A 72,089-nucleotide genomic window follows, 5' to 3' on the forward strand; every position below is an offset into this window, starting at 1 on the left:
ATGCAACTCGGCACAGCCTGAGAAACTAACTAGCCTGAAGATAGAAAATAAGCCTACCTTGCCTCAGAGAAATACCCCAAAGGAAAAGGCAGCCCCCCACATATAATGACTGTGAGTAAGATGAAAAGACAAACGTAGGGATGAAATAGATTCAGCAAAGTGAGGCCCGACTTTCTTAACAGAGCGAGGATAGGAAAGATAACTTTGCGGTCTACACAAAACCCTAGAGAAAACCACGCAAAGGGGGCAAAAAGACCCTCCGTACCGAACTAACGGCACGGAGGTACACCCTTTGCGTCCCAGAGCTTCCAGCAAAACAATTAGACAATCTGGACAGAAAAAATAGCAAACAAATAGCAAAGAAGCACTTAGCTATGCAGAGCAGCAGGCCACAGGAATGATCCAGGGAAAAACAAGTCCAACACTGGAACATTGACAGGAAGCCAGGATCAAAGCATTAGGTGGAGTTAAGTAGAGAAGCACCTAACGACCTCACCAGATCACCTGAGGGAGGAAACTCAGAAGCCGCAGTACCACTTTCCTCCACAAACGGAAGCTCCCAGAGAGAATCAGCCGAAGTACCACTTGTGACCACAGGAGGGAGCTCCGCCACAGAATTCACAACAGTACCCCCCCTTGAGGAGGGGTCACCGAACCCTCACCAGAGCTCCCAGGCCGACCAGGATGAGCCACATGAAAGGCACAAACAAGATCGGGAGCATGGACATCAGAGGCAAAAACCCAGGAATTATCTTCCTGAGCATAACCCTTCCATTTAACCAGATACTGGAGTTTCCGTCTTGAAACACGAGAATCCAAAATCTTCTCCACAATATACTCCAACTCCCTCTCCACCAAAACCGGGGCAGGAGGGTCAACAGATGGAACCATAGGTGCCACGTATCTACGCAACAATGACCTATGGAATACGTTATGTATGGAAAAAGAATCTGGAAGGGTCAGACAAAAAGAGACAGGATTAAGAACCTCAGAAATCCTATATGGACCAATGAAACGAGGTTTAAACTTAGGAGAGGACACCTTCATAGGAATATGACGAGAAGATAACCAAACCAGATCCCCAACACGAAGTCGGGGACCCACACGGCGTCTGCGATTAGCGAAACGTTGAGCCTTCTCCTGGGACAAGGTCAAATTGTCCACTACATGAGTCCAAATCTGCTGCAACCTGTCCACCACAGTATCCACACCAGGACAGTCCGAAGTCTCAACCTGTCCTGAAGAGAAACGAGGATGGAACCCAGAATTGCAGAAAAATGGCGAAACCCAGGTAGCCGAGCTGGCCCGATTATTAAGGGCGAACTCAGCCAAAGGCAAAATGGACACCCAGTCATCCTGATCGGCAGAAACAAAGCATCTCAGATATGTTTCCAAGGTCTGATTGGTTCGTTCGGTCTGGCCATTAGTCTGAGGATGGAAAGCCGAGGAAAAAGACAAGTCAATGCCCATCCTACCACAAAAGGCTCGCCAAAACCTCGAAACAAACTGGGAACCTCTGTCAGAAACGATATTCTCTGGAATGCCATGTAAACAAACCACATGCTGGAAGATCAATGGCACCAAATCAGAGGAGGAAGGCAATTTAGACAAGGTTACCAGATGGACCATCTTAGAAAAGCGATCACAGACCACCCAAATGACTGACATCTTTTGAGAAACGGGAAGATCTGAAATAAAATCCATAGCGATATGTGTCCAAGGCCTCTTCGGGACCGGCAAGGGCAAAAGCAACCCACTGGCACGAGAACAGCAGGGCTTAGCCCGAGCACAAATCCCACAGGACTGCACAAAAGTACGCACATCCCGCGACAGAGATGGCCACCAAAAGGATCTAGCCACTAACTCTCTAGTACCAAAGATTCCAGGATGACCAGCCAACACCGAACAATGAACCTCAGAGATAACTTTATTCGTCCACCTATCAGGGACAAACAGTCTCTCCGCAGGACAACGATCAGGTTTATTAGCCTGAAATTTTTGCAGCACCCGCCGCAAATCAGGGGAGATGGCAGACACAATTACTCCTTCCTTAAGGATACCCGCCGGCTCAGACAAACCCGGAGAGTCGGGCACAAAACTCCTAGACAGAGCATCCGCCTTCACATTTTTAGAGCCCGGAAGGTACGAAATCACAAAGTCAAAACGGGCAAAAAACAGCGACCAACGAGCCTGTCTAGGATTCAACCGCTTAGCAGACTCGAGATAAGTCAAGTTCTTATGATCAGTCAATACCACCACGCGATGCTTAGCTCCTTCAAGCCAATGACGCCACTCCTCGAATGCCCACTTCATGGCCAGCAACTCTCGGTTGCCCACATCATAATTTCGCTCAGCAGGCGAAAACTTCCTGGAAAAAAAAGCGCATGGTTTCATCACTGAGCAATCAGAACCTCTCTGCGACAAAACAGCCCCTGCTCCAATCTCAGAAGCATCAACCTCGACCTGGAACGGAAGAGAAACATCTGGTTGACAACACAGGGGCAGAAGAAAAACGACGCTTCAACTCCTGAAAAGCCTCCACAGCAGCAGAAGACCAATTGACCACATCAGCACCCTTCTTGGTCAAATCGGTCAATGGTTTGGCAATACTAGAAAAATTGCAGATGAAGCGACGATAAAAATTAGCAAAGCCCAGGAACTTTTGCAGACTTTTCAGAGATGTCGGCTGAGTCCAATCATGGATGACTTGGACCTTAACAGGATCCATCTCGATAGTAGAAGGGGAAAAGATGAACCCCAAAAATGAAACCTTCTGCACACCAAAGAGACACTTTGATCCCTTCACAAACAAAGAATTAGCACGCAGGACCTGAAAAACCGTTCTGACCTGCTTCACATGAGACTCCCAATCATCCGAGAAGATCAAAATGTCATCCAAGTACACAATCAGGAATTTATCCAGGTACTCTCGGAAGATGTCATGCATAAAGGACTGAAACACTGATGGAGCATTGGCAAGTCCGAATGGCATCACTAGATACTCAAAATGACCCTCGGGCGTATTAAATGCAGTTTTCCATTCATCGCCTCGCCTGATTCGCCCCAGATTATACGCACCACGAAGATCTATCTTGGTGAACCAACTAGCCCCCTTAATCCAAGCAAACAAATCAGATAACAATGGCAAGGGGTACTGAAATTTAACCGTGATCTTATTAAGAAGGCGGTAATCTATACAAGGTCTCAGCGAACCATCCTTCTTGGCTACAAAAAAGAACCCTGCTCCTAATGGCGACGATGACGGGTGAATATGCCCCTTCTCCAGGGATTCCTTCACATAACTGCGCATAGCGGTGTGCTCAGGCACGGATAAATTAAACAGTCGACCTTTTGGGAATTTACTACCAGGAATCAAATTGATAGCACAATCACAATCCCTACGCGGAGGTAGGGTATCGGACTTGGGCTCATCAAATACATCCCGGTAATCAGACAAGAACTCTGGAACCTCAGAAGGGGTGGATGACGAAATTGACAGAAATGGAACATCACCATGTACCCCCTGACAACCCCAGCTGGACACCGACATGGATTTCCAATCCAATACTGGATTATGGGCTTGTAGCCATGGCAACCCCAACACGACCACATCATGCAGATTATGCAACACCAGAAAGCGAATAACCTCCTGATGTGCAGGAGCCATGCACATGGTCAGCTGGGTCCAGTATTGAGGCTTATTCTTGGCCAAAGGCGTAACATCAATTCCTCTCAATGGAATAGGACACTGCAAGGACTCCAAGAAAAACCCACAACGCTTAGCATATTCCAAGTCCATCAAATTCAGGGCAGCGCCTGAATCCACAAACGCCATGACAGAATACGATGACAAAGAGCAGATCAAGGTAACGGACAGAAGAAATTTTGACTGTACTGTACCAATGGTGGCAGACCTAGCGAACCGCTTAGTGCGCTTAGGACAATCAGAGATAGCATGAGTGGAATCACCACAGTAGAAACACAGCCCATTCAGACGTCTGTGTTCTTGCCGTTCAACTCTGGTCAAAGTCCTACCGCACTACATAGGCTCAGGTTTAAGCTCAGGTAATACCGCCAAATGGTGCACAGATTTACGCTCATGCAAGCGTCGACCGATCTGAATGTCCAAAGACATAGACTCATTCAAACCAGCAGGCATAGGAAATCCCACCATGACATCCTTAAGGGCTTCAGAGAGACCCTTTCTGAATATTGCTGCCAGCGCAGATTCATTCCATTGAGTGAGCACGGACCACTTTCTAAATTTCTGACAATATACCTCTATCTCATCCTGAGCCTGACAAAGAGCCAGCAAATTTTTCTCTGCCTGATCCACTGAATTAGGCTCATCGTACAGCAATCCAAGCGCCAGGAAAAACGCATCGATATTACTTAATGAAGGATCTCCTGACACAAGAGAAAATGCCCAGTCCTGAGGGTCGCCACACAAAAAAGAAATGACGATCCTAACCTGTTGAACTGGGTCACCAGAGGAGCGAGGTTTCAAAGCCAGAAATAGTTTACAATTATTTTTGAAACTCAGAAATTTAGTTCTATCTCCAAAAAACAAATCTGGAATAGGAATACTCGGTTCTAACAAAGAATTCTGAACCACAAAATCTTGAATATTTTGAACTCTTGCCGTGAGCTGATCCACACATGAAGACAGACCTTTAATGTCCATTGCTACACCTGTGTCCTGAACCACCCAAATGTCTAGGGGAAAAAAAAGGCAAAACACAGTGCAAAGAAAAAAAAATGGTCTCAGAACTTCTTTTTTCCCTCTATTGAGAATCATTAGCACTTTTGGCTTCCTGTACTGTTGTAATAGGCAATTCAGTATCACAATGGACATAGCGGTCAGAGCACATACAGTGATCTGACAATAACCCAAAATAATAGAATGAGCTCTGAGACGTGGGAACTCTGCTGACCGCAATCCCTAATCCTCTCCAAACAACACTAGAGGCAGCCGTGGATTGCGCCTAACTCTGCCTATGCAACTCGGCACAGCCTGAGAAACTAACTAGCCTGAAGATAGAAAATAAGCCTACCTTGCCTCAGAGAAATACCCCAAAGGAAAAGGCAGCCCCCCACATATAATGACTGTGAGTAAGATGAAAAGACAAACGTAGGGATGAAATAGATTCAGCAAAGTGAGGCCCGACTTTCTTAACAGAGCGAGGATAGGAAAGATAACTTTGCGGTCTACACAAAACCCTAGAGAAAACCACGCAAAGGGGGCAAAAAGACCCTCCGTACCGAACTAACGGCACGGAGGTACACCCTTTGCGTCCCAGAGCTTCCAGCAAAACAATTAGACAATCTGGACAGAAAAAATAGCAAACAAATAGCAAAGAAGCACTTAGCTATGCAGAGCAGCAGGCCACAGGAATGATCCAGGGAAAAACAAGTCCAACACTGGAACATTGACAGGAAGCCAGGATCAAAGCATTAGGTGGAGTTAAGTAGAGAAGCACCTAACGACCTCACCAGATCACCTGAGGGAGGAAACTCAGAAGCCGCAGTACCACTTTCCTCCACAAACGGAAGCTCCCAGAGAGAATCAGCCGAAGTACCACTTGTGACCACAGGAGGGAGCTCTGCCACAGAATTCACAACAGTGTACCACAGGATGACTGATAGTGATGTGGTAGATAAAATGTTTAGAGCTGACACCCTGTTAGAGAGTAACTGGAGGGTTCACTATGTTGTGCGGTGTGAGACAGATTCCGGGGGTGACTGTGACTCTGAGAGAGTGAGGGAGTACAGTAAGGTAGGACCCCACAAGAACGGCAAATCCTCCCATTGCCGGAGGAGCAAGGGCGACAAAGAAGTTGTCCAAGGGACGCTCGCTGATACTGGAAGGTCATCTGATTTTACTTCCCATGTGAGTACTCTTTTAGACATTATAAAAAGGTTGGGAAGGAAGGTGACGTGTCATTGCCAGTAGCAACCGCTAGGGCTGAGTGCAATATTGTGCTGTCAGAAGCATTGACACAGTGGAATGAAAATGCTACACAAGGTGAAGTCAGGATGACAGAGCCAGCCAAGAATATGGTGTGGCTGACCTTTTCGGTGTCGGAACAAGCAGCTGATGGTCAGTCAGTTGGTGGCGCTGTAGGAGAAGGAATCCTGGAGAGTGCTGGTGGAGCGAGAATCCATGAAGGTCACAGAGAACGGACCTGTAGTAGACCCATATCTGCGCTGACAGAAAAGGCTAATATGTCTGAATATGGTGAAGGATCCAGAGATCCTGAGGCTGAAGAGCTGAAGAGTGTGGAGTTCTCTAAAGTTCCAGAGAGTAAGGAGGTACCCAAGGGTGACCAGGCAGAGCATCAAGAGAGGTTAAAGGTGTCAAGTATGGAAGCTGCCAACTCCACGCAGCTGGTTCAGCAACATCACCTGGAGTCCGACCTATTGGAAGGTGATAGAGTTATAGGACCAAGTAGAGCACCTGAAAGAACAGAAATCTGAGAAAAATGCAGCTTTGTCTGAGAGTGAGAACAGTGATTCTTCAGAGGACCCAGCAGAGACTCTAGAGGCAGTCGAAGGTGATGGAGTGAAGATTCAAGAGAAAGCTGAACCTGTTGAGGAAGGAACAGGTTGAACTCTGAAGCGGCAGAGTGTGGGTGGGCAAACTGGCCCATCTGAAAATGTAATTAAAGAAGTTATGGTGCGACATGTGCTGGCCAAAAGAGAACAGGATCACGAAATAGAGAAGCTGGGTATGTGCAGGATCAATGTCTTCTGTTGTTTTTCAGCTCAGCACAGCAGGGATTCCACAGAGCTCCAAAGTCACACAGCTCTCATGGTTAACATCCTTACAAACACACTGGCAGCAAACACTACTTACAGAGTCAAAACTCCTCACTTCTTATCAGCTGCCTCACAGTGAGTCTCACATGGCAATCTCTCTGCTTCTCGCAGCATCATCTCTAAGCATCCTATACAGCAGACACTAGACCCCACCCTGCAGCGCAGACACTTTCCTGGGCTTTTGCTCTCAGCTCAGATGTGCAGCAGCAGCAGGGTCCTAATGCTCTCCTGATGTTATCCCAGTTCACCCTCTTAAAAGCTAGAGAAGGAAGTCTCTGAGCTGAGAGGTCACCTGTCAACATGTCGAACCGTGAACAAGGCCATATTGGAAGATATGTAGGTGCTCAGAGAACCATTAGGAAGACTTCTACCAGAGAAGGAGTTGGCGGTTGCAGACCTACAGCGGCAGTGCCAGAGTGGTAACGAGGCAGAGCTGCAAAGGCCCATCTTGACGAGGGGCCTTGAAGAGTGTAAAGCTCAGGGAGAGTTTCCGCTAAGAGCTTGACAAGACAATTACCCAGTTGTGGCAGATGTCTTGATGGGAATGTCCAAGGCAAAACAAGAGCCGTTAGTCCATGAAGAAAATGGGACTTCACTCTTCAAGAGCGTGTTAGAGGTACCCGAAGACCTGAGAGAGGCGTATGTCAGGCAGACGGTATATGAAGAATTCAAAAAGGCTGTGGGGGTGTGCAGGGTGTACTGGACCCCGGAAACTAAACAGTTAGTGGTACTGCCCACAAATGAGGTCACAGTGAGGAGAGTAGCTATCCTGAGTGACATACACTGGAGAAGTATGCGTACAACGTGGATGATTCGATTGAGGATTGAAGATGCTGCTAGGCGGTTGGAGCATATGAGGAAAGTGCAGAGTCTTTGGGAAGATGTGATACAGGTGCCTATTCCAATGGTGAAAAAAATCATTGGAAAAAATGGTTGAACCATGCAAGAGATGGTGGATAAGTCTGGAGTGGTGAGACTAAGAATTCCAGGTAACCATGAAGACCAGATACCCAGAGAAAAGGCTACGGTTCAATTTTTCCTCCTGGGTACGATGGAGAGTCTTAGAGATATACGGACTCTGTTGGAGTATCGCATGGTGTATTTAATGGACTTAGGGCAGTTAAGGCTTGAAAGATTGCACCTTACAGAACTGATTTGCCACATCAGTGCAAAATGGCGGCAGCCTTCAACCCAAGGTAAAGGGAACAGAAGGGACCCTCCAAATAATTGAATTGCTGACAGCCAAAGACATCCAGCAAGAATAGGCCTCGGTAGTTCAACAAGACAAGGATGCCGAGAATCTGAAAGTGGCAGTTCTACTCTCAGTACAAAGCTGAGGGACCTGGACAGTAGCTACTGTAACGTACTATTTGGGTCAGACTCAAACCAGACAGTAGGTTCGACTGTAAGTGAGTCTCACGACCACACCAACCATTGGAGGCGGGCATGGAGAGAAAGATCAGGTGAAGGGGCATATTGAGAAATGTGGAGACTAAAAACGGTCTGGTGACACACAGACTGTGATTCAAGTGCTGAAGCTCAAGGCCTACATACGGACTGCTGGGGTGGGGAAGGCCTATCAAATTGTTGACTCTTAAACGGGAGGCGACGACATCCGAATTTTCATTGTTCACAGACAGGAATGTAGTGACAGAGATAGACTATGTTTTGATGACTGATGCTCAAAACCGACTGAGAAGTCCCTCTCGACTGGTAGGGCAAGGTGACATGTATGCCTGGTCTTGGGGCCACAGGTTTATGACAAATGTTCAATCCCAAAAGTTTCAACAGAGAGAGGGTATATGAGACAGAGACCGGCATTGTTGTAAATGGAAGGTATGTGTCGCAGAGGAGGAGGTCCTCTGCTCTGTAACAATTCACAAAACCACAAAAACAATCTCTGTGGCACAAGGAATGTAAAATTCACCAATTTTATTCACAAAAAATACATATATCAATAATAACACCTAGGTACCTCAAAAAAAACAAACTAGAGGCTACCAAGAATTGGACACAATAAACATCAAATGCTGCACCGCACACATAATGGCCCAGGTTTATGCAGAGTAATCAGTGGTTTATGTGAACCTCGAATACAACATCAAAAAAAGCCACTGACATAATAGCCTTAGTGGCAAAAAAGCTGAAAGGAACACTGACCCTAGCTATATGCAAAACCTAAACCAAAACCTAAACCAACGTGCGTTTCGCCACTTCTTCTTCCGCCCCCGGAAGAACTGGCAAAACGCACGTCAGGGTGGGTTGTTTACCAGGACTTGGGCACGCCGCAGGTAATATACTTATACATGCACTTACAAACCATGGCTCCCACATGGTTTAGGTTTTGCATATGTCTAGGATCAGTGTTCCTTTCAGCTTTTTTGCCACTAAGACTATAATGTCAGTGGCTTTTTTTGATGTTGTATTCAAGGTTCACATAGACCATTGATTACTCTGCTTAAACCTGGGCCATTATGTGTGCGGTGCAGCATTTGATGTTTATTGTGTCCAATTCTTGGTGGCCTCTAGTTTGTTTTGAGGTACCTAGGTGTTATTATTGATATATGTATTTTTTGTGAATAAAATTGGTGAATTTTACATTCCTTGTGCCATGGAGATTTTTTTGTGGTTTTATGAATTGATATAGTTCTACAGAATGGGACCAAGCTGTTTCTAGCTTAGGTCAACAGGATTAATATGTATGCCTCTGCTCTGTAAGCCTGAAATCTTGCTCTGGGATCTGTAGTTCTACGAGCTTTGTTTAGTTCATAAGGGGCTGGGCTTACAGGGTTAGTCAGAGAGCTGGGCGGTACTGGTTAACCACACATACCTCCCACCTATGGGTGTGGTTTCAGCTACATAATGTGACCGTGGTTTGGTCACATGGGCTGTGTTGTAAGGTCCTGAAAGAGAACAGGTCTCTCTGTTGGAAGGTCCTGCGAGTGGACCAGATTTCTGAAGATCACAGGGTGAGACCATGTACAGTACCTGTAGAGTCTGTGATAGCACTGCACCGGGGAAGCTACTGACATTCTGAGGGCATGGAACTGTTGGGAGTACCCTTATCTCAAGGCATCTTATGGGACAGTGATCTCAGTAAGGCAGCTTCACTAGAAGCCAAGACTGACAAGGCGTCAGTGTGTGGAGCAGAGCTCCAGGAAGGTAACCTCAGATGAGGGGGTTATAGTAAGGGCAGACAAGTATCTGCTATTGGAACAGACAGGTGGTGCCTTTATATGTTCCATTGATGTTAAGTAATGGACTATTCATGGTGCAGTTTATGATGCCTACATAAACCGAATAGACTGTTTCTATGAGAAATCGTCCCTGTGTGCCTTAATCCCGTTACCAAATGAGTGTCCCCCAACACATACAGTGAGCACTGCACTACAGTGGTCAGTACATGAGCAGGTGATGCCACACATGCTGATGGGGAGGAGGCTCAATAGGGCATGAAAGCTCTGGTCATGGTGTTGGCAAGTCATACAGGCAGGCATCTCATGTATGGGAGTTCTTTTCCATATTGCTGATGATTCATTGGCAGTTTGCAGGCTCTGCAGGAGAAAAATAAGATGTGGACATCCTGGCACATCAGTATATGAAGCAACATCTCCTGCATATGTGGGTCAGCCAGCAACCAGAGCAATCCTCAAGTTGTCCTCCTCCCCCTTCTCCCCACACTAGTTTTTCTCTATGCCAGGCCACATCCTCAAGTAGTACCAAGTTGGTGTTATTCTCACCAGCATCACCATCTACCAAAACTGCTTGTCATATACCAAGTATACCTGCTCCGTCACACTGCAAGTTATCCATCCCTAATTTTGTGTCAAATAAGGAGGCATTCTCTCCTGTGCTAACTACATTCTCATCTGGTCAAGTTAATGGTAGTGCAGTTGGAGCTGTACCACCTAGAAGGATTGGCTGCCCTCGAGACACGATGGCATACATTGAGCTGTCATAGGAAAATACCCAGCCACGATAATTCTCATAAAAAGGGATACCTACTCTATGTTCTCACATGCAGGAAAATGTAGGTCTCCCTCTTGACTTGTCTTTGTGTTCCAAAGTGCATTGCACGGTGCACACCAGGAGCAGCAACTCTGGGCTGGGACAATATATAAGTTTCACTGCACACTAGATGAATGTTTGGAGTAGCAGAGATGCAGAACCACACCTTAAACAGGTGCTGATCAATGATGAGAGCAAGTGCTCATTACTCAAGTTTGCCTAGGGTGCTTGGATATGCACCGAGTATCGTGGGTACTCGAATGACATATTCTAATCTCTGTGCCCGCATGTTCTGAGGGTGTTAGACAGCCACAAAACATACAGAGATTGTGTCATGATCCAGTCCGAAGATTATTTTTTGCTGTCCTCTCTCTGGACTGGTCATGCGGGGATTAACCCCTCTGCCTTGTTTTGGAGCTGGCTGGGCTTTTTCAGTCCTCTGCAGTCTGCTGGCCAGCGTCAGTGTTAGTTCATGCTTCCAGGCTAGAGCAGCTGACCCCTATACCCTGGTGATCCTTCTGCCTCTGACTTCCCGTATTTGTGTGAGACCCGTTCCCTATCCCTGACTTATTGTTTGTCTGGTGGTTTTCCTTACAGTGCATGACTTGGCCTGATCTCTGAACCCCACCTCTTGTTTTCCATTTCTGATACTTTGTTCCCTGACTGGTTTTGACTTCTGGCTTGTACCCTGACATCCTCTTATGACTCACGTTTTGGATATCGCGCTCCTGTTAGGCTCTGACTTCTGGCTTGTCTCTGACTACGTGCATTGCTGTAACCTCTGGGACTTCTGCTCCTGACAGTTTCTGACTCTGCTTGTCTGACCACACTTTCGTTACCTATGACACCTGTGGGGCTGCTCAGTGTTGCTATGCTGTGAGTATGCAACCTCTCTTCCCTCACCAGCACCTCCTGGTGGAGGTTGCGCTAAACGGCACTGCAGCCACATCACAGATTAGGCTACTTTCACACTAGCGTTTTTGTGGAAACGTCAAAATGCGTCGTTTTGTGCAAAAAACGGATGCATCAAAAATAGTGAAAAACGGATGCAACGCATACACTATTTCGACGGATCCGTCGCCAATCCGACAAACGGTTCCGTCGAAATGCTGTATGCGTTGCATCAGTTTTACCATCCGTTGCATCCGTTTTTGACGGATCCGTTTTTTTAAAATGGGAGTCTCCCAAATGTGATTGGCTACTGGAAAATAAGGAAAACTATATAGTGACTGTATTTACAGCCCATCTTTGAGGGTTTTACTTTAGTGGCAAGAATGGATGGTGTACTTGGGAGGATTGCGAGTTTGGTAACTGATGTTATTTTCGAGACAAATCGCCTGGATATCATAGTGCGGGAGAAGGAGGAACAAGCGAGACAGAGGATTCTTCTTCAGCAACGCCGACGGAGAAGACTAAGACTATGGATACATCCGATTAATGAACTGCGGATGACCCGGGGCGTTCAGTCAACCCTCTATCTGGAGTTGCGGCAGAACCCAGACAAATTCTACAACTACGTTCGGATGAGGAAGGATCATTTCGACTATTTGCTGGAATTACTTGGGGATGCCATCATGAAGCAGGACACAAGGATGAGGCTTGCCATCACAGCGGCAGAGCGGCTCTTGGTGACACTGCGGTAAGACTCTAATGTAATGCTCTTGCTCATATGTAATGTAACATGCTGCAGAAAATACTGCGCAGACACATTGCGTACCATTTTCTGCAGCATGTTTTTTTTTTATTATTGTTTCTGGCCATACAACGGTTTTCTGTTCAATGCACTTAGTATTGTGTGTCCCGGTAGAACAACACTTTCCACAGTGCCATTTATTATTGAAACTTAACCTGAAAAAATAAAAATACAGTTGGTCTGTGCAATTCAATTTTAACATGTGTTTTTTTTTTTTTTTTCACAGCTTCCTTGCTACGGGTGAATCCTTGACGTCACTCCACTACCAATTCCGGCTTGGGATTTTTACCATTTCCGGAATTGTCAAAGAGACCTGTTGGGCGATCTGGGACACTTTGCAGCCAGAGTATATCCCCCAACCAACACAGAACATCTGGGTGACAAACGCAGACCTGTTCGAGAAAATTTGCCATTTCCCAAACTGTGTTGGTGCGGTTGATGGGAAACATATACGGATTGCAAAACCGGCAGGATCTGGATCACAGTACTACAATTATAAGAAGTACTTCTCTATCGTCTTAATGGCTATTACAGACGCCAACTGCAGATTCCTGGCTGTCGACATCGGAGCCTATGGCCGGTCCAACGACTCCCAAGCGTTCAAAAACTCCCCGATGGGACGTTGCTTGTATGGAGATGCATACGATTTCCCGCCAGACAGACCACTCCCAGGAACAACAGAACCACCCATGCCATACCTGTGTGTTGGTGATGAGGCTTTCCAATTATCGCCACACCTCCTTAACCATATGGTAGCAGAGACTTACCCTTTTTGTTCTGGTTATTTAATTACCGCCTCACTCGAGCTAGACGTGTGGTCGAGTGTGCCTTTGGATTATTGACTGCAAAGTGGAGAGTTCTGCTAACTGCCATCAAACTGCACACCAAAACCGTTGATGAGGTGGTGAAGGCCTGTGTGGTGCTCCACAACTTTATACTTTCAAAGGAACCAGTGCTGGTTGATGAGGATGAAGAATTGGAGACAACCTTGTGGGATTACCGCAGCAGCTCCGTTCGCTCCGCTGGTTCAGTGACAAGAATGAGGGACCAGTTTGCGGAGTATTTCTTGTCGCCTGTAGGTCAGGTACCATGGCAAGACCAAATTGTGTGACTTCTTTTGTTAATGTTTCATGGGTGTGTCTGAAATGTGTTGACAACCCCCCCCCCCAAAAAAAAAAAAAAACAGTTTCTCCAAAGTGTGGTTTTCTTGGTAATAAAACCACTAAGTTTAAACAGAGTGGTGTTTTTTTACCTTAGCTTATCGTAGCTTTACCTAAATGAATGCACAGACAGAGTTGAGAAATCAAAAAACAATTTATTTATTTATTTTTTTGCATGTCATTAAATTCACTTTAATTTTTTTTTTTTAGAAAGACACTTTTGTAAAAAATTTAACAAAAAAATTTGAGTAACCTAACAAAAAAAAAAAAATGTATAACCCACAAAATAAAAATTATAGGTCTTGATAGTGGGGGGTGGAGATAGTAGCAGAGGTAGAAGCAGGGGTGTCAGAAGTTTGGACCACGTCGATAGGTGAGGAAATCCTGCTTGTTTGGGGTGCAGTGGAAGGGGGGGGGGAAGTAGTAAACTGACTGGGGGATGGTGTTGTTGGTATACTGACTGGGGAATAAAAGCTGGGCAAGGAAGAAAACAGTGGGGAATGCATTTGGTTAGTGGAACGTGATTGGTATTGTGACTGGTGTGGATATGGAGAATGGGGAGACTGGGGTTGATATTGCGAATGGTGTGAATATTGGGATTGTGTTTGGTAATGGGGGGGACTGGGGTGGAAATCGGGCCTGTGATGGAGCATGGTGTGGAGATGGAGTCGGAGGTGGCAATGTACTAGTGGCTGTGTGGGGAGGTGCGTGGGCAGTTTGGGGTTCATTTAGGGCCTTAAGAAGAGCATTGTGGCAGCTATTCATTACCTGCATCTGCTGATCAAAAGTTAGCTTTTCCATGCTCCTGAGCATGGATTGAAAAAATAGATTGGATGGAGATTGACTTACATCTAAATGCAGCCTATCCAAGCGACTGCTGATTTCATGGTGGGTTTCACTGATGCGTGATTGCACCATGTTGAAACCAGCAGTCACTTGTTCTCCCAAAAGTTTAAAAGAACTTTGGAAGCCTGCATTTAGATGCAAGAACTCAGGAGCATAGCTCCTTTCCTGACCCCTCTGTCGCTGCCGCCGCAAACCTAATGGTGGTCTAGAGGTGGCAGGATCAGAGGGGTGGGGTAAAGGGAACGCCAACTGTTGATCATCAGATGCAAGTAACGAAGGCTGCAACGATGCTCCAGTGTTTGTGGTGGTGGAAGTGGATGGGGCGGTGGAAGTGGATGGGACAGAGGGGTCAGAGGTGTGGGGCCTACAGACGTGGCCCTCGGTGGCGGAGTCAGAGATCGCTCCAGAGGGTGCCGAGGTCAATGCAGGTGCCCGATGGCTGCTGAAGGTGCTGTGAAAGAAAAAACAATTAATATATTTATAGGAAAAAGCCCTGGCTGAAACCAAACAAAGTTAGACAGGTTAACATGGTTATTTAATGGGCTGTTGAATACTTACACTCGTTCCAGCATGGTTTGCCTGAGGAAGAACAGGGCAGGGCCATATTTGTAGCGAGACCTTTTCTTCCCTTTTGAGCCACTCGGGGCCTGCATATCCTCATTAAACTCCCTCTTGTAGCGATCTCTGAGTGACTGCCACCGCTTCCTAACCCTTTCACCTGTGAAGACAAGAATGAATAAAAAAAAAATATTTGTTAATTACAATACATTACATTCAGCTCAAAACATCACTGACAAGTGAATACTTACATTCTTTGCTCTGCTGCCTTGGAGGAAGGTCCTCCCACCTTGGAAACAGGTTCTGACACACTTCGTCCCAGAGCCGACGGGTGACATGGGTATCAGCATGCCTACGGTCAGCCATGTTCCACAGCGGCTCCCGCTCGCGGACCTCCTCAATGAGGCTGTCCACATTGATCCCCTCCTCCTCCTCCCCTGTTTCGGGAGCACGCCGTGAAGACTGAAAATTAAACAAAATTAGTAAACAAACAAAAAAACTTCCAATAGAAGAAAAAAAAAAAAAATCACCGATGGCTCACCGCGGCGGCGATTATGTCGACTCTGGGAGCGGCTGGGAGGACCTTCACGCTGTTCAGGTTCGGCAGCAGCCTAAAAAAAAAAACAAAAAAAAAGGAAAATAATCTTTAATGTAGGCACATGTTTATGTGTACAGTGATATCTGAAGATCATTTTTTGTGTTGGGTGCACTGTGTTGGGTGCACTGTGATGTGTGAAGCAACTTTCACCACTACTTACACTCTGTTCCTCCGCTATCTGCATCTCTCCACCCGTCTCGCCCCCTTCTGACAGCTCCTCTGCCGCTTCAGTTTCCTGTTTAAACATAATGCATGTAGTGCTGTAACAGAAATTTAAAGTGTAAAAAATCCTTTTTTTGCAATTTTGGTAACTTACAGATACATGCTGTTGCTCTGGTGGGGAGCTGTCAGTAGAGGACATTGTGGCTGTGGTCCCTGGTCCACTGGAACTCTTGGCTCTGTAAGTAAAAAGACAATTGTAATCTGCTATACACATTGATTTGGCAGATTTTTAAGGGTTTTTTTACTTACTTAATGAACAAGATGTGGGCGTGTGGGTGGTCCCTGTAGGATGATGGTACCTGGTGGATCTGTAGGTGTAATGAATTTGTAGTTAGATCCACCACACGAACTAGGTAATATGAACGATAACCACCCTGCTCAAATTTTGTGAGTTTTGTTCATACAGGCCATCACCCAAAACAAATACCACATGCACCGAAACATTAACACCCACCACTAATAAAATATAAAAATGTAATTGAAATGTCACCACACCATTTAGAAAGGTATTATCCACAGATGTGATTTTTCAGTTATACCTTTAAAAATTCCCCCTAAAAGCAAAAAAAAAAACCTTTTCTAAGATATTTTTTTTTTTTTAACAGCAACCAACTCTGTATTGTTTGTGTGGTCACTTGTACACACACCATTTTTAAATTTACCTTTACCTGAAATGATATAGCAGACATTTTTTTAAACACATTTTATTATTTTTTTATTTTTTTTTAAACCACAATTAGGAGCTCAAATGCTCTTTATTTTAAATACAAGTACATCAACAGTAAATGGTTTCAACAATAAAAAAACAACTTTAAACTTAAAAAAAACACCAACACACGCTCACATGCAGCACAGACCACTACTATGCAACAAAACCCAACAATTTAAAACTGAATAAAAAAATTCACACAATGAAAACACATGCTGCACAGACCACTAATATAAATCTGATTGACAATAAAATAACCATTTTTAACTTTAAAAAAAACCACACACACAACACACGCTCATACATGGAAACCACATGCAGCAGCACAGACCACTTTTAAATGCATCAGATTTAACATTTAAAAAACCAGCAATTGTAAATTTTACAAAAAAAAAATATATACACTCACACAATGAAACCACATGCTGCACGGACGCATGCACAAGCATTCAAACACGCGCGCACACACATGCATAACAGCACACAGGTTGCACATACACAAACGCACATTCATGCAAACACACAGGCACATAGGCAGACCCAAACTGAATACACACAGAGACACGCACACATACAAAAGGCACGGATCACACTGTTTGGGATGCTGGCAGGCCTACGGCTGGAGATGGATCTCTTCACTGGCAGGCCTCAGGGTGGATCTGGACGCTGGCAAGACGCTGGCTGTTGCAGGACGATGGCAGGCCTCTGGCTGTATTTTGGTTTTTAGCTCTTGCTGAAGTCAGTACATCATATGAACACGCACACATGGACATGCAGACACATGCACACAGACTCACACAAAAAGGGCAATACTCACACTGGCTCTATGGTGGCTGTAGTCTCACTGGCAGGCCAGGGTCTCGCTGTCAGGCTGGCTGGGTCTTGCAGGCAGGCTGGGTCTTGCTGGGCAGGCTGGAGTCTTCCTGGTGTCTTGTTCTCTGTAGGCTTCTTGCTGGCATCTGTGGGGTTGAAGGCCCAGGCCTGGTTTATATAGATTTTGGGATGTCTGGCCAATTAGATAAAAAATCCTGGTTCTGAGCATGCTCTGTGCAAAAAAACGTATTGCAGCGCTGCATTGCGTCGTACGACGTGTCTCGACGCATCCGTCGCTCATAGGCTTCCATTGTAGCCAAAGACGCATGCCGCAGGATGCGCCGCGACACGTTTTTTATGCGGAGCCAAAAAACGTTACAATCTACATTTTTCCAGACGACGTGTCGCCTAATTTCGACGCATCCGTCGTACGACGTATACCAACGTATGGCAATCCGTCGAAATGCGTCGCCAATACAAGTCTATGTGCAAAAAACGCATCCGTCGGGAGATTTTGCAGGATGCGTTTTTTGCACAAAACAACGGATTTCGACGTCTGGAGAAAAACGCTAGTGTGAAAGTAGCCTTACTTGTGTATGTGAGGCAATACCAGCATGTTTTGTGGCTGATGAACAGCCGCAAAACATGTGAGCGCAGGGAATGAACAGGTCACTCGAGCACCCACGATACTTGGTGCATCTTGAGCACCGTGGGCAAACTTAAGTAAAGAGAACATGAGCTCACCACTAATGCTGATTCCTCCACCACTTGGAGCTATGTCTGTTTCTACTGCTGGGAGGCCGTTATCTGTCTCCTCCTACACTTCCTCAATATCATGGAAAACAAATATAATTCAATTCCCAACAGCCACAGGGCACAGCAGCACACATTCCTTTTATTCATGCAAGATAAAGTGCTGCCAAGAAATTTTACAGCTTGAAAGCATGAGGAAAAACAGACAGTGGACAAATTTCTGTTGTGCATCAATTGGCAAATCTCATGTTAGATGGCTCCACTTCAAATGCAGCTGGGAAATGTGTTCAGTGACAATGGCCAGAACATTCTGGCTACCTTAATTTAGTGACAGTAACTCATGCTCCTAGCATGGCTTTGCAAAAACAAAATGATCTGCTAGAGTGCCACCTGGTTTGTGATGTTTCAACATGCTGGAATTCGTTGTTTGGTGCATCTGAACAACAAGTGCAAAGCAGTGGCAGGGTATATTATGCAGCAGCCAAACTGGAGCATGGTTCACTTTGAGATCTGCCATTGGCAGCTGATAAAAGGTGTTTTTTGACCATAATGCAATATGGGGTGGAAGAAGAACAGCAACTTGCATATGTTAATCGCAGCCCTTGGACTGTTGGAGACCCTCAGGGTCGATGTTAGATGGAGCATGATGTGGTAGGTGAGGAAGGGTAAGAAGATCAGCAGCAGGTGGATGTGGAGGGGGTCCTTGTGTTGACACAGGCAGTGTACAACACTGACAGTCAGAGTGAAGTATGTGATGACAACACAGCCATAAAAAAACATTATTTGCAAGTGGCTGATGAAAATGAACAAATGAGCCCCTGCTTGGTCCTGTTGGTGAGCTGTTTGCTAGAAAGCTTTTGGGATGACTGGCATATTATTTCTATCAATCAAATGGATCACTATTCAATAGCCATGCTTTTAGGTCATCACTATAAAAGCAAAATGGGGTAATTTTTGATAGCTTCCAAAAAGGAGTGCAAATTGGCATATTACTGGGATAAGCTCTATTAAATGCATGGCAAAGCTTTAACCGAGTGGACAGATGCTGACTAGTAGTGATGAGCGAATATACTCATTAGCCTAGATTTTCCGAGCATCCTCAGGTGTCCTCCGAGAATTTTTTAGTGCTTGGAGATTTAGTTTTCATCGCCGCAGCTGAATGTTTTACATCTGTTAGCCAGCATAAGTACATGTGGGGGTTGCCTGGTTGCTAGGGAATCCCCACATGTACTTATGCTGACTAACAGATGTAAAACATTCAGCTGCGGCAATAAAAACTACCGTATTTTTTGGACTATAAGACGCACCGGACTATAAGATGCACCCAGGTTTTAGAGGTGGAAAATGTGGTAAAATGTAATAACATACTATTATATGTGGTGTTATTATATATAATAATATGTTATATTGGAAGCTACGGGTAGAAGATGGTGCTGCGGGACCAGTGTGGTGTCTGTAAAGTACTATAGGAAGACACTGAAGGGTGAGTATAAGGATGGGGGCACAGGGCTTATATATAAAGCACCACTCCAGAAAATTAACACTGGTGTGCTGCTTTAAGATCCCATTGGGAGAACTATAACTCCCAGCATGTCCTGCAAATCCTATGGCATGCTGGGAGTTATAGTTCACCACAGGAGTGGCAGAGTGCTTTATTGTGTGCTGTAAAGACTAACCTTTTAATTGTGGCAGCCAGCCAGCTGTGGTGAGGTAAAAAGCTGGAGCCTCCCATGACTGCACAGCCCTCCCTCTTGTTGCCTTTCCACAGCACAGGTCATAAGAGGAAGCTTGCAGATTCCAGTGGGGACTCTGAAGGACCTGTGATGACATCAGAAGAGGGAGGGCTCTGTTCCATTATGCGATGCTCCAGCCCGCCCTCTTCAAGACATCACACAGGTCCTTATGCCTCAGCATCCAGCACAGCCCAGGCAGGTATGCAGTGATCTTGTCCCCTCTGGCTCCCTGCTGCTGCCTCCTCCTCCACTGGACACAGATCTCCCCAGCTGCTGCAGGAATCCAGGCCTGGGGAAACCATGTGTGTTTCAGTGAAGGCTTTCATTTGCTAAGCGGCTAATGAATATTCACTGCACTTTAATTATCGGGACCACCTGCTGGATTCCAGGCAGCTGGGACATTTTTCTGCCTCCTGCAAGAGGGATCACAGTGTGATCCCACTCGCTGCTGCCACCTCCCCACATGCTACATTCCAACCATAAGACGCACCCACACTTTCCTCCCAAATTTGGAGGAAAATAGTGCGTCTTATGGTCAGAAAAATACGGTAACTCTCCGAGCACTAAATAATACTTGGAGGACACCTGAGCATGCTCGGGAAATCTCGAGTAACGAGTATATTCACTCATCACTAGGGTTGAGCGAAACGGGTCGAACATTTTCAAAAGTCGCCGACTTTTGGCTAAGTCGGGGTTTCATGAAACCCGATCCGACCCCTGTGCGGGGTCGGCCATGCGGTACGCGACTTTCGCGCCAAAGTCGCGTTTCAATGACGCGAAAAGCGCCATTTCTCAGCCAATGAAGGTAAACGCAGAGTGTGGGCAGCGTGATGACATAGGTCCTGGTCCCCACCATCTTAGAGAAGGGCATTGCAGTGATTGGCTTGCTGTCTGCGACGTCACAGGGGCTATAAAGAGGCGTTCCCGCCGACCGCCATCTTACTGCTGCTGATCTGAGCTTAGGGAGAGGTTGCTGCCGCTTTGTCAGAAGCAGGGATAGCGTTAGGCAGGGTCCATTAACCACAAAACCGCTTGTGCTGCAGCGATTTGCACTGTCCAACACCACCCTCGGTGTGCAGGGACAGTGGAAGTTTTTTTTTTTTTTTTTTTCCCCTCAGCGCTGTAGCTCATTGGGCTGCCCTAGAAGGCTCCCTGATAGCTGCATTGCTGTGTGTACGCCGCTGTGCAAACCAACTGCTTTTTTCAAAGCACAAATCCTCTTGTTCCTTCCTTTCTGCACAGCTATCTTTTTTGTTTGTCCACACTTTTTATTTCATTTGTGCATCAGTCCACTCCTTATTGCTGCCTGCCATACCTGGCTGAGATTACTGCAGGCAGGGAGATAGTAGCTGCCTGCCATACCTGGCTGAGATTACTGCAGGCAGGGAGATAGTAATTGTAGGACATTCCCTGTTTTTTTTTTTTTTTTTTTTTTGGTGGGAGATTAAGATTGGCAATTTGGCATTTCTGCTAGAGTGCCATCCCTGTGTGTGCCATCTCTCTCACATAGTGGGCCATAGAAAGCCTTTTCATTTTTCTGTATTTTTTTTTGTGGGGTGTATAAATTCTCCCTGATAAAAATACAGTGGGAGATTAATATTGGCCTTTGGGCTTGTGTGCCAGTCCTGAGTGTGCCATCTCTCTCACAAATAGTGGGCCATAGAAAGCCTATTTTATTTTTTTTGGGGTTTTATAAATTTTCCCTGAAAAAAGGGAGATTAATATTGGCCTCTGGGCTTGTGTGCCAGTTGTGAGCGTGCCATCTGTGCCAGTCCTGAGCGTGCCATCTCTCTCACAAATAGTGGACCATAGAAAGCCTATTTAAATTTTTTTTTGGTTTTATAAATTCTCCCAGAAAAAAAGGGAGATTAATATTGGCCTCTGGGCTTCTGTGCCAGTCCTGAGCGTGCCATCTGTGCCAGTCCTGAGCGTCCCATCTCTCTCACAAATAGTGGGCCATAGAAAGCCTATTTTATTTTTTTTGGGGGTTTTATAAATTCTCCCTGAAAAAAAGGGAGATTAATATTGGCCTCTGGGCTTGTGTGCCAGTCCTGAGCGTGCCATCTGTGCCAGCCCTGAGCGTGCCATCTCTCTCACAAATAGTGGGCCATAGAAAGCCTATTTATTTTTTTTTTTTGTTTTATAAATTTTCCCTGAAAAAAGGGAGATTAATATTGGCCTCTGGGCTTGTGTGCCAGTTGTGAGCGTGCCATCTGTGCCAGTCCTGAGCGTGCCATCTCTCTCACAAATAGTGGGCCATAGAAAGCCTATTTAAATATTTTTTTGGTTTTATAAATTCTCCCAGAAAAAAAGGGAGATTAATATTGGCCTCTGGGCTTCTGTGCCAGTCCTGAGCGTGCCATCTGTGCCAGTCCTGAGCGTCCCATCTCTCTCACAAATAGTGGGCCATAGAAAGCCTATTTTTTTTTTTTTTTTGGGTTTTAGAAATTCTCCCTGGAAAAAAAAAGGGAGATTAATATTGCCCTTTGGGCTTGTGTGCCAGTACTAAGCGTTCCATCTCTCTCTCTCTCTCTCTCAGTCAGTGGGCCATAGAACGCCTATTTTTGGTTTTATTTGTTTTATAAATTCTCCCTGAAAAAATCATATTATTTTATTTGGTTTCTAAATTCTTCCTGATAAAATCACATTTTTTTTATTATTTTTTTTTCTAAAGTCTCCCTGAAAAAAAAAAAAAAAAACAGTGGGAGATTAATATTGGCCTTTCTGCTTGTGTGCCAGTCTTGACTCCTGGGTGTGCCATCTCTCTCTCTCTCTCTCTCTCTCTCTCTCTCTCTCTCTCTCTCTCCAATTGTGGTCCATAGAAAGCCTATATTTTTTTTCCTTGATTTGGGTTCTAAAATCTACCAGAGAAAATAACTACATCAATCATTGGTAGAAAAATATTGGCCTCTGGGTTTGTGTGCCACTCCTGACTCCTGTGTGCGTCATCTCTCAGTCAGTGGGCCATAGAACGCCTATTTTTGTTTTTATTTGTTTTCTAAATTCTCCCTGAAAAAATCATTTTATTTTATTTGGTTTCTAAATTCTTCCTGATAACATCACATTTTTTTTATTATTTTTTTTTCTAAAGTCTCCCTGAAAAAAAAAAAAAAAAACAGTGGGAGATTAATATTGGCCTTTCTGCTTGTGTGCCAGTCTTGACTCCTGGGTGCGTCATCTCTCAGTCAGTGGGCCATAGAACGCCTATTTTTGGTTTTATTTGTTTTCTAAATTCTCCCTGAAAAAATCATTTTATTTTATTTGGTTTCTAAATTCTTCCTGATAAAATCACATTTTTTTTATTATTTTTTTTTCTAAAGTCTCCCTGAAAAAAAAAAAAAAAAAACAGTGGGAGATTAATATTGGCCTTTCTGCTTGTGTGCCAGTCTTGACTCCTGGGTGCGTCATCTCTCAGTCAGTGGGCCATAGAACGCCTATTTTTGGTTTTATTTGTTTTATAAATTCTCCCTGAAAAAATCATTTTATTTTATTTGGTTTCTAAATTCTTCCTGATAAAATCATATTTTTTTTATTATTTTTTTTTCTAAAGTCTCCCTGAAAAAAAAAAAAAAAAAAAACAACCAAAAAAAACAGTGGGAGATTAATATTGGCCTTTCTGCTTGTGTGCCAGTCTTGACTCCTGGGTGTGCCATCTCTCTCTCTCTCTCTCTCTCTCTCTCTCTCTCTCTCTCTCTCTCCAATTGTGGTCCATAGAAAGCCTATATTTTTTTTCCTTGATTTGGGTTCTAAAATCTACCAGAGAAAATAACTACATCAATCATTGGTAGAAAAATATTGGCCTCTGGGTTTGTGTGCCACTCCTGACTCCTGTGTGCGTCATCTCTCAGTCAGTGGGCCATAGAACGCCTATTTTTGTTTTTATTTGTTTTATAAATTCTCCCTGAAAAAATCATTTTATTTTATTTGGTTTCTAAATTCTTCCTGATAAAATCATATTTTTTTTATTATTTTTTTTTCTAAAGTCTCCCTGAAAAAAAAAAAAAAAAACAGTGGGAGATTAATATTGGCCTTTCTGCTTGTGTGCCAGTCTTGACTCCTGGGTGTGCCATCTCTCTCTCTCTCTCTCTCTCTCTCTCTCTCTCCAATTGTGGTCCATAGAAAGCCTACATTTTTTTTCCTTGATTTGGGTTCCAAAATCTACCAGAGAAAATAACTCCATCAATCATTGGTAGAAAAATATTGGCCTCTGGGCTTGTGTGCCACTCCTGATTCCTGTGTGCGTCATCTCTCACTCAGTGGCCCATAGAAAGCATATAGTTTGTTACATTTGTTTTCTAAATTCTCCCTGCAAAAATCTTTTTTTTTTTTTGGGGGGGGTTTCTAAAGTGTTCCTGAAAAAAATAAAAATAAAAAAAAAATAATAGTGTGACATTAATATTAACATTTGTGCTTCAGTGACAGTCCTGCGTGTGGGGCATCTCTCTAATTTGCAGCCACCAAAAAAAGAGTGTGTAACATTGGGCCTGATTTTCGCTGTGGTCTCACCAACCTGTAAAGGGGTAGCTAAATCATACTGAAGTTATAGCTCACCGTGTAAGTTGTGTGACTGCAACAAATAACGTTAGTTTGGTTACGTTTTTAAAACAATGAGGAAGTCTAGTGGAAGAGGTCGTGGCCGGGGGCGTTCATTGTCAGCTGGTAATGAGGGTAGTGGTAGTGGTGGAGCATCAGGTGGTCGTGGGGGAAAAAATATTGCACCTAAGTCTGGAGCTGTGGAGCCAGGTTCGTCGTCCGGCTACACAAGGCCTCGAACGCTCCCTTTTCTGGGATTAGGAAAACCGCTTTTAAAGCCGGAGCAGCAAGAGCAAGTTTTGGCTTATCTTGCTGACTCAGCCTCTAGCTCTTTTGCCTCATCTCGTGAAACTGGTAAAAGTAAAAGCAGCGCGTCGTTAGTGGATGTTCACGGTCAGGGACAAGTCACTTCCTTGTCCTCTTCAGCAAAAACAACAACAGAGAAGAATGCAGCAGGCGACACAACGGGTTACTCCATGGAGCTCTTTACACATACCGTCCCTGGCTTAGAAAGTGAAGCAGTTAACAGTCCATGCCCATTACAAATTGAATCTGACATGGAGTGCACTGACGCACAGCCACAGCCAGACTACTATGCTGGTCCTTTGACTCAGACCACAACATTGCCCTCGCAGGGTGCTGATCAAGAATCAGACCCTGATGAGACTATGTTGCCCCATCACGAACGCTATACCACCGAACGACACGGTGACACAGACGAAGTTGCGCAGGAGGTACAAGAAGAGTTATTAGATGACCCAGTTCTTGACCCCGATTGGCAGCCATTGGGGGAACAGGGTGCAGGCGGCAGCAGTTCTGAAGCAGAGGAGGAGGAGGGGCCGCAGCAGGCATCAACATCGCCACAGGTTCCATCTGCCGGGCCCGTATCTTGCCCAAAACGCGTGGCAAAGCCAAAACCTGGTGGAGGACAGCGTGGCCATCCGGTTAAAGCTCAGTCTGCAATGCCTGAAAAGGTATCCGATGCTAGAAAGAGTGCAGTCTGGCATTTTTTTAAACAACATCCAATTGATCAGCGCAAAGTCATCTGTCAAAAATGTTCTACTTCCTTAAGCAGAGGTCAGAATCTGAAAAGTCTCAATACTAGTTGCATGCATAGACATTTAACCACCATGCATTTGAAAGCTTGGACTAACTACCAAACGTCCCTTAAGGTTGTTGCACCCTCGGCCAATGAAGCTAGTCATCAACGCAACATCCCTTCCGGCAGTGTAGGACCACCATTTAGCGCACCACCTGCTGTATCTGTGCAGGTATCTTTGCCAGGCCAAAGCAGTCAGGGTCAGGGAATCACCAGTTTCGTAGTAGGAAACACTGCATCTAGGGCACCGGCGGCAACAATACCATCTCCCACCGTCTCTCAGTCTGCCATGTCCACCGGCACCCCCGCTAGTTCCACGATCTCCAGCTCTCCAGTCCAGCTCACCCTACATGAGACTATGGTTAGAAAAAGGAAATACTTAGCCTCGCATCCGCGTACACAGGGTTTGAACGCCCACATAGCTAGACTAATCTCGTTAGAGATGATGCCCTACCGGTTAGTTGAAAGCGAAGCTTTCAAAGACCTGATGGACTACGCTGTACCACGCTACGAGCTACCCAGTCGACACTTTTTTTCCAGAAAAGCCATCCCAGCCCTCCACCAGCATGTTAAAGAGCGCATCGTCCATGCACTCAGGCAATCTGTGAGCACAAAGGTGCACCTGACAACAGATGCATGGACCAGTAGGCATGGCCAGGGACGTTACGTGTCCATCACGGCACACTGGGTAAATGTGGTGGATTCAGGGTCCACAGGGGACAGCAAGTTTGGGACAGTTCTGCCTAGCCCACGGTCTAGTAAACAGTTGTCTGTAGCCGTTCGCACCCCCTCCTCCTCCTCCTCCTCCTCCTCGTCCTCCTGCAGAAGCAAGAGCTCGTCCACAGACCGCAGTCGCACAAACACTCCATCCGCACCTGCCACTGTTGCACACCAGGTCTCCCATTATGGGGCAGCTACTGGCATACGTCAGCAGGCTGTATTGGCTATGAAGTGTTTGGGCGACAATAGACACACCGCGGAAGTTCTGTCCGAGTTCTTGCAGCAAGAAACGCAGTCGTGGCTGGGCACTGTAGATCTTGAGGCAGGCAAGGTAGTGAGTGATAACGGAAGGAATTTCATGGCTGCCATCTCCCTTTCCCAACTGAAACACATTCCTTGCCTGGCTCACACCTTAAACCTGGTGGTGCAGTGCTTCCTGAAAAGTTATCCGGGGTTATCCGACCTGCTCCTCAAAGTGCGTGGACTTTGCGCACATATCCGCCGTTCGCCTGTACACTCCAGCCGTATGCAGACCTATCAGCGTTCTTTGAACCTTCCCCAGCATCGCCTAATCATAGACGTTGCAACAAGGTGGAACTCAACACTGCACATGCTTCAGAGACTGTGCGAACAGAGGCGGGCTGTTATGTTTTTGTGGGAGGATACACATACACGGGCAGGCAGTAGGATGGCAGACATGGAGTTGTCAGGTGTGCAGTGGTCGAAGATTCAAGACATGTGTCAAGTCCTTCAGTGTTTTGAGGAATGCACACGGCTGGTTAGTGCAGACAACGCCATAATAAGCATGAGCATCCCCCTAATGCGTCTGCTGATGCAAAGTTTGACGCACATAAAGGATCAGGCGTCTGCACCAGAGGAAGAGGAAAGCCTTGATGACAGTCAGCGATTGTCTGGTCAGGGCAGTGTACATGACGAGGTACCGGGCGAAGAGGAGGTGGAGGATGAGGAGGATGATGGGGATGAGTATATTTTTAATGAGGAAGCTTTCCCGGGGGCACGGGAAATTGGTGGCGTGGCAAGGCCGGGTTCTGGTTTTTTGAGGGACACAAGTGACGTAGATTTGCCTGCAACTGCCCCTCAACCAAGCACAACCGCAGATTTGACAACGGGAACTTTGGCCCACATGGCGGATTATGCCTTGCGTATCCTCAAAAGGGACACACGCATTACAAAAATGATGAACGATGACGATTACTGGTTGGCCTGCCTCCTTGATCCTCGCTATAAAGGCAAATTGCAAAATATTATGCCACATGAGAACTTGGAACTAATATTAGCAACAAAACAATCAACTCTTGTTGACCGTTTGCTTCTGGCATTCCCTGCACACAGCGCCCGTGATCGTTCTCACACGAGCTCCAGGGGCCAGCAGACCAGAGGTGTTAGAGGGGCAGAAATCAGAAGTGGCGTTGGCCAGAGGGGTTTTCTGACCAGGTTGTGGAGTGATTTTTCTATGACCGCAGACAGGACAGGTACTGCAGCATCAATTCAAAGTGACAGGAGACAACATTTGTCCAGTATGGTTACAAACTATTTTTCATCCCTTATCGACGTTCTCCCTCAACCTTCATTCCCATTTGATTACTGGGCATCCAAATTAGACACCTGGCCAGAATTGGCAGAATATGCATTGCAGGAGCTTGCTTGCCCGGCAGCTAGTGTCCTATCAGAAAGAGTATTCAGTGCTGCAGGTTCAATACTAACAGAAAAAAGGACTCGTCTGGCTACCCAAAATGTAGATGATCTAACCTTCATTAAAATGAACCACAACTGGATTTCAAAATCTTTTGCCCCACCCTGCCCGGCTGACACCTAGCTTTCCTATGAAAAGGTCTTGCCTGTGGACTATTCTGAATGACTTTTCCAATCTCGTAATTTTCTTCACCTGATTGTCCAGCATACGACATGTTTCCACCTCACGAAATGGCCAAACTCCCCACACGGGGCCGTGCTATCGCCACTTTGCGCTTGGACCCTTGAGAGTGCTGTTTGTCTGAAGAGGTGGGTGTGGCCGCTTTTGGTCGACGGCACTGCCACTGGGTCCCTCATAGTACAATAAAGTGTCTCTGGCGGTGGTGGTGCGCACCCAACGTCAGACACACCGTTGTAATATGAGGGGCCCTGTGCCTGTAACGCCGGCCACAAGACAGTTCCCCCCCCCAGCTCAAACAGTGCTCTACCACTAGCAAAATTATCTCTCACAGCTTCACCAATGTGTAGTCTAGGCGCTGACATCCTTCAATGCCTGGCACTGACAATACCATTGTTTTGACATTTTTGTTATGTTAGGCCTTCGAAGCCTGTCTGCGGTCCCTTCTTTCTACAACTACTACACTGACCAGGCCACTGCTGGCCGTGTTACCCTGGAACCAATTTAAAAGTGCCTACAGCCAGCCCAATTTTGTTATGTTAGGCCTTCGAAGCCTGTCTGCGGTCACTCCTTCCACTAGACTTCCACTGACCAGACCACTGCTGCCCGTGTACCCCTGGAACCAATTTAAAAGTGCCTACAGCCAGCCCAAGTTTGTTATGTTAGGCCTTGGAAGCCTGTCTGCGGTCACTCCTTCCACTAGACTTCCACTGACCAGACCACTGCTGCCCGTGTACCCCTGGAACCAATTTAAAAGTGCCTACAGCCAGCCCAAGTTTGTTATGTTAGGCCTTGGAAGCCTGTCTGCGGTCACTCCTTCCACTAGACTTCCACTGACCAGACCACTGCTGCCCGTGTACCCCTGGAACCAATTTAAAAGTGCCTACAGCCAGCCCAAGTTTGTTATGTTAGGCCTTCGAAGCCTGTCTGCGGTCCATTCTTTCAACTACTACTACACTGACCAGGTCACTGCTGCCCGTGTACCCCTGGAACCAATTTAAAAGTGCCTACAGCCAGCCCAAGTTTGTTATGTTAGGCCTTGGAAGCCTGTCTGCGGTCACTCCTTCCACTAGACTTCCACTGACCAGACCACTGCTGCCCGTGTACCCCTGGAACCAATTTAAAAGTGCCTACAGCCAGCCCAAGTTTGTTATGTTAGGCCTTGGAAGCCTGTCTGCGGTCACTCCTTCCACTAGGCCTCCACTGACCACACCACTGCTGTCCGTGTACCCCTGGAACCAATTTAAAATTGCCTACAGCCAGCCCAATTTTTTTATTTTAGGCCTTCGATGCCTGTCTGCGGTCCATTCTTTCAACTACTACTACACTGACCAGGTCACTGCTGCCCGTGTACCCCTGGAACCAATTTAAAATTGCCTACAGCCATGTGTTATTATTTTAGGCCTTCGATGCCTGTCTGCGGTCACTCCTTCCACTAGGCCTCCACTGACCACACCACTGCTGCCCGTGTACCCCTGGAACCAATTTAAAATTGCCTACAGCCAGCCCAATTTTTTTATTTTAGGCCTTCGATGCCTGTCTGCGGTCCATTCTTTCAACTACTACTACACTGACCAGGTCACTGCTGCCCGTGTACCCCTGGAACCAATTTAAAATTGCCTACAGCCAGCCCAATTTTTTTATTTTAGGCCTTCGATGCCTGTCTGCGGTCCATTCTTTCAACTACTACTACACTGACCAGGTCACTGCTGCCCGTGTACCCCTGGAACCAATTTAAAATTGCCTACAGCCAGCCCAATTTTTTTATTTTAGGCCTTCGATGCCTGTCTGCGGTCCATTCTTTCAACTACTACTACACTGACCAGGTCACTGCTGCCCGTGTACCCCTGGAACCAATTTAAAATTGCCTACAGCCATGTGTTATTATTTTAGGCCTTCGATGCCTGTCTGCGGTCACTCCTTCCACTAGGCCTCCACTGACCACACCACTGCTGCCCGTGTACCCCTGGAACCAATTTAAAATTGCCTACAGCCAGCCCAATTTTTTTATTTTAGGCCTTTGATGCCTGTCTGCGGTCCATTCTTTCAACTACTACTACACTGACCAGGTCACTGCTGCCCGTGTACCCCTGGAACCAATTTAAAATTGCCTACAGCCAGCCCAATTTTTTTATTTTAGGCCTTCGATGCCTGTCTGCGGTCCATTCTTTCAACTAATACTACACTGACCAGGTCACTGCTGCCCGTGTACCCCTGGAACCAATTTAAAATTGCCTACAGCCAGCCCAATTTTTTTATTTTAGGCCTTCGATGCCTGTCTGCGGTCCATTCTTTCAACTACTACTACACTGACCAGGTCACTGCTGCCCGTGTACCCCTGGAACCAATTTAAAATTGCCTACAGCCAGCCCAATTTTTTTATTTTAGGCCTTCGATGCCTGTCTGCGGTCCATTCTTTCAACTACTACTACACTGACCAGGTCACTGCTGCCCGTGTACCCCTGGAACCAATTTAAAATTGCCTACAGCCATGTGTTATTATTTTAGGCCTTCGATGCCTGTCTGCGGTCACTCCTTCCACTAGGCCTCCACTGACCACACCACTGCTGCCCGTGTACCCCTGGAACCAATTTAAAATTGCCTACAGCCAGCCCAATTTTTTTATTTTAGGCCTTCGATGCCTGTCTGCGGTCCATTCTTTCAACTACAACTACACTGACCAGGTCACTGCTGCCCGTGTACCCCTGGAACCAATTTAAAAGTGCCTACAGCCAGCCCAAGTTTGTTATGTTAGGCCTTGGAAGCCTGTCTGCGGTCACTCCTTCCACTAGACTTCCACTGACCAGACCACTGCTGCCCGTGTACCCCTGGAACCAATTTAAAATTGCCTACAGCCAGCCCAATTTTTTTATTTTAGGCCTTCGATGCCTGTCTGCGGTCCATTCTTTCAACTACTACTACACTGACCAGGTCACTGCTGCCCGTGTACCCCTGGAACCAATTTAAAATTGCCTACAGCCAGCCCAATTTTTTTATTTTAGGCCTTCGATGCCTGTCTGCGGTCCATTCTTTCAACTACTACTACACTGACCAGGTCACTGCTGCCCGTCTACCCCTGGAACCAATTTAAAATTGCCTACAGCCATGTGTTATTATTTTAGGCCTTCGATGCCTGTCTGCGGTCACTCCTTCCACTAGGCCTCCACTGACCACACCACTGCTGTCCGTGTACCCCTGGAACCAATTTAAAATTGCCTACAGCCATGTGTTATTATTTTAGGCCTTCGATGCCTGTCTGCGGTCACTCCTTCCACTAGGCCTCCACTGACCACACCACTGCTGTCCGTGTACCCCTGGAACCAATTTAAAATTGCCTACAGCCAGCCCAATTTTTTTATTTTAGGCCTTCGATGCCTGTCTGCGGTCCATTCTTTCAACTACTACTACACTGACCAGGTCACTGCTGCCCGTGTACCCCTGGAACCAATTTAAAATTGCCTACAGCCATGTGTTATTATTTTAGGCCTTCGATGCCTGTCTGCGGTCACTCCTTCCACTAGGCCTCCACTGACCACACCACTGCTGTCCGTGTACCCCTGGAACCAATTTAAAATTGCCTACAGCCATGTGTTTTTATTTTAGGCCTTCGATGCCTGTCTGCGGTCCATTCTTTCAACTACTACTACACTGACCAGGGCACTGCTGGCCGTGTACCCCTGGAACCAACATCAGAAAATATAAAAATAAGTATTTTGCTTATAAAAAAGAAAATACTGGTGAGATATCAAATGCAGACATTTTAACATTAAAAACAAACACACAACTAAAATCTGGTACAGTACTAAAAATGGCCACCAGCTACAATTACTTTCTCCTGCAAGTAGTTAACTGAAAGTTTTTTTAAATTGAAAACACACATATGGCATCCACCGAGTGTTGTCCTGTCGCGTCTTCTTTATATTATTGCCGAGAAGATGCAAAATAATGAAAATAATAAAATCATTAATTACCAAAATAATAGAGAAAGTCAACACCACATTGCAAATAAACATTCATTCCAAATAAAGAAGCAGGGCGCGTCCGAGGGTGAGTATATACCTAATAAGAATCTAATCACCCTCGGACGCGCAATGCTTATTTCCAACAGCCTTCCTTCCTAAGAATCATCCCTTCCGTGGTGTAGAGAGACGTTGTGTTACACTCCAAGGTGTTCCCCAGGTTGCCTTTCCTGAGCTTCGATCTACCGGCTCTCGTTTAGTAGTTGTTGGAAACTACGCTGCATTAGGCCTTCAAATTGGGTATGGGGTGTAGAGAGATGGTGTGTTCCACTCCAAGGTGTTCCCCAGGTTGCCTTTCCTGAGCTTCGATCTTCCGGCTCTCGTTTAGTAGTTCTTGGAAACTACACTGCATTAGGCCTTCAAATTGGGTATGGGGTGTAGAGAGAGGGTGTGTTACACTCCAAGGTGTTCCCCAGGTTGCCTTTCCTGAGCTTCGATATTCCGGCTCTCGTTTAGTAGTTGTCGGAAACTACGCTGCATTAGGCCTACAAATTGGGTATGGGGTGTAGAGAGAGGGTGTGTTACACTCCAAGGTGTTCCCCAGGTTGCCTTTCCTGAGCTTCGATCTTCATGCTCTCGTTTAGTAGTTGTCGGAAACTACGCTGCATTAGGCCTACAAATTGGGTATGGGGTGTAGAGAGAGGGTTTGTTACACTCCAAGGTGTTCCCCAGGTTGCCTTTCCTGAGCTTCGATCTTCCGGCTCTCGTTTAGTAGTTGTTGGAAACTACGCTGCATTAGGCCTTCAAATTGGGTATGGGGTGTAGCGAGAGGGTGTGTTACACTCCAAGGTGTTCCCCAGGTTGCCTTTCCTGAGCTTCGATCTTCCGGCTCTCGTTTAGTAGTTCTTGGAAACTACACTGCATTAGACCTTCAAATTGGGTATGGGGTGTAGAGAGAGGGTGTGTTACACTCTAAGGTGTTCCCCAGGTTTCCTTGCCATTGCTTCGGTCTTCCGACTCTCGTTTAGTAGTTGTAGAAAAGTACACTGCATTAGGCCATACAAAATGGGTATGGGGTGGAGAGAGATGGTGTGTTACACTCCAAGGTGTTCCCCAGGTTGCCTTTCCTGAGCTTCTATCTTCAGGCTCTCATTAAATTGTGGTTAAATGGAACAACTGCATTTGGCGTACTAGTTGGTTTGGGGCCTACTATCGGTGTCTGCCACTCCTTGCTGTTCTCCTCCACTGAACAAAGCTGTGCCGCCTGTTTACTACGGTTGCCAATTTTGAACTGCATTTCGACTACTTACTGATTTGGCCCTACTCTCTGTGTCAGCCTCTCATTCCAGTTGTCCTCCACTGCAATGCCCCCTGGTTATTCCTGTGTTACCAATTTTGAACTGCATTTAGCCCACTTTCTTCTTTGGGCCTATATCTGTGTTTCCACTTCATCGTGCCCATTGCCCAGCCAGTGATAGATGAGTCTGCTGGTACATTGACCCATAACGCAACATTCCCCGTGCACGCTACACAACAACATTGTGACCCTGCTGAAAGTCAGGTTGCTCTTCCCGCATACCATACCACCTTACACGGGGACAAAGAGGAAGGTGCAGATGAAAGTGCAGGTTCCTTCATCAGGTGGGGGGAGGAATACTAGTTGGCGACGTCACTGGCACAGGGCCTCTCATAGTACGCAAAAGTGTTGCTGCCGGTGGGAGGCGCCCCCGCCGTGCAAACACACCGCTGTACTTTGAGGGGCCCTGTGCCAGTGCCAATGCCAACGAGTGGGCCCCCCCTGCTTGCTCAGGTTCACAGCACTTGCAAAGTTGAAATACTTACCTCTCCCTGCTCCACTGTCGTGACGTGGTCCAGATTTCCTGGGCCCACTAATTACTTGAACCAGCCCTACCCCCCACAACTTTAGCCAAATGACCCCCAATTTCAAATGCCTTCCAATTATTATAAGGTAAATTACGCTTGACAAGCTTCATTAAGAAGAATGGATGGTTTTGACATTAAAATGGGCACTCTAGGTGTTTTCCTGGCCCCCACTCACTGCCGACTATGCTGCCCCATTGACTTGCATTGGGTTTCGTGTTTCGGTCGATCCCGACTTTACGTCATAATCGGCCGATTTCACTCGACCCGACTTTGGACATAGTCGGGTTTCGCAAAACCCGGCTCGACTCTAAAAAGGTCAAGGTCGCTCAACTCTACTCATCACTAATGCTGACCACAGAGATGACAAGGAGATCCTTCTCTGCAGAGCAAACACTCATAGCCTGTGCCAGAAGTAGCGCGCTAACAACTGCATGTCAGAAGCTACTCCATTGTGTTTGATATGACGGACCAGACATTTTATCTGCCATTGCACCAAACAGAGATGCATCAGCTGATCATCCAAGTTAAGTTGTGCCTGGATTTTGTCATTTCTCCTGCAGATACCCTGAGCCCTGATCCCATATACTTCAGAATATTGAACCAATGGCAAGAACTGTTTTAGTTTGCTTCATGTGTATTGTCAATTCCATCCTCTAGAGTACAGTCAAAAAGGATATTCAATGCAGTTGATGGCTTTGTCACACCCAAGAAGACTACTTTATCCTCCACAAGTGTGGAAAACCTTACACTTGTCAAAATGAATTGGGCATAGATAAGTGCCAACTTTCATTCAACTACGGCTGATGATTTTTTTTACTGGTTGTTGACAAGTTATTGCTTCTTCACTTAAAAAATAGCTAACTTCTTCATGTTCTCTAAATAAGGAAGGTTTAATGAAAAACCTCTGTAAGGGTATGTGCACACGGAAGAATTTTTTGCAGACCAATCAGAAGCCGCGACGTCATTCTCATTCACAAAACTCCTAATTCTAGGAATTAAAGACCTGCGAATGACGTCGCGGCTTCTGATTGGTCGCGTGCCGGTCACATGGGCGGCACGCGACCAATCAGAAGCCGCGACGTCATTCGCAGGTCCTAAAGGCGCTCATTTTAAACAAAGAAGCCGGCCGGTTACCAGCGTGATGTCCAGGGGCCGCCGGAGAGGTGAATATATCAATATTTTTTATTTTAATTCTTTATTTTACACCTCACTATGGATCCCAGGGCCTGAAGGAGAGTTTCCTCTCCTTCAGACCCTGGGAACCATCAGGATACATTCCGATACTTGATGTCCCATTGACTTGTATTGGTATCGGATATCGGTATCGGCGATATCCGATATTTTTCGGGTATCGGCCGATACTATCCGATACCGATAGTTTCAAGTATCGGACGGTATCGCTCAACACTAACCACAACTCCAGAGTCTGATAAATCTTTCTGAATGTCTTTTGCAGTCAAGCAGGAGTTTTATTTGCCTCTCTAGCCATCCTCTCACTAAAATTTTGCTTGGTCTTCCAGACCTTATCTTCCTAGGCAGCAACTTAGATGAACCCATGGCTGCTGTTTTTGGCACAATGTTAGAAGAGGCTGGGTTTTTATAAAGCTGGAAAATTTGCATCGCTTGGCCTTTCCTAACAATGATAGTGAACTAGCCATAACTCTATGGGACTGTGCCCACGATCCGGAATAACAGCGTTTTAGATGCAGCTCACCTGCGCTGTGTCCAAAATGCTGCATTCTCGGTTACAAGCACAGTGGCTGGGGCGAAGGGTATGTGTCCACGTTCAGGATTACATCAAGATTTGGTCAGGATTTTATGCAGGTAAAATCCTGACTAAATCTGCACCTGAGGTCACTGGCAGGTCACTTGCGTTGTCCTTGCGTTGTTTCAGCATTGTAAGGACTTAAAAGACGCGCCGCATGTCCGTTTTCGCGGGTATGCCGCATGCGTCTTTTATTGCATAGTGGAGACGGGATTTCATGAAATCCCCTCCACTATGCTGTAACATCGGGACGTTGCGTTTTTGATGCTGCGGCTCAACGCAGCGTCAAAACACAGCGTTTCCTGAACGTAGAAACATACCCTTATAGAAATCTACTGCCCACTGTGCTTCTATTTAAAGTGAACCTGTCAACAGGATTGTGCACAGTAACCTATACACACTGTCAGGTCGGCGCCATTATACTGAATAAAATGATACCATGGTTGATGAAATCTGTCTTGTGGCTGTTTCTTAATATTTATTTACAGTTTTGTGTTAAGAAGGTTCTCATGCCCTAAGGCAGGGTTGATGTATGTGGTGCTCTGATTATATATTCATAATGCAGACTGCTGACAGGTCACTGATCCCTCACTGACCTGCCCCCTAGTTTGCATAATAAATACCATCACATACTGAATAAAAAAAAATGATTGTGCAGGCAGGTGCCAGGCGTGGCACCTGCACTGCAGTATAATTGCATTTTTAGTGTGCATTTTTATCCCTTTTGCAGATTTACTTGAGCAAGGAAAAAAAAAATATTTTTGAAAATGGCGCCCGCCGTCCCTGCGCAGTAGCAGCTATCGGTTTGTATAGAGATCCAGTTGCTGTGGTTGTGCAGGCGCTGGTGTTGCCATCTTGCTGGAGAAGAAAAAAAATGTCCTCCACCAAGATGGCACTGCCCGCGACTGTGCAGTAGTAGCTCTCGGAGATAACCAACAGTTGCTACAGCTCAGGTCTGAAACCTTGGTCAAAGTTATCTGAGCACACAAACCTCCAAGGGTGCCTAAACTTAGGCATTGGCCCAATTTCCTTTCTGTAATTTCTAAAATGAAAAAAGACAACTTTTTTTTGCCTACAATACAAAGGAAATGTGTAATCTTTAATTTTATGCGTTGTAGAGATCATTTCATCTTCATCTAGCCTAATTATTCACAATAACAGTAATTTTGACCAGGGGTATCCAAACCTTTACATGCAACTGTAATATATATATATATATATATATATATATATATATATCTATCTATCTAATATATAAAGCTGAATGTGTGTATGTATGTCCGGGATTGGCATCTGCACCGTCGCAGCTACAGCCACAAAATTTTGCACAGTCACACGTCTGGACCCTGAGAGCGTCATAGGCTATATTGTGAGGCGAAATTTTAACCCCGCGCGTTCCAATTCACCAAACAATTTTGCCCCTATCTACATAATGGGGAAAAAGTGAAATGAAAAGTGTTGGAGGCGTCGCAGCTACAGCCACAAAATTTTGCACAGTCACACGTCTGGACCCTGAGAGCATCATAGGCTATGTTGTGAGGTGAAATTTTAACTCCGCGCTTTCCAATTCACCAAACAATTTTGCCCCTATCTACCACGTGCTTGAACACATATACCACCCTCAGCACACATTTCACCTCACATACACCAACCTCGCCACATAAAAGTCGAAACACAAAAGTCGCCGCTCAAAACTCACCACGCGCAAAACTCGCCACATGCAAAAACTAGGCTCACGCAAAACTCGCCACAAGTGCAAAACTCACCTCATGGAAAACTCGCCACACGCAGAACTTGCACACGCGGAAAAATTGCCACATGCACAAAATTTGCAATACATGCAAAAGTTGCCTCACACAAAACTTGCACATGCTCAAAAGGCACCAGACATAAAACTCACCACGCGCAAAATTCGCCATGCGCAAAACTTGCTGCACACAACTTGCTACACTAACCTGTCACATGCAACTCGACACACAAAAAGTTGCTACACGCATGTTGCCACACAACTCATCTCACAAAAGTCGCTACATGCATGTCGCCACACACAACTCAACACACACAACTTGACAAACGAAACTCACCCTCAAACACACACAAGTCTGGTATTAGCCTTCAAAAATAAAAATCTGATTAATAAGCAGACAAACTACAAGAGCAACAAATGTACCATATAGGAAATACAGCAGCTGTCAGTCACATGACCTGTCTATTATGTGTATGTGTGAGCTAATATATACTGCCAGGGGGAGGGCTTCCTGTTGGCTGGGGATTTATCAGGCTGCCAATTTATCTTACAAATACTGAGGTAAAAATACTGAGCAAATAACGTGTTAACGAGGTCTAATACAGGAGATCACACAGGTATATACTATATACAGGGGAGATGACACACAGATATATACTATATACAGGAGAGATGACACACAGGTATATACTATATAGAGGAGGAGATGACATACAGGTACATACTATATACAGGAGGAGATGACATACAGGTATATACAGGAGGAGATGACACACAGGTATATACTATATACAGGAGCAGATTACCTACAGGTATATACTATATACAGGAGGAGATGACATACAGGTATATGCTATATATAGAAGATGACATACAGGTATATACTATATACAGGAGGAGATGACACACAGATATATACTATATACAGGGGAGATGACACAGGTATATACTATATACAGGAGGAGATGACATACAGGTATATACTATATATAGAAGGAGATGACATACAGGTATATACTATATATAGGAGGAGATGACATACAGGTATATACTATATATAGGAGGAGATGACATACAGGTATATACTATATATAGGAGGAGATGACATACAGGCATATACTATATATAGGAGGAGATGACATACAGGTATATACTATATACAGGGGAGATGAGACACAGCAGGTATATTCTATATACAGGGGAGATGACATACAGGTATATACTATATACAGGAGATGACATACAGGTGTGTACTATATATAAGGGAGATGACAAACATGTATATACTGAGGTGAAAATGAGGTGTGAGGTGAAAATGAAAAGGTGTGAGTGCAAAATGAGAGGAGTGAGGGAAAATAGTGTAGTGATCGGAAAATGACAGATGTGAGGTCGAAATGACAAGTGTTAGGCGGGAATGAGAGGAGTGAGGGAGAAAATGAGTGGAGTGAGGGAGAAAATGAGAGATGTGAGGGGGGAAAATGAGAGATGTGATGGGGAAAATGAGAGATATGAGGGGGAAAATGAAAGATGTGATTGGGAAAATGAGAAGCGTGATGGGAAAATAAGAGACATGAGGTGCTATAACTAACCACAGATATTTACTATGCCCAGGCAACGCCGGGCTCTTCAGCTAGTAATATATAAAGCTGAATGTGTGTATGTGTGTATGTATGTCCGGGATTGACATCTGAACCGTCGGAGCTACAGCCACAAAATTTTGCACAGTCACACGTCTGGACCCCGAGAGCGTCATAGGCTATGTTGTGATGTGAAATTTTAACCCCGCGCTTTCCAATTCACCAAACAATTTTGCCCCTATCTACATAATGGGAAAAAATGAAAGGAAAAGCGTAGGAGGCAAATTGACAGCTGCCAGATGTGAACAAGGGGGACTTAAAGAATGAGAGCGATGGCGCCAAAGAGTATATACCGTACAGTTGCTGAGGTGGGGCCCCGACATGGGATACTCACCACACATGGGGATATGAACACACACACAAAATGCGCCACACACTACCATGTGCTTGAACACATATTACCCTCAGCACACATTTCACCACAAATACACCAACCTCGCCACATAAAAGTTGAAACACAAAAGTCGCCACTCAAAACTCGCCACGCGCAGAACTCGCCACATGCAAAAACTAGGCTCTTGCAAAACTCGCCACAAGTGCAAAACTCATCTCATGGAAAACTCGCCACACGCAAAACTTGCACACGCGGAAAAATTGCCACATGCACAAAAGTTGCAACACATACAAAAGTTGCCTCACACAAACCTTGCACATACTCAAAAGGCACCACAAATAAAACTCGCCACGCGCAAAACTCGCCATGTGCAAAACTTGCTGCACACAACTTGCTACACTAACCTGTCACATGCAACTCGACACACAAAAAGTTGCTACACGCATGTTGCCTGTTGTGAATTCTGTGGCAGAGTTCACTCCTGTGGTCACAAGTTGTACTTCGGCTGATTCTCTCTGGGATCTTCCGTTTGTGGAGGAAAGTGGTACTGCAGCTTCTGAGTTTCCTCCCTCAGGTGATCTGGTGAGCTCGTTAGCTTCTTCTCTACTTAACTCCACCTGATGCTTTGATCTATGCTTCCTGTCAATGTTTCAGTGTGGGACTTGTTTTTTCCCTGGATCATTCCTGTGGCCTGCTGCTCTGCAAAGCTAAATTTTGCTTGTGTTATTTTGTTGCTATTTTTCTGTCCAGCTTGCTTTATTGGTTTTTCTCGCCTGCTGGAAGCTCTGAGACGCAGAGGGACCACCTCCGTACCGTTAGTCGGTGCGGAGGATCTTTTTGTCCCCTCTGCGTGGTTTTTTTTATAGGTTTTTGTGCTGACCGCAAAATTATCTTCCCTATCCTCGTTCTGTTCAGCTAGTCGGGCCTCACTTTGCTAAATCTGTTTCATCTCTATGTTTGTGTTTTCATCTTACTCACAGTCATTATATGTGGGGGGCTGCCTTTTCCTTTGGGGAATTTCTCTGAGGCAAGGTAGGCTTATTTTTCTATCTTCAGGATTAGCTAGTTTCTCAGGCTGTGACGAGGCGCCTAGGTTCTGGTCAGGAGCGCTCCACGGCTACCTTTAGTGTGGTTTGATAGGCTTAGGGATTGCGGTCTGCAGAGTTCCCACGTCTCAGAGCTCGTTCTATTATTTTGGGTTATTGTCAGTTCACTGTATGTGCTCTGACCTCCATGTCCATTGTGATTCTGAATTGCCTTTCACAACAGTTGCCACACAAAACTCATCTCACAAAAGTCGCAACATGCATGTCGCCACACACAACTCAACACACACAACTTGACAAACGAAACTCGCCCTAAAACACACAAGTCTGGTATTATCCTTCAAAAATAAAAATCTGATTAATAAGCAGACAAACTACAACAAATGTACCGTATAGGAAATACGGCAGCTGTCAGTCACATGACCTGTCTATTATGTGTATGTGTGAGCTAATATATACTGCCAGGGGAGGGCTTTCTGTTGGCTGGGGATTTATCAGGCTGCCAATTTAGCTTACAAATACTGAGGTAAAAATACTGAGCAAATAACGTGTGAACGAGGTCTAATACAGGAGGAGATGACACACAGGTATATACTATATACAGGGGAGATGACACACAGGTATATACTATATACAGGAGAGATGACACACAGGTATATACTATATACAGGAGGAGATGACATACAGGTATATGCTATATATAGAAGATGACATGCAGGTATATACTATATGCAGGAGGAGATGACACACAGTTATATACTATATGCAGGGGAGATGACACACAGGTATATACTATATACAGGAGGAGATGACATACAGGTATATACTATATATAGGAGATGACATTCAGGTATATACAATATATAGGGGAGATGACACACAGCAGGTATATACTATATACAGGGGAGATGACATACAGGTATATACTATATACAGGAGATGACATACAGATGTATATTATATATAAGGGAGATGACAAACATGTATATACTGAGGTAATGAGGTGAAAATGAGAGGTGTGAGGTGAAAATGAAAAGGTGTGAGTGCAAAATGACAGGAGTGAGGGAAAATAGTGGAGTGATCGGAAAATGACAGATGTGAGGTCGAAATGACAAGTGTTAGGCTTGGTTCCCATTGCGTTAATGGGAAAGCGCTAACGGACAGCGTTGCACGGCGAAATTAATGCCGTGCAACGCGTCCGTTAGCGCGCCCATTCATTCAATGGGAACGCGCAGCACTAGCGCGTGCCATGTTCGGCACGCGCTAGCGACGCGCCGGTGTTTCCTGGCGCGCCGCGGACGCTGCTCGCAGCGTCCGAGGCGCGCCCGCGGTCCGTTCCCCGCTCTCGCAGATCGGGGATCTGCGAGAGCGGGGACGTTACCGCGACCCCGGGACGCGGCCCCATTAAAAACATTGCGTTAGCGCAACCCGCTAGCGCTAAACGGGTTGCACTAACGCAATGTGACCCTAGCCTTAGGGCATATACTGTATGCTGTATATATACACATATATCATTTATTAGATAGATAACTAGATAGATAGTAGATAGATAGATAGATAGATAGATAGATAGATAGATAGGATAGATTTTTAGATCCTTGCTCTGCTGCACAGTGTCAATAAAGTGCTTAGAATAATAATTTCTCTGGTCTGCCAGGCCTGTGGCATCTCACTTGGACATTGGCATTTATCCATGTCAGTGCTAATGTAGACAGAGGAAGAAGTAATTACTATTTGCAAAATAATAATGAAGGACTCGGGTAAGAGGAAATCACTCTAGAAGTCATTAATTGGATTATGAACTATTAAGATGTTGGAAAGAAAAGTAGTGCAGTGATTTATTAGATATATTGCTCTTTGTGGAGTGAGCAAAGAATGAAATATCTCTTTTTATCAAAGATTCGTTGGAGAATTCATCCATTACTGGTTACGGAAGGATACATTTAAACTGCAGACATGAAGGTATGGATAGGTAATGCAGACTGGTGTTAAATTAAAGTGCACAGCCAATTGTACATCTTATAGATGATGTAGATGATTCTGTAGACTTTTAATACAGACATGACCAATAAAATGAAGAATATAAAATGTACCCCCACTCTACAATCAGGAGAGAACATCACATAATATTTAAATCAAATTCTAGTAAAACACTTGACAGGTTGCAATTACCTTTCAGCCTCTGGGCGTCCACATATTGGTACACTACCCTTCAAAAGTTTAGGGTCATTTAGAAATGTCCTTATTTTTGAAGGAAAAGCACAGATTTTTCCAATGAAGCTAACATTAAATGATTCAGAAATACACTCTATGTATTGTTAATGTGGTAAATGACTATTCTAGCTGAAAACGTCTGGTTTGTAATTCAATATCTTCATAGGTGTATAGAGGCCCATTTCCGACAACCATCACTCCAGTGTTCTCATGGTACTGTGTGTTTGCTAACTGTGTAAGAAGGCTAATGGATGGTTAGAATACATTTGAAAACCCTTGTGCAAGTATGTTAGCACAGCTGAAAACAGTTTGGCTGATTAGAGAAGCTATAAACCTGACCTTTCTTTGAGCTAGTTGAGAATCTGGAGCATTACATTTGTTGGTTCCGTTAACCCCTTCCCGACCTGTGACACAGCGTATGCGTCATGAAAGTCGGTGCCAATCCGACCTGTGACGCATATGCTGTGTCACAGAATGATCGCGTCCCTGCAGATCCGGTGAAAGGGTTAACTCCCAATTCACCCGATCTGCAGGGACAGGGGGAGTGGTAGTTTAGCCCAGGGGGGGTGGTTTCTGTGCAGTTTTTCTGCAGCATGTGTACAGCTATTTTTGTTTCCCATAGGTTTACATTGAACTGTAAACTCATGGGAAACTGCTGCAGATCCGCAGCGTTTTCCGCAGCGTGTGCACATACCTTTAGAATTAGGCCATGTGCACACGGTGCGGATTTGGCTGCGGATCCGCAGCGGATTGGCCGCTGCAGATTCGCAGCAGTGTTCCATCAGGTTTACAGTACCATGTAAACCTATGGAAAACCAAATCCGCTGTGCCCATGGTACGGAAAATACTGCGTTGCATTTTCCGCAGCATGTCAATTCTTTGTGCGGATTCCGCTGCGTTTTACACCTGTTCCTCAATAGGAATCCGCAGGTGAAATCCGCACTAAAAACACTGGAAATCCACGGTAAATCCACAGGTAAAACGCAGTGCCTTTTACCCGCGGATTTTTCAAAAATGATGCTGAAAAATCTCACACGAATCCGCACATAGCCTTAGGGTTAGGGTTGGAATTAGGGTTGTGGTTAGGGTTAGGGGTGTGTTTGGGTTAGGGTTGTGGTTAGGGGTGTGTTGCGGTTAGGGTTGTGATTAGGGTTATGGCTACAGTTGGGATTAGGGTTAGGGGTGTGTTGGGGTTAGTGTTGGAGGTAGAATTGAGGGGTTTCCACTGTTTAGGCACATCAGGGGTCTCCAAACGCAACATGGCGCCACCATTGATTTCAGCCAATCTTGTATTCAAAAAGTCAAATGGTGCTCCCTCACTTCCGAGCCCCGACGTGTGCCCAAACAGTGCTTTACCCCCACATATGGGGTACCAGCATACTCAAGACAAACTGCGCAACAATTACTGGGGTCCAATTTCTCCTGTTACCCTTGTGAAAATAAAAAAATGCTTGCTAAAACATCATTTTTGAGGAAAGAAAAATTATTTTTTATTTTCACGGCTCTGCGTTGTAAACGTCTGTGAAGCACTTGGGGGTTCAAAGTGCTCACCACTAGAGTTGAGCGACCTTGACCTTTTTAGAGTCGAGCCGGGTTTTGCGAAACCCGACTATGTCCAAAGTCGGGTCGAGTGAAATCGGCCGATTATGACGTAAAGTCGGGATCGACCGAAACACGAAACCCAATGCAAGTCAATGGGGCAGCATAGTCGGCAGTGAGTGGGGGCCAGGAAAACACCTAGAGTGGCCATTTTAATGTCAAAACCATCCATTCTTCTTAATGAAGCTTGTCAAGCGTAATTTACCTTATAATAATTGGAAGGCATTTGAAATTGGGGGTCATTTGGCTAAAGTTGTGGGGGGTAGGGCTGGTTCAAGTAATTAGTGGGCCCAGGAAATCTGGACCACGTCACGGCAGTGGAGCAGGGAGAGGTAAGTATTTCAACTTTGCAAGTGCTGTGAACCTGAGCAAGCAGGGGGGGCCCACTCGTTGGCATTGGCACTGGCACAGGGCCCCTCAAAGTACAGCGGTGTGTTTGCACGGCGGGGGCGCCTCCCACCGGCAGCAACACTTTTGCGTACTATGAGAGGCCCTGTGCCAGTGACGTCGCCAACTAGTATTCCTCCCCCCACCTGATGAAGGAACCTGCACTTTCATCTGCACCTTCCTCTTTGTCCCCGTGTAAGGTGGTATGGTATGCGGGAAGAGCAACCTGACTTTCAGCAGGGTCACAATGTTGTTGTGTAGCGTGCACGGGGAATGTTGCGTTATGGGTCAATGTACCAGCAGACTCATCTATCACTGGCTGGGCAATGGGCACGATGAAGTGGAAACACAGATATAGGCCCAAAGAAGAAAGTGGGCTAAATGCAGTTCAAAATTGGTAACACAGGAATAACCAGGGGGCATTGCAGTGGAGGACAACTGGAATGAGAGGCTGACACAGAGAGTAGGGCCAAATCAGTAAGTAGTCGAAATGCAGTTCAAAATTGGCAACCGTAGTAAACAGGCGGCACAGCTTTGTTCAGTGGAGGAGAACAGCAAGGAGTGGCAGACACCGATAGTAGGCCCCAAACCAACTAGTACGCCAAATGCAGTTGTTCCATTTAACCACAATTTAATGAGAGCCTGAAGATAGAAGCTCAGAAAAGGCAACCTGGGGAACACCTTGGAGTGTAACACACCATCTCTCTCCACCCCATACCCATTTTGTATGGCCTAATGCAGTGTACTTTTCTACAACTACTAAACGAGAGTCGGAAGACCGAAGCAATGGCAAGGAAACCTGGGGAACACCTTAGAGTGTAACACACCCTCTCTCTACACCCCATACCCAATTTGAAGGTCTAATGCAGTGTAGTTTCCAAGAACTACTAAACGAGAGCCGGAAGATCGAAGCTCAGGAAAGGCAACCTGGGGAACACCTTGGAGTGTAACACACCCTCTCGCTACACCCCATACCCAATTTGAAGGCCTAATGCAGCGTAGTTTCCAACAACTACTAAACGAGAGCCGGAAGATCGAAGCTCAGGAAAGGCAACCTGGGGAACACCTTGGAGTGTAACAAACCCTCTCTCTACACCCCATACCCAATTTGTAGGCCTAATGCAGCGTAGTTTCCGACAACTACTAAACGAGAGCCGGAATATCGAAGCTCAGGAATGGCAACCTGGGGAACACCTTGGAGTGTAACACACCCTCTCTCTACACCCCATACCCAATTTGTAGGCCTAATGCAGCGTAGTTTCCGACAACTACTAAACGAGAGCCGGAAGATCGAAGCTCAGGAAAGGCAACCTGGGGAACACCTTGGAGTGGAACACACCATCTCTCTACACCCCATACCCAATTTGAAGGCCTAATGCAGCGTAGTTTCCAACAACTACTAAACGAGAGCCGGTAGATCGAAGCTCAGGAAAGGCAACCTGGGGAACACCTTGGAGTGTAACACAACGTCTCTCTACACCACGGAAGGGATGATTCTTAGGAAGGAAGGCTGTTGGAAATAAGCATTGCGCGTCCGAGGGTGATTAGATTCTTATTAGGTATATACTCACCCTCGGACGCGCCCTGCTTCTTTATTTGGAATGAATGTTTATTTGCAATGTGGTGTTGACTTTCTCTATTATTTTGGTAATTAATGATTTTATTATTTTCATTATTTTGCATCTTATCGGCAATAATATAAAGAAGACGCGACAGGACAACACTCGGTGGATGCCATATGTGTGTTTTCAATTTAAAAAACCTTTCAGTTAACTACTTGCAGGAGAAAGTAATTGTAGCTGGTGGCCATTTTTAGTACTGTACCAGATTTTAGCTGTTTGTTTGTTTTTAATGTCAAAATGTCTGCATTTGATATCTCACCAGTATTTTCTTTTTTATAAGCAAAATCCTTTTTTTTTTATTTTATGATGTTGGTTCAAGGGGTACACGGGCAGCAGTAGACAGGTCAGTGGAGGCCTAGTGGAAGGAGGGACCGCAGACAGGCTTCGAAGCCCTAACATAATAAATTGGGCTGCCTGTAGGCAATTTAAAATTGGTTCCAGGGGAACACGGGCAGCAGTAGACAGGTCAGTGGAGGCCTAGAGGAAGGAGGGACCGCAGATGCGCCAATGTTTCCCCCATACCAAATTTGTAGGCCTAATGCAGTGTAGTTTCCAACAACTACTAAACGAGAGCCGGAATTTCGAAGCTCAGGAAAGGCAACCTGGGGAACACCTTGGAGTGTAACACACCCTCTCTCTACACCCCATACCCAATTTGAAGGCCTAATGCAGTGTAGTTTCCAACAACTACTAAACGAGAGCCGGAATATCGAAGCTCAGGAAAGGCAACCTGGGAACACCTTGGAGTGTAACACACCCTCTCTCTACACCCCATACCCAATTTGAAGGCCTAATGCAGTGTAGTTTCCAAGAACTACTAAACGAGAGCCGGAAGATCGAAGCTCAGGAAAGGCAACCTGGGGAACACCTTGGAGTGTAACACAACGTCTCTCTACACGACGGAAGGGCTGATTCTTAGGAAGGAAGGCTGTTGGAAATAAGCATTGCGCGTCCGAGGGTGATTAGATTCTTATTAGGTATATACTCACCCTCGGACGCGCCCTGCTTCTTTATTTGGAATGAATGTTTATTTGCAATGTGGTGTTGACTTTCTCTATTATTTTGGTAATTAATGATTTTATTATTTTCATTATTTTGCATCTTCTCGGCAATAATATAAAGAAGACGCGACAGGACAACACTCGGTGGATGCCATATGTGTGTTTTCAATTTAAAAAAACTTTCAGTTAACTACTTGCAGGAGAAAGTAATTGTAGCTGGTGGCCATTTTTAGTACTGTACCAGATTTTAGTTGTGTGTTTGTTTTTAATGTTAAAATGTCTGCATTTGATATCTCACCAGTATTTTCTTTTTTATAAGCAAAATACTTATTTTTATATTTTCTGATGTTGGTTCCAGGGGTACACGGCCAGCAGTGCCCTGGTCAGTGTAGTAGTAGTTGAAAGAATGGACCGCAGACAGGCATCGAAGGCCTAAAATAAAAACACATGGCTGTAGGCAATTTTAAATTGGTTCCAGGGGTACACGGACAGCAGTGGTGTGGTCAGTGGAGGCCTAGTGGAAGGAGTGACCGCAGACAGGCATCGAAGGCCTAAAATAATAACACATGGCTGTAGGCAATTTTAAATTGGTTCCAGGGGTACACGGGCAGCAGTGACCTGGTCAGTGTAGTAGTAGTTGAAAGAATGGACCGCAGACAGGCATCGAAGGCCTAAAATAAAAAAATTGGGCTGGCTGTAGGCAATTTTAAATTGGTTCCAGGGGTACACGGGCAGCAGTGGTGTGGTCAGTGGAGGCCTAGTGGAAGGAGTGACCGCAGACAGGCATCGAAGGCCTAAAATAATAACACATGGCTGTAGGCAATTTTAAATTGGTTCCAGGGGTACACGGACAGCAGTGGTGTGGTCAGTGGAGGCCTAGTGGAAGGAGTGACCGCAGACAGGCATCGAAGGCCTAAAATAATAACACATGGCTGTAGGCAATTTTAAATTGGTTCCAGGGGTAGACGGGCAGCAGTGACCTGGTCAGTGTAGTAGTAGTTGAAAGAATGGACCGCAGACAGGCATCGAAGGCCTAAAATAAAAAAATTGGGCTGGCTGTAGGCAATTTTAAATTGGTTCCAGGGGTACACGGGCAGCAGTGACCTGGTCAGTGTAGTAGTAGTTGAAAGAATGGACCGCAGACAGGCATCGAAGGCCTAAAATAAAAAAATTGGGCTGGCTGTAGGCAATTTTAAATTGGTTCCAGGGGTACACGGGCAGCAGTGGTGTGGTCAGTGGAGGCCTAGTGGAAGGAGTGACCGCAGACAGGCATCGAAGGCCTAAAATAATAACACATGGCTGTAGGCAATTTTAAATTGGTTCCAGGGGTACACGGGCAGCAGTGACCTGGTCAGTGTAGTAGTAGTTGAAAGAATGGACCGCAGACAGGCATCGAAGGCCTAAAATAAAAAAATTGGGCTGGCTGTAGGCAATTTTAAATTGGTTCCAGGGGTACACGGGCAGCAGTGGTGTGGTCAGTGGAGGCCTAGTGGAAGGAGTGACCGCAGACAGGCATCGAAGGCCTAAAATAATAACACATGGCTGTAGGCAATTTTAAATTGGTTCCAGGGGTACACGGGCAGCAGTGACCTGGTCAGTGTAGTAGTAGTTGAAAGAATGGACCGCAGACAGGCATCGAAGGCCTAAAATAAAAAAATGGGGCTGGCTGTAGGCAATTTTAAATTGGTTCCAGGGGTACACGGACAGCAGTGGTGTGGTCAGTGGAGGCCTAGTGGAAGGAGTGACCGCAGACAGGCATCGAAGGCCTAAAATAATAACACATGGCTGTAGGCAATTTTAAATTGGTTCCAGGGGTACACGGGCAGCAGTGACCTGGTCAGTGTAGTAGTAGTTGAAAGAATGGACCGCAGACAGGCATCGAAGGCCTAAAATAAAAAAATTGGGCTGGCTGTAGGCAATTTTAAATTGGTTCCAGGGGTACACGGACAGCAGTGGTGTGGTCAGTGGAGGCCTAGTGGAAGGAGTGACCGCAGACAGGCATCGAAGGCCTAAAATAATAACACATGGCTGTAGGCAATTTTAAATTGGTTCCAGGGGTACACGGGCAGCAGTGACCTGGTCAGTGTAGTAGTAGTTGAAAGAATGGACCGCAGACAGGCATCGAAGGCCTAAAATAAAAAAATTGGGCTGGCTGTAGGCAATTTTAAATTGGTTCCAGGGGTACACGGACAGCAGTGGTGTGGTCAGTGGAGGCCTAGTGGAAGGAGTGACCGCAGACAGGCATCGAAGGCCTAAAATAATAACACATGGCTGTAGGCAATTTTAAATTGGTTCCAGGGGTACACGGGCAGCAGTGACCTGGTCAGTGTAGTAGTAGTTGAAAGAATGGACCGCAGACAGGCATCGAAGGCCTAAAATAAAAAAATTGGGCTGGCTGTAGGCAATTTTAAATTGGTTCCAGGGGTACACGGGCAGCAGTGGTGTGGTCAGTGGAGGCCTAGTGGAAGGAGTGACCGCAGACAGGCATCGAAGGCCTAAAATAATAACACATGGCTGTAGGCAATTTTAAATTGGTTCCAGGGGTACACGGGCAGCAGTGACCTGGTCAGTGTAGTAGTAGTTGAAAGAATGGACCGCAGACAGGCATCGAAGGCCTAAAATAAAAAAATTGGGCTGGCTGTAGGCAATTTTAAATTGGTTCCAGGGGTACACGGGCAGCAGTGGTGTGGTCAGTGGAGGCCTAGTGGAAGGAGTGACCGCAGACAGGCATCGAAGGCCTAAAATAATAACACATGGCTGTAGGCAATTTTAAATTGGTTCCAGGGGTACACGGGCAGCAGTGACCTGGTCAGTGTAGTAGTAGTTGAAAGAATGGACCGCAGACAGGCATCGAAGGCCTAAAATAAAAAAATTGGGCTGGCTGTAGGCAATTTTAAATTGGTTCCAGGGGTACACGGACAGCAGTGGTGTGGTCAGTGGAGGCCTAGTGGAAGGAGTGACCGCAGACAGGCATCGAAGGCCTAAAATAATAACACATGGCTGTAGGCAATTTTAAATTGGTTCCAGGGGTACACGGACAGCAGTGGTGTGGTCAGTGGAGGCCTAGTGGAAGGAGTGACCGCAGACAGGCTTCCAAGGCCTAACATAACAAACTTGGGCTGGCTGTAGGCACTTTTAAATTGGTTCCAGGGGTACACGGGCAGCAGTGGTCTGGTCAGTGGAAGTCTAGTGGAAGGAGTGACCGCAGACAGGCTTCCAAGGCCTAACATAACAAACTTGGGCTGGCTGTAGGCACTTTTAAATTGGTTCCAGGGGTACACGGGCAGCAGTGACCTGGTCAGTGTAGTAGTAGTTGAAAGAATGGACCGCAGACAGGCTTCGAAGGCCTAACATAACAAACTTGGGCTGGCTGTAGGCACTTTTAAATTGGTTCCAGGGGTACACGGGCAGCAGTGGTCTGGTCAGTGGAAGTCTAGTGGAAGGAGTGACCGCAGACAGGCTTCCAAGGCCTAACATAACAAACTTGGGCTGGCTGTAGGCACTTTTAAATTGGTTCCAGGGGTACACGGGCAGCAGTGGTCTGGTCAGTGGAAGTCTAGTGGAAGGAGTGACCGCAGACAGGCTTCGAAGGCCTAACATAACAAAATTGGGCTGGCTGTATGCACTTTAAATTGGTTCCAGGGGTACATGGGCAGCAGTGTATGGTCAGTGGAAGTCTAGTGGAAGGAGTGACGGCAGACAGTCTTCGAAGGCCTAACATAACAAAATTGGGCTGACTGTAGGCACTTTTAAATTGGTTCCAGGGTAACACGGCCAGCAGTGCCCTGGTCAGTGTAGTAGTTGTAGAAAGAAGGGACCGCAGACAGGCTTCGAAGGCCTAACATAACAAAAATGTCAAAACAATGGTATTGTCAGTGCCAGGCATTGAAGGATGTCAGCGCCTAGACTACACATTGGTGAAGCTGTGAGAGATAATTTTGCTAGTGGTAGAGCACTGTTTGAGCTGGGGGGGGGAACTGTCTTGTGGCCGGCGTTACAGGCACAGGGCCCCTCATATTACAACGGTGTGTCTGACGTTGGGTGCGCACCACCACCGCCAGAGACACTTTATTGTACTATGAGGGACCCAGTGGCAGTGCCGTCGACCAAAAGCGGCCACACCCACCTCTTCAGACAAACAGCACTCTCAAGGGTCCAAGCGCAAAGTGGCGATAGCACGGCCCCGTGTGGGGAGTTTGGCCATTTCGTGAGGTGGAAACATGTCGTATGCTGGACAATCAGGTGAAGAAAATTACGAGATTGGAAAAGTCATTCAGAATAGTCCACAGGCAAGACCTTTTCATAGGAAAGCTAGGTGTCAGCCGGGCAGGGTGGGGCAAAAGATTTTGAAATCCAGTTGTGGTTCATTTTAATGAAGGTTAGATCATCTACATTTTGGGTAGCCAGACGAGTCCTTTTTTCTGTTAGTATTGAACCTGCAGCACTGAATACTCTTTCTGATAGGACACTAGCTGCCGGGCAAGCAAGCTCCTGCAATGCATATTCTGCCAATTCTGGCCAGGTGTCTAATTTGGATGCCCAGTAATCAAATGGGAATGACGGTTGAGGGAGAACGTCGATAAGGGATGAAAAATAGTTTGTAACCATACTGGACAAATGTTGTCTCCTGTCACTTTGAATTGATGCTGCAGTACCTGTCCTGTCTGCGGTCATAGAAAAATCACTCCACAACCTGGTCAGAAAACCCCTCTGGCCAACGCCACTTCTGATTTCTGCCCCTCTAACACCTCTGGTCTGCTGGCCCCTGGAGCTCGTGTGAGAACGATCACGGGCGCTGTGTGCAGGGAATGCCAGAAGCAAACGGTCAACAAGAGTTGATTGTTTTGTTGCTAATATTAGTTCCAAGTTCTCATGTGGCATAATATTTTGCAATTTGCCTTTATAGCGAGGATCAAGGAGGCAGGCCAACCAGTAATCGTCATCGTTCATCATTTTTGTAATGCGTGTGTCCCTTTTGAGGATACGCAAGGCATAATCCGCCATGTGGGCCAAAGTTCCCGTTGTCAAATCTGCGGTTGTGCTTGGTTGAGGGGCAGTTGCAGGCAAATCTACGTCACTTGTGTCCCTCAAAAAACCAGAACCCGGCCTTGCCACGCCACCAATTTCCCGTGCCCCCGGGAAAGCTTCCTCATTAAAAATATACTCATCCCCATCATCCTCCTCATCCTCCACCTCCTCTTCGCCCGGTACCTCGTCATGTACACTGCCCTGACCAGACAATCGCTGACTGTCATCAAGGCTTTCCTCTTCCTCTGGTGCAGACGCCTGATCCTTTATGTGCGTCAAACTTTGCATCAGCAGACGCATTAGGGGGATGCTCATGCTTATTATGGCGTTGTCTGCACTAACCAGCCGTGTGCATTCCTCAAAACACTGAAGGACTTGACACATGTCTTGAATCTTCGACCACTGCACACCTGACAACTCCATGTCTGCCATCCTACTGCCTGCCCGTGTATGTGTATCCTCCCACAAAAACATAACAGCCCGCCTCTGTTCGCACAGTCTCTGAAGCATGTGCAGTGTTGAGTTCCACCTTGTTGCAACGTCTATGATTAGGCGATGCTGGGGAAGGTTCAAAGAACGCTGATAGGTCTGCATACGGCTGGAGTGTACAGGCGAACGGCGGATATGTGCGCAAAGTCCACGCACTTTGAGGAGCAGGTCGGATAACCCCGGATAACTTTTCAGGAAGCACTGCACCACCAGGTTTAAGGTGTGAGCCAGGCAAGGAATGTGTTTCAGTTGGGAAAGGGAGATGGCAGCCATGAAATTCCTTCCGTTATCACTCACTACCTTGCCTGCCTCAAGATCTACAGTGCCCAGCCACGACTGCGTTTCTTGCTGCAAGAACTCGGACAGAACTTCCGCGGTGTGTCTATTGTCGCCCAAACACTTCATAGCCAATACAGCCTGCTGACGTATGCCAGTAGCTGCCCCATAATGGGAGACCTGGTGTGCAACAGTGGCAGGTGCGGATGGAGTGTTTGTGCGACTGCGGTCTGTGGACGAGCTCTTGCTTCTGCAGGAGGACGAGGAGGAGGAGGAGGAGGGGGTGCGAACGGCTACAGACAACTGTTTACTAGACCGTGGGCTAGGCAGAACTGTCCCAAACTTGCTGTCCCCTGTGGACCCTGAATCCACCACATTTACCCAGTGTGCCGTGATGGACACGTAACGTCCCTGGCCATGCCTACTGGTCCATGCATCTGTTGTCAGGTGCACCTTTGTGCTCACAGATTGCCTGAGTGCATGGACGATGCGCTCTTTAACATGCTGGTGGAGGGCTGGGATGGCTTTTCTGGAAAAAAAGTGTCGACTGGGTAGCTCGTAGCGTGGTACAGCGTAGTCCATCAGGTCTTTGAAAGCTTCGCTTTCAACTAACCGGTAGGGCATCATCTCTAACGAGATTAGTCTAGCTATGTGGGCGTTCAAACCCTGTGTACGCGGATGCGAGGCTAAGTATTTCCTTTTTCTAACCATAGTCTCATGTAGGGTGAGCTGGACTGGAGAGCTGGAGATCGTGGAACTAGCGGGGGTGCCGGTGGACATGGCAGACTGAGAGACGGTGGGAGATGGTATTGTTGCCGCCGGTGCCCTAGATGCAGTGTTTCCTACTACGAAACTGGTGATTCCCTGACCCTGACTGCTTTGGCCTGGCAAAGATACCTGCACAGATACAGCAGGTGGTGCGCTAAATGGTGGTCCTACACTGCCGGAAGGGATGTTGCGTTGATGACTAGCTTCATTGGCCGAGGGTGCAACAACCTTAAGGGACGTTTGGTAGTTAGTCCAAGCTTTCAAATGCATGGTGGTTAAATGTCTATGCATGCAACTAGTATTGAGACTTTTCAGATTCTGACCTCTGCTTAAGGAAGTAGAACATTTTTGACAGATGACTTTGCGCTGATCAATTGGATGTTGTTTAAAAAAATGCCAGACTGCACTCTTTCTAGCATCGGATACCTTTTCAGGCATTGCAGACTGAGCTTTAACCGGATGGCCACGCTGTCCTCCACCAGGTTTTGGCTTTGCCACGCGTTTTGGGCAAGATACGGGCCCGGCAGATGGAACCTGTGGCGATGTTGATGCCTGCTGCGGCCCCTCCTCCTCCTCTGCTTCAGAACTGCTGCCGCCTGCACCCTGTTCCCCCAATGGCTGCCAATCGGGGTCAAGAACTGGGTCATCTAATAACTCTTCTTGTACCTCCTGCGCAACTTTGTCTGTGTCACCGTGTCGTTCGGTGGTATAGCGTTCGTGATGGGGCAACATAGTCTCATCAGGGTCTGATTCTTGATCAGCACCCTGCGAGGGCAATGTTGTGGTCTGAGTCAAAGGACCAGCATAGTAGTCTGGCTGTGGCTGTGCGTCAGTGCACTCCATGTCAGATTCAATTTGTAATGGGCATGGACTGTTAACTGCTTCACTTTCTAAGCCAGGGACGGTATGTGTAAAGAGCTCCATGGAGTAACCCGTTGTGTCGCCTGCTGCATTCTTCTCTGTTGTTGTTTTTGCTGAAGAGGACAAGGAAGTGACTTGTCCCTGACCGTGAACATCCACTAACGACGCGCTGCTTTTACTTTTACCAGTTTCACGAGATGAGGCAAAAGAGCTAGAGGCTGAGTCAGCAAGATAAGCCAAAACTTGCTCTTGCTGCTCCGGCTTTAAAAGCGGTTTTCCTAATCCCAGAAAAGGGAGCGTTCGAGGCCTTGTGTAGCCGGACGACGAACCTGGCTCCACAGCTCCAGACTTAGGTGCAATATTTTTTCCCCCACGACCACCTGATGCTCCACCACTACCACTACCCTCATTACCAGCTGACAATGAACGCCCCCGGCCACGACCTCTTCCACTAGACTTCCTCATTGTTTTAAAAACGTAACCAAACTAACGTTATTTGTTGCAGTCACACAACTTACACGGTGAGCTATAACTTCAGTATGATTTAGCTACCCCTTTACAGGTTGGTGAGACCACAGCGAAAATCAGGCCCAATGTTACACACTTTTGGTGGCTGCAAATTAGAGAGATGCCCCACACGCAGGACTGTCACTGTCACTGAAGCACAAATGTTAATATTAATGTCACACTATTATTTTTTTTTTATTTTTATTTTTTTCAGGAACACTTTAGAAACCCCCCAAAAAAAAAAAAAAAGATTTTTGCAGGGAGAATTTAGAAAACAAATGTAACAAACTATATGCTTTCTATGGGCCACTGAGTGAGAGATGACGCACACAGGAATCAGGAGTGGCACACAAGCCCAGAGGCCAATATTTTTCTACCAATGATTGATGGAGTTATTTTCTCTGGTAGATTTTGGAACCCAAATCAAGGAAAAAAAATGTAGGCTTTCTATGGACCACAATTGGAGAGAGAGAGAGAGAGAGAGAGAGAGATGGCACACCCAGGAGTCAAGACTGGCACACAAGCAGAAAGGCCAATATTAATCTCCCACTGTTTTTTTTGTTTTTGTTTTTTTTTTTTTTTTTCAGGGAGACTTTAGAAAAAAAAATAATAAAAAAAATATGATTTTATCAGGAAGAATTTAGAAACCAAATAAAATAAAATGATTTTTTCTGGGAGAATTTATAAAACAAATAAAACCAAAAATAGGCGTTCTATGGCCCACTGACTGAGAGATGACGCACCCAGGAGTCAAGACTGGCACACAAGCAGAAAGGCCAATATTAATCTCCCACTGTTTTTTTTTTTTTTTTCAGGGAGACTTTAGAAAAAAAAATAATAAAAAAAATGTGATTTTATCAGGAAGAATTTAGAAACCAAATAAAATAAAATGATTTTTTCTGGGAGAATTTATAAAACAAATAAAACCAAAAATAGGCGTTCTATGGCCCACTGACTGAGAGATGACGCACCCAGGAGTCAAGACTGGCACACAAGCAGAAAGGCCAATATTAATCTCCCACTGTTTTTTTTTTTTTTTTTCAGGGAGACTTTAGAAAAAAAAATAATAAAAAAAATGTGATTTTATCAGGAAGAATTTAGAAACCAAATAAAATAAAATGATTTTTTCTGGGAGAATTTATAAAACAAATAAAACCAAAAATAGGCGTTCTATGGCCCACTGACTGAGAGATGACGCACCCAGGAGTCAAGACTGGCACACAAGCAGAAAGGCCAATATTAATCTCCCACTGTTTTTTTTTTTTTTTTTCAGGGAGACTTTAGAAAAAAAAATAATAAAAAAAATGTGATTTTATCAGGAGGAATTTAGAAACCAAATAAAATAAAATGATTTTTTCTGGGAGAATTTATAAAACAAATAAAACCAAAAATAGGCGTTCTATGGCCCACTGACTGAGAGATGACGCACCCAGGAGTCAAGACTGGCACACAAGCAGAAAGGCCAATATTAATCTCCCACTGTTTTTTTTTTTTTTTTTCAGGGAGACTTTAGAAAAAAAAATAATAAAAAAAATGTGATTTTATCAGGAAGAATTTAGAAACCAAATAAAATAAAATGATTTTTTCTGGGAGAATTTATAAAACAAATAAAACCAAAAATAGGCGTTCTATGGCCCACTGACTGAGAGATGACGCACCCAGGAGTCAAGACTGGCACACAAGCAGAAAGGCCAATATTAATCTCCCACTGTTTTTTTTTTTTTTTTCAGGGAGACTTTAGAAAAAAAAATAATAAAAAAAATGTGATTTTATCAGGAAGAATTTAGAAACCAAATAAAATAAAATGATTTTTTCAGGGAGAATTTAGAAAACAAATAAAACCAAAAATAGGCGTTCTATGGCCCACTGACTGAGAGAGAGAGAGAGAGAGATGGAACGCTTAGTACTGGCACACAAGCCCAAAGGGCAATATTAATCTCCCTTTTTTTTTCCAGGGAGAATTTCTAAAACCCAAAAAAAAAAAAAAATAGGCTTTCTATGGCCCACTATTTGTGAGAGAGATGGGACGCTCAGGACTGGCACAGATGGCACGCTCAGGACTGGCACAGAAGCCCAGAGGCCAATATTAATCTCCCTTTTTTTCTGGTAGAATTTATAAAACCAAAAAAAAATTTAAATAGGCTTTCTATGGCCCACTATTTGTGAGAGAGATGGCACGCTCAGGACTGGCACAGATGGCACGCTCACAACTGGCACACAAGCCCAGAGGCCAATATTAATCTCCCTTTTTTCAGGGAAAATTTATAAAACAAAAAAAAAAAATAAATAGGCTTTCTATGGCCCACTATTTGTGAGAGAGATGGCACGCTCAGGGCTGGCACAGATGGCACGCTCAGGACTGGCACACAAGCCCAGAGGCCAATATTAATCTCCCTTTTTTTCAGGGAGAATTTATAAAACCCCCAAAAAAAATAAAATAGGCTTTCTATGGCCCACTATTTGTGAGAGAGATGGGACGCTCAGGACTGGCACAGATGGCACGCTCAGGACTGGCACAGAAGCCCAGAGGCCAATATTAATCTCCCTTTTTTTCTGGGAGAATTTATAAAACCAAAAAAAAATTTAAATAGGCTTTCTATGGCCCACTATTTGTGAGAGAGATGGCACGCTCAGGACTGGCACAGATGGCACGCTCACAACTGGCACACAAGCCCAGAGGCCAATATTAATCTCCCTTTTTTCAGGGAGAATTTATAAAACCAAAAAAAAAAATTAATAGGCTTTCTATGGCCCACTATTTGTGAGAGAGATGGCACGCTCAGGGCTGGCACAGATGGCACGCTCAGGACTGGCACACAAGCCCAGAGGCCAATATTAATCTCCCTTTTTTTCAGGGAGAATTTATAAAACCCCAAAAAAAATAAAATAGGCTTTCTATGGCCCACTATTTGTGAGAGAGATGGCACACTCAGGACTGGCACACAAGCCCAAAGGCCAATATTAATCTCCCACTGTATTTTTATCAGGGAGAATTTATACACCCCACAAAAAAAAATACAGAAAAATGAAAAGGCTTTCTATGGCCCACTATGTGAGAGAGATGGCACACACAGGGATGGCACTCTAGCAGAAATGCCAAATTGCCAATCTTAATCTCCCACCAAAAAAAAAAAAAAAAAAAAAACAGGGAATGTCCTACAATTACTATCTCCCTGCCTGCAGCAATCTCAGCCAGGTATGGCAGGCAGCAATAAGGAGTGGACTGATGCACAAATGAAATAAAAAGTGTGGACAAACAAAAAAGATAGCTGTGCAGAAAGGAAGGAACAAGAGGATTTGTGCTTTGAAAAAAGCAGTTGGTTTGCACAGCGGCGTACACACAGCAATGCAGCTATCAGGGAGCCTTCTAGGGCAGCCCAATGAGCTACAGCGCTGAGGGAAAAAAAAAAAAAAATAACTTCCACTGTCCCTGCACACCGAGGGTGGTGTTGGACAGTGCAAATCGCTGCAGCACAAGCGGTTTTGTGGTTAATGGACCCTGCCTAACGCTATCCCTGCTTCTGACAAAGCGGCAGCAACCTCTCCCTAAGCTCAGATCAGCAGCAGTAAGATGGCGGTCGGCGGGAACGCCTCTTTATAGCCCCTGTGACGTCGCAGACAGCAAGCCAATCACTGCAATGCCCTTCTCTAAGATGGTGGGGACCAGGACCTATGTCATCACGCTGCCCACACTCTGCGTTTACCTTCATTGGCTGAGAAATGGCGCTTTTCGCGTCATTGAAACGCGACTTTGGCGCGAAAGTCGCGTACCGCATGGCCGACCCCGCACAGGGGTCGGATCGGGTTTCATGAAACCCCGACTTAGCCAAAAGTCGGCGACTTTTGAAAATGTTCGACCCGTTTCGCTCAACCCTACTCACCACATATCTAGATAAGTTACTTGGGGGGGTCTAGTTTCTAAAATGGGGTCACTTGTGGAGGGTTTCTACTGTTTAGGCACACCAGGGGCTCTGCAAACGCAACGTGACACCCGCAGACCATTCCATCAAAGTCTGCATTTCAAAAGTCACTACTTCCCTTCTGAGCCCCGACGTGTGCCCAAACAGTGGTTTACCCCCACACATGTGGTATCAGCGTACTCAGGAGAAACTGGACAACAACTTTTGGGGTCCAATTTCTCCTGTAACCCTTGGGAAAATAAAAAATTCTGGGCTAAATGATTATTTTTGAGGAAAGAAAACGTATTTATTATTTTCACGGCTCTGCGTTATAAACTTCTGTGAAGCACTTGGGGGTTCAAAGTGCTCACCACATATCTAGATAAGTTCCTTTCGGGGTCTAGTTTCCAAAATGGGGTCACTTGTGGGGGTTTCTACTGTTTAGCCACATCAGGGGCTCTGCAAACGCAACGTGACGCCCGCAGAGCATTCCATCAAAGTCTGCATTTCAAAACGTCACTACTTCACTTCCAAGCCCCGGCATGTGCCCAAACAGTAGTTTACCCCCACATATGGGGTATCACCGTACTCAGGAGAAACTGGACAACAACTATTGGGGTCAAATTTCTCCTGTTACCCTTGGGAAAATAAAAAATTGCAGGCTAAAAGATCATTTTTGAGAAAATATATATTTTTTTTATTTTCATGGCTCTGCGTTATAAACTTCTGTGAAGCACTTGGGGGTTCAAAGTCCTCACCACACATCTAGATTAGTTCCTTTGGGGGTCTAGTTTCCAAAATGGGGTCACTTGTGGGGGAGATCCAATGTTTAGGCACACAGGGGCTCTCCAAACGCGACATGGTGTCGGCTAACAATTGGAGCTAATTTTCCATTCAAAAAGTCAAATGGTGCGCCTTCCCTTCCGAGCCCTGCCGTGCACCCAAACAGTGGTTTACCCCCACATATGGGGTATCACCGTACTCAGGACAAACTGGACAACAACATTTGGGGTCCAATTTCTCCTAATACCCTTGGCAAAATAGGAAATTCCAGGCTAAAAATCATTTTTGAGGAAAGAAAAGTTATTTTTTATTTTCATGGCTCTGCGTTATAAACTTCTGTGAAGCACCTGGGGGTTTAAAGTGCTCAATATGCATCTAGATAAGTTCCTTGGGGGGTCTAGTTTCCAAAATGGGGTCACTTGTGGGGGAGCTCCAATGTTTAGGCACACAGGGGCTCTCCAAACGCGACATGGTGTCTGCTAAAGAGTGGAGCCAATTTTTCATTCAAAAAGTCAAATGGCACTCCTTCCCTTCCAAGCTCTGCCGTGCGCCCAAACAGTGGTTTACCCCTACATATGAGGTCAGGACAAATTGGACAACAACTTTCGTGGTTCAGTTTCTCCTTTTACCATTGTGAAATCCAAAAAATTGTTGCTAAAAGATAATTTTTGTGACTAAAAAGTTAAATGTTCATTTTTTCCTTCCATGTTGCTTCTGCTGCTGTGAAGCACCTGAAGGGTTAATAAACTTCTTGAATGTGGTTTTGTGCACCTTGAGGGGTGCAGTTTGTAGAATGATGTAACTTTTGGGTATTTTCAGCCATATAGACCCCGTAAACTGACTTCAAATGTGAGGTGGTCCCTAAAAAAATGGTTTTGTAAATTTCGTTGTAAAAATGAGAAATCGCTGGTCAAATTTTAACCCTTATAACTTCCTAGCAAAAAAAAATGTTGTTTCCAAAATTGTGCTGATGTAAAGTATACATGTGGGAAATGTTATTTATTAACTATTTTGTGTCACATAACTCTCTGGTTTAACAGAATAAAAATTCAAATTGTGAAAATTGCGAAATTTTCTCCAAATTTCAGTTTTTATCACAAATAAACACATAATTTATTGACCTAAATTTACCACTAACATGAAGCCCAATATGTCACGAAAAAACAATCTCAGAACCGCTAGGATCCGTTGAAGCGTTCCTGAGTTATTACCTCATAAATGGACACTGGTCAGAATTGCAAAAAACGGCCAGGTCATTAAGGTCAAAATAGGCTGGGTCATGAAGGGGTTAAACGCTCAAAATGGCCAGAAAAAAAAGAACTTCCATGTGAAACTCGACAGTCTATTCTTGTTATTAGAAATGAAGGCTATTCCATGTGAGAAATTGACAAGAAACTGAAGATTTCCTACAACGGTGTGTACTACCCCTTTCAGAGGAGAGCACAAAAAGGCTTTAACCAGAGTAGAAAGAGAAGTGGGACGCCTCGCGGCACAATTGAGCAACAAGATATTAGAGTCTGTAGTTTGAAAAATCGACGCCTCACAGGTCCTCAACTGGCAGCTTCATTAAATAGTATATGCAAAATGCCATTGTCAACGTCTACAGTGAAGAGGCGACTCTGGCATGCTGGCCTTCAGGGTAGAGTGGCAAAGAAAAAGCCATATCTGAGACTGGCTAATAAAAGGAAAAGAATAATATGGGCAAAAGAACACAGACATTAGACAGAGGAAGATTGGAAAAAAGTGTTAAGGACAGGGGAATCCAAGATTGAGGTGTTTGGATCACACAGAAGAACATTCTGGGGTTACTTTGGTCCTGATAAAGTGAGAGATTTGTACAAGGTAAAAGGGAATTTGAATAAGGAAGGCTATCACTCCATTTTGCAACGCCATGCCATACCCTGTGGACAGCGCTTGATTGGAGCCAATTTCATCATACAACAGGACAATGACCCAAAGCACACCTCCAAATTATGCAAGAACTATTTAGGAAGAAGCAAGCAGCTGGTATTCTAGCTGTAATGGAGTGGCCAGCACAGTCACCAGATCTCAACCCCATTTAGCTGTTGTGGGAGCAGCTTGACCGTATGGTGCAAAAAGTGCCCAACAAGCCAAACCAACTTGTGGGAGGGGCTTCTGGAAGCATGGGGTGAAATTTCTCCAGATTACCTCAGCAAATTAACTGCTAGAATTCCAAGGGTCTGCAATGCTGTAATTGCTGCAAAGGGAGCATTGTTTGACAAAAGCAAAGTTTGAATGAGAAAGTTATTATTTCAAATAAAAATCTTTTTTTTTAACCTTGTCAATGTCTGGAGGACTAGATTTTCAATTCATTTGGCAACTCATTTGATTAATATAAGTATGAGTTATCATGGAAAACACAAAATTGTCTGAGTGACCCTAAACTTTTGAATGGTAGTGTATGTATAACATGAATGCAGCGACGAACTGGAGCACCTTGGGCCCACCAGAGAAAATCATTCTTGGGGCCCACTATGTAGCTACATGGAAATAGATACAAGACCACCAATTGTGCTGTAAAAAGCACTAATATCAGGGTATAATAATAGGTAGTTCGCATCTTAATTATGTAGCAAGGGTTGGGGTAGCTCCCTCACAGAATATAATGTAGCCCCCTCATAAAATATAATGCAGTCCCCTCTCATAGAATATAATGCAGCACCCCACAAAATATAATGCAACCCCCTCAGGTATAACGCAGTCCCCACCATAGACTATAATGTAACACCCTCATAGGGTATAATGCAGCCCCCCTCATATAATATAATGCAGCCCAGCACAGAATATAATGCAGTTCCCTGAGAAAATGCAGCCCCACCACAGAACATAATGCAGCCCCCCATAGAGTATACTGTAGCCCCCTCATATAGTATGATGTAGCCCCCCATAATATAATGTAGTGTAGTCCCCTGAGAATAATGCAGTCCCCCCACAGAATATAATGTAGCCCCCTCATAAAGTATAATGCAGCCCCTCTTCACCCCCATCATTGTCCTCATCACCACCTCCATCATTGCTTTCTCCCCCTCCACCCCTATCATTCTTCCCCACCACCTCCATCACTGTCCATTCTACCACCTGCATCACTGCCTCCCCCCACCATCATTGTCCATTTCAACACCATCATCACCTCCATCATTGCCTCCCCCCACCACCATCATTACCCATTTCATCACCTCCATCATTGCCTCCCACCACCACCATTGCCCATCACCTCCATCATTGCCTCCCCCACCAAGATCATTGCCTCTCCACCATTATTGCCTATCACCTCCATCATTACCCATCACCTCCATCATTGCCTCCCCCACCACCATTATTGCCCATCACCTCCATCATTACCCATCACCTCCATCATTGCCTCCCCCACCACCATTATTGCCAATCACCTCCATCATTGCCTTCCCACCATCATTGCCTATCACTAGGGTTGAGCAAAACGGATCGGACAAATTCAAAAATTGCCGACTTTCGACAAAGTCGGGTTTCATGAAACCCGACCCGATCCTAGTGTTGGATCGGCCATGAGGTGGGCGATCTGCACGCAAAAGTCGTGTTTCATATGACGCTTTCAGCGCCATTTAACAGCCAATGAAGGAGGACGCAGAGTGTGGGCAGCGCGATGACATAGGTCATGACAGTGATTGGCTTGCTTTCTGCGGCGTCACAGGGGCTATAAAGGGGCGTGCTTGACGGCCGCCATCTTACTTCTGCCGATCTTAGCATAGGGAGAGGTTGCTGCAGCTTCATCAGAAGAAGGGATATAGTTAGGGAGGGAAGATTAACCCCCAAACTGCTTGTGCTGTAGCGATTTACACTGTCCAACACCACCATTTGTTTGCAGGGGCAATGGAGGCTATATTTTTGTGCATCATCTCTATAGCTTATTAGGCTGCCTTATAAGGATCCCTGATAGCTGCATTGCTGTTTGCACGCTGCTGTGCAAACCAACTGCTTTTTTAAAAGCAAAAATCCTGTTGCTCCTGTCTGCACAGTTATCTTGTTTATTTGTCCACACTTTTGTGTGCAGCAGTCCTTTTTATTGCTGCCATACTTTTTCTGAAATCATTGTAGGGAGATTGAAATTGTACTGCAGTCCTTGTATTTTTTCATATATCTTCCAGCCACTTTCTGCCACTTACATTGTGTTTTATACACTGGGCCTGAGTTTTGGTTCAGTCTCCCCCCAAAAAGGTGAGATTCAAATTCTCTCAAAGTGTATATACTTCAGTCCTGTTAGTTTGTCGTATGTCAGCCAGCTATTTCTGCCACTTAGATTGCGTTGTTATATACACTGGGCCTGAGTTTTGGTTTAGTCTCCCCCAAAAAAGGAAGATTTAAATTCTCAACAAGTTTATATACACCTTCTACCTTGCTTTACAGTACCATATAACGGTTGTTATTTTGGTTAGATTTTCCCAAAAATGAGGAAGTCTGGTGGAAGAGCCCGTGGGCGGTGGTTGCCAGCTGGTACTGATGGTGGTGGTGGTGCATCTGGTGGTAAACTCACAGAAAAAATCCCCTGTGCTCAATGGATAAAAAATACCTTTTATTAATTAATTGCACTAACACAAACCATCACCATGACAACAACATACCATAGGAAAGACCAGGGTGGTTCCTAGCCCTGCACTCCACTACATGCACCCTACCTGCCAGCGGAGGTTGGCACCCTATAAACCTGCGCAAATGGCGCCCCCGCTCACCGTTGACTGTCCTTCCTACCCCTATTGGGCCCTAACAAGATGGGATAAGATTGTCTTAATCATTCATAACAAACCCCAATCATGTGTTTAGTCAACATCAATAAGGTGGCAGATCTCTAATTGCATCTATCCTGCCCCTACCTGTCAGCAGAGGTTGGCACCCTATTTTAATACGCCAATGGCGCCCCCGCTCCTCGACGGCTATCCTCTATCCTATCCTTTGTCAGACGGTTGAGGGCAAAATATATTAAGGTGCTCTAGTGCCTTTGAGATGTACACAATGCTCCTTAGGATTATATACATGTATCCATGTAGTGGAGTGCAGGGCTAGGCATCAGCCTGGTCTTTCCTATGGTATGTTGTTGTCATGGTGATGGTTTGTGTTAGTGCACTAATTTTTGGATTTTAATAAATTAATTAATAAAAGGTATTTTTTATCCATTGAGCACAGGGGATTTTTTCTGTGAGTTTGTTAATGATATAGGTCCCCAAAGATATATTTTTTCTTTTCTGTGAACAAATGCATCTGGTGGTAGTGGCAAAAGCATAATCGCACCTAAGGCTGGAGGTGTTGAGCCAGCGTCCTCGTCTGGCTACACAAGGCCTCTAAGGCTCCCTTATCTGGGAGTAGGAAAACAGCTCTTAAAGCCGGAGCAGCAGGAAAAAGTTTTGGCTTTGGAGGAGGGAACCCTTGCTGACAGTCAGCCATTGTCTGCTCAGAGTACTCTTCTGGATGAGGAGGCGGATGAAGAGGAAGAGGAGTAGGCGGATTATGGGGATGAATATTTATGGGAGGAGGATGCTTCTCAGGGGGCAATAGAAACTGGTGGCGTTGCAAGGTCAAGTACAGGGTTTTTGCGGGACACAAGTGATGTTGATTTGCAAGAAAGTGCTCCTCAACCCAGCACAAGCAGTGAATTGACACCTGGAACATTGGCCCACATGGCTGTGTATGCCTTGTGTATCCTAAAAAGGGACTCCCGCATTATCAAAATGATGACCGATGGCGATTACTGGTTGGCCTGCCTCCTGGATCCTGGATGCCACATGAGAACCTTGAGCAAATATTGGCTACCAAACAAGCAACTCTTGTAGACCATTTGGTTCAGGCATTCCCAGCACACAGCGGCGGTGATGGTTCTCACACGAGCCATAGGGAGCAACATGGCAGAGGTGTTAGAGGTGCACAAATCCGAAGTGTCGTTGGACACAGGAGTATTATGGCCAGGTTGTGGAGTGATTTCGCAATGACCCCTGACACGATAGGTACTGCTGCATCGATTCAAAGTGACAGGAGACAGCATTTGTCCAGTATGGCTACAAACTACTTTTTCTCCCTTATCGATGTTCTCCCTCACAGGTCATTCCCCTTTGATTACTGGGCATCTAAAATAGACACCTGGCCTGAATTGGCAGAATATGCATTACAGGAGCTCGCTTGCCCAGCTGCTAGTATGCTATCAGAAAGAGTCTTCAGTGCTGCTGGTTCAATACTGACAGAAAAAAAGGACACGTCTGGCTACCCAGAATGTTGATGATCTAACCTTCATTAAAATGAACCAATCATGGATTTCAAATTATTTTGCCCCACCTTCCCCTGCTGACGCGTAGCTTGCCTGAAAAATGTCTTGCTTTTGGCCTCCTCTTACTGACTTCTCCAATTCCTCCATTTTCAGCTGCTGAATGTCCACCATAGGCCATTTTTATACCTCCCTAAAGAGGCTGACTCCCCCCACAGGGCCGTGGTCACCACCTGGCGCAAGCACCCGTGCGAGTGCCATTTGCCTGGACAGGTGGGTGGGCCCACTCTTGGGCGACGGCACTGGCACAGGGTCCCTCATAGAACAATGAAGTGTCTCTGATGGTGGTGGTGCACAACCAACGTCAGACACACCGTCGTAATATGAGGGGCCCTGTGCCAGTACCGCCGCCCACGAGAGAGTGTTCCCCCCCCAGCTCGAACAGTGCTCTACCACTTGCAATGCTTACCTCTCCCTGCTCCACCACTCTGTAGTCTGTGCTGTTAAATCCTTCAATGGCACTGCCAATGCAAATTTGTTGAAATGATAGATGATAGTTAAAATATACAGGGGCCCTGGCCTCCATTAGGCCAGTTAATACTTTGCTACAACAGGATGAAAAAACCTCCACTATTCTAGAAAAACCAGCCGCAGTGGAGTCTGCTCAGTGGAGATGTCGGTCCCAGCGTCGTGCTCAGTCACTTTGTGCATAGGGTTACTGCTGCTTTTCCAGCTTCTGCCATTGAAGCCAGTGCTGGGCAGTGGCGAGCAGACGCCTTTGGGACGAAGTCCTGCTTTTCCTCTTCTGAGCATGCCCAGGGCAAGATCTCCCATTGGAGATCGAGGGTCACATGCTCAGAAACTGCAGCAGATCCCATTGGTCCTCCAGGAAGGTCCTGAAGGTGCACAACTTCTGTGGCAGCCTCCCATTGGTCCTTCTGGGAAGGTCATGTTGCAGCTATTTAAGGTTCGCATGACCGCACGGGCATGCGCTAGTGTACATTTGTAAATGTGTGTGTGTTGTCAGTGAAAGTCGTTCTTTAAAATCCCCTCCCTATTGGATGACTGCTCGCGCAAGGTGGATGATTGCTTTCTAGCGCCAGACTAAGCCATCTGCACATAACACACCTTACAGCGTCTAATTGCTGTGACCACCAGTGCGGCGCCGTGCGCTTTCACAGCGCTTTCCTGACCCAAGCCTTGGTGGTTAGTGGCGTCCGCCAGTGCGGCACCGCACGCACTCTCGTGCACCCTTAATTATTATTGTGGTTACGCTGACACCCCATAAGTGGTGTCGAGCGCAAGTAGTCTAGACGGATTCGGATCCCAAGTCTTGGGACTGAGCTCGGTGACTCCTTGCTTGCGCTCTTGTGTGCGGTACCACGGCCTTGTGACTTAACAGGGTTCGCTTCCTTCACACAGGGGGAAGTTAACCCGCGTGTGTATTCACATTGTACCGCCATATAGTCTGAAATTAATTGGCAGCAGGTTCCATCTCTGCATGGTGGACCCCGGGCTGCAAACGCACCTTGTTCTATCTTTCTTATTATTTGGTGCGTTCCGCTAGCCCTAACATTGTGTCTATTTTAGATGCCCAGTAATCAAAGAGGAATGACCTGTGAGAGAGAACATCGATAAGGGAGGAAAAGTAGTTCATAACCATACTGGACAAATGCTGTCTCCTGTCACTTTGAATCGATGCAGCAGTACCTGTCGTGTCAGTGGTCATTGCGAAATCACTCCACAACATGGTCATAAAACCCCTCTGTCCAACACCACTTCGGATTTGTGCACCTCTAGCACCCCTGCCATGTTGCCTTCTATGGCTCGTGTGAGAACCATCACCGCCGCTGTGTGCTGGGAATGCCTGAACCAAACGGTCTACAAGAGTTGCTTACTTGCTTGTTTGGTAGCCAATATTTGCTCAAGGTTCTCATGTGGCATGATATTTTGTAATTTTCCTTTATATCGTGGATCCAGGAGGCAGGCCAACCAGTAATCGTCATCGGTCGGTTTTGATAATGCGGGGGTCCCTTTTTAGGATACGCAAGGCATTCTGGGCCATGTGGGCCAATATTCCAGATGTCAATTCACTGCTTGTGCTGGGTTGAGGAGCAGTTTCTTGCAAATCAACATCACTTGTGTCCCTCAAAAACCCTGTACCTGACCTTGTAACGCCACCAGTTTCTATTGCCCCCTGTGAAGCATCCTCCTCCCATAAATATTAATCCCCATCATCCTCCTCCTCATCTTTGTCCGCCACCTCATCCAGGAGAGTTCCCTGAGCAGACAATGGCTGACTGTCATCAAGGCTTCCCTCCTCCTCGGCTGCAGATGCCAGCTCCTTAATGTGCGGCAAACTTTGCATCAGCAGACGCATTAGTGGGATGCTCATGCTTATGATGGCGTGGTCTGCACTTACCAGCCGTGTGCATTCCTCAAAACAATGAAGGACTTGACAAAGGTCTTGGAGCATCGACCACTGCACACCAGACAACTCCATGTCTGCCATCCACCTGCCTGCCCGTGTATGTGTATCCTCCCACAAATTAATTACAGCACGCCTATGTTCGCACAGCCTCTGAAGCATGTGCAGTGTGGAGTTCCACCTTGTTGCAACATCTATTATTAGGCGGTGCTGGGGAAGATTCAGCGATCGCTGATGGTTCAGCATACGGCTGGAGTGTACGGGTGATCGGCGGATGTGCGAGCAAAGTCTTTGCACCTTCAGGAGCAGGGCTAATAACTCCGGATAATTTTTGAGGAAGCACTGCACCACCAGGTTCAAGGTGTGAGTCAGGCAAGGTATGTGTTTCAGTTCTGAAAGGGCTATGGCAGCCATAAAATTCCTTCCGTTATCACTGACTACCTTGCCTGCCTCAAGATGTACACTGCCCAGCATGACTGAGTTTCTTGCTGCAAGTACTCGGCCAGTACTTCCGCGGTGTGTCTGTTGTCGCCCAAACACTTCATTTCTAACACAGCCTACTGACGCTTACCACTAGCTGTTCGATAATGGGACACCTCGTGTACAACACTGGCAGCTGCGGATGGAGTGGTCATGCGACTGCGGTCTGTGGATGCGCTTTCGCTTCTGGAGGAGGAGGGGTGGCAAACGCCTACAGCCAACTGTTTCCTAGACCGTGGGCTAGGCAGAACTGTCCCACTATGGCTGTTCCCTGTGGACCCTGCATCCACCACATTACCCCAGTGTGCCGTGATGGACACGTAACATCCCTGGCCATGCCTACTGGTCCACGCATCTGTTGTGAGGTGCACCTTTCTACTGACTGATTGCCTCAGTGCATGGACAATGCGGTCTTTGACATGCTGGTGGAGGGCTGGGATGGCTTTTCTCGCAAAGAAGTGTCGACTGGATAGGTCATAGTGTGGTACTGCATAGGCCATCAGGGCTTTGAAAGCTTCATTTTCAACCAACCGGAAGGGCATCATCTCTAACAAGATTAGTCTAGCAATGTGGGCATTCAAACCCTGTGTACACGGATGAGAGGATGAGTACTTTCTTTTCCAAACGAGAGTCTCTTGCAGGGTGAGCTGGACTGGAGAGCTGCATATGGTGGAACTAGCGGTGGTGGTGGACTGTTGTGAATTCTGTGGCAGAGTTCACTCCTGTGGTCACAAGTGGTACTTCGGCTGATTCTCTCTGGGATCTTCCATTTGTAGAGGAAAGTGGTACTGCAGCTTCTGAGTTTCCTCCCTCAGGTGATCTGGTGAGCTCGTTAGCTTCTTCTCTACTTAACTCCACCTGATGCTTTGATCTATGCTTCCTGTCAATGTTTCAGTGTGGGACTTGTTTTTTCCCTGGATCATTCCTGTGGTCTGCTGCTCTGCAAAGCTAAGTTTTGCTTGTGTTATTTTGTTGCTATTTTTCTGTCCAGCTTGCTTTATTGGTTTTTCTCGCCTGCTGGAAGCTCTGAGACGCAGAGGGACCACCTCCGTACCGTTAGTCGGTGCGGAGGGTCTTTTTGTCCCCTCTGCGTGTTTTTTTTTTTTATAGGTTTTTGTGCTGACCGCAAAATTATCTTCCCTATCCTCGTTCTGTTCAGCTAGTCGGGCCTCACTTTGCTAAATCTGTTTCATCTCTATGTTTGTGTTTTCATCTTACTCACAGTCATTATATGTGGGGGGCTGCCTTTTCCTTTGGGGAATTTCTCTGAGGCAAGGTAGGCTTATTTTTCTATCTTCAGGATTAGCTAGTTTCTCAGGCTGTGACGAGGCGCCTAGGTTCTGGTCAGGAGCGCTCCACGGCTACCTTTAGTGTGGTTTGATAGGCTTAGGGATTGCGGTCTGCAGAGTTCCCACGTCTCAGAGCTCGTTCTATTATTTTGGGTTATTGTCAGTTCACTGTATGTGCTCTGACCTCCATGTCCATTGTGATTCTGAATTGCCTTTCATAACAGTACAGGAAGCCCAAAAGTGCTAATGATTCTCAATAGAGGGAAAAAAGAAGTTCTGAGACCATTTTTTTTTCTTTGCACTGTGTTTTGTCTTTTTTTTCCCCTAGACATTTAGGTGGTTCAGGACACAGGTGTAGCAATGGACATTAAAGGTCTGTCTTCATGTGTGGATCAGCTCACGGCAAGAGTTCAAAATATTCAAGATTTTGTGGTTCAGAATTCTTTGCTAGAACCGAGAATTCCTATTCCAGATTTGTTTTTTGGAGATAGAACTAAATTTCTGAGTTTCAAAAATAATTGTAAACTATTTCTGGCTTTGAAACCTCGCTCTTCTGGTGACCCAATTCAACAGGTTAGGATCGTCATTTCTTTTTTGCGCGGCGACCCTCAGGACTGGGCGTTTTCTCTTGCGTCAGGAGATCCTGCATTGAGTAATATCGATGCGTTTTTCCTGGCGCTTGGGTTGCTGTACGAGGAGCCTAATTCAGTGGATCAGGCAGAAAAAAATTTGCTGGCTCTTTGTCAGGCTCAGGATGAGATAGAGGTATATTGTCAGAAATTTAGAAAGTGGTCAGTGCTCACTCAATGGAATGAATCTGCGCTGGCAGCAATATTCAGAAAGGGTCTCTCTGAAGCCCTTAAGGATGTCATGGTGGGATTTCCTATGCCTGCTGGTTTGAATGAGTCTGTCTTTGGCCATTCAGATCGGTCAACGCTTGCGTGAGCGTAAACCTGTGCACTATTTGGCGGTATTACCTGAGCTTAAACCTGAGCCTATGCAGTGTGATAGGACCTTGACCAGAGTTGAACGGCAAGAACATAGACGTCTGAATGGTCTGTGTTTCTACTGTGGTGATTCCACTCATGCTATCTCTGATTGTCCTAAGCGCACTAAGCGGTTCGCTAGGTCTGCCACCATTGGTACTGTACAGTCAAAATTTCTTCTGTCCGTTACCTTGATCTGCTCTTTGTCATCATATTCTGTCATGGCATTTGTGGATTCAGGCGCTGCCCTGAATTTGATGGACTTGGAATATGCTAAGCGTTGTGGGTTTTTCTTGGAGCCCTTGCAGTGTCCTATTCCATTGAGAGGAATTGATGCTACGCCTTTGGCCAAGAATAAGCCTCAATACTGGACCCAGCTGACCATGTGCATGGCTCCTGCACATCAGGAGGTTATTCGCTTTCTGGTGTTGCATAATCTGCATGATGTGGTCGTGTTGGGGTTGCCATGGCTACAAGCCCATAATCCAGTATTAGATTGGAAATCCATGTCGGTGTCCAGCTGGGGTTGTCAGGGGGTACATGGTGATGTTCCATTTCTGTCAATTTCGTCATCCACTCCTTCTGAGGTCCCAGAGTTCTTGTCTGATTACCGGGATGTATTTGATGAGCCCAAGTCCAATACCCTACCTCCGCATAGGGATTGTGATTGTGCTATCAATTTGATTCCTGGTAGTAAA

The sequence above is a fragment of the Ranitomeya imitator genome, chromosome 9, assembly GCF_032444005.1.
Source record: "Ranitomeya imitator isolate aRanImi1 chromosome 9, aRanImi1.pri, whole genome shotgun sequence".
In the NCBI taxonomy this organism is placed as follows: domain Eukaryota; kingdom Metazoa; phylum Chordata; class Amphibia; order Anura; family Dendrobatidae; genus Ranitomeya; species Ranitomeya imitator.